Genomic DNA, 72089 nt, shown 5'->3' with positions numbered 1-72089 from the left:
CAAGATTAGCAATTTGTAAACCTGAACCATCACTTGCTTGAACTGTATCTGAGTCATAATATGACATCACGTCTGTAAGGATATTATAATCTGATGTGACATGATGAGTTATTCTAGTGTCAATTTACCAATCAGTAAATGAAAACTCTTGGGTTTTATTACAAGTAGGCACAAACGAGAGGACTTTAAGATATACTTATGAAATAGACAGTTGTCTTGAGGTTGTAGGATCACCAATGAAATTTGAGTCAAATTGACTAGGACATTGAATACCAAAATGTCCATTTTTGAGATAAATTTGACATTTTACCCGAGATCAATCAAGTCTTTTAGGGTATAAATTTCCAGTATGACCAATAATGTGACAAATCTGACATCGGTTTGAATTTCATTTTTGGCCTCCTTGATGGTGTTGAGTATTTGACATCTAAAATAAAATAACTTGGCATGTATATGAAGGAGATGCTTCCTTGGCTAGCAATGGCAGAAAACTAGGCGGTAACAATAGTTGCAGGCTGAAATAGTAATTCGGTTGAAGTGCAAGGGTTGTCAGGCAGTGGAATAGAATGTCGAAACTCCTCCTCCTATCGGCAGTAACAGAAACATCAATTGGCAGAAGCTTCAGCCACCGGGAGCAGCAACCTCAGACAAGATGAGCAATAGTAGCTTTCTCGAGAACAATTTCTGGCGAAGCAACACCTTGATGCAGAATTGGCGGCAATGGAGAAACAATGGAATAAAGAAGCGACCGAGCAGAAGGAGCTCAGTGATGGCCGACGTGCCTCCTTTGGTTCGAGCAGCGGTTGGATGATAGAGAAGATGCAGCAATAATGAGTCTAAGGATGGCAGTGGGTAAGATTTGGATAGGATTTCATATCCTCCATACTCATCCTCATTTATTATATCTATACCCATACTCATCGGATTTTAACTTTCATACTCATCCTCATACCCATCTGAGTTTCGAGTATCCATATCCTACCCATCATCCTATTACTCCCTACCATTCTCATTTTTTAAAAAAAAAAATTTTCTATATACTTGTCAACTCTTCCTCGTCTCACGTTCCTTCGATCAGGTGAACATTTCCGTGGAAAAAAAGATGAGATACGTGTTGATGACCAGATAAAGAGACAAATTAAGTCTTTTTTTTTTAAGACGGAAAGTGGGCTAAAGTTTTTTCTTTCCCAATAAAAATGAGGCTTATATATATATCGGGTATCGAGTAGGGTATGGATAGGATTTTACCACATCCGCCTCCATATCCATACCCGAATATCCATTTACTATAATCGGGTATAAAAATTTCCTCTATCCTCCTCCATTCGGGTCGGATGTCGGATTACCCATCGGATTCGGGTGAAATTGTCATCCCTAAGTGAGTTGGCATTGGCAGAGTAGCAGCGAGTTGGCGTCAACAATAGGAAGAAGAAGAAGGGAGAGAAAATCGCTTTCCCCCTTTCTTGTGTAAAAAGTGATGAGAGAGCGATGGAATTAAAAATCAAGAAGGAGAGAGATAGTTATAAGGCAAAAAGTTCTCCAGAGAGAAATAAGAGAAGGGACAAGAGAGAGGAGAGGTAATTAAAAATAAAAGTTCATCATTTATTGAATCTCTGTCTCAAAAAAATAAGAAAAGGGAAAAGAGATTATTCTGATATCATGTTAAAGAGAAAGAATTGTTGGGACCGAAATGTAGCTAGAGGGGGGGTGAATAGCTCGGTGCGATCTCGTGCTCTTCGTTGCTTGTTTCTTATGGTGAAATATAGCGGAAAATACAAAGAAACAACACTCAATGCTAACACTAGAGATTTGCTTGGTATCCACCTCAAGAAGAGGTGACTAATCCAAGGATCCACACACTCACGCACCCTCCACTATGTAAACACTCCTTTTCGGTAACTACCGAAGGCGGAGAAGCCCTACAATACTCTCAATACAACAAGAAACAAAGAGAAGCAAATACAAGGGAAAGCTTACACGGTTTACACAATAAACCCTAACCCTAGCTTCTTCTTCTTGCTGTAGATTCGCCTCTTGACTTGGAAAAGCCTCCAAGAACCTTCAAGATCTGGCGTGAGAGTGACTGTGGAGAAGCTCTGTGGTCGTTGTTATCGCTGGAGAAGAAAGCCGAGAGTTCTACCGAGAGAAACACTCGCCAACAGCTAAATACGACGCCAACGGTCGAATCTCAATCAATTGGATTGCTCCCAATCGATTGGGGAGGCTTTGGATCGATCTGCCGATCGATCCAGAGCGCCTCTGTGCTCTCGGGAATTACCTGGATTGATCGCCCAATCGATCCAGGGCTTATCGCACAGAATCGCGACTCCCAATCGATCAGCAGATTGATTGGAGGCTCTGAATCAATCGGTCGATCGATCCAGAGCCATTTTGTGCGATCGTGAGCTTCTCCCAATCGATCCACTGATCGATTGGGAGGAGGCTTGTCGTGGGGACTCACCCAATCGATCAGCCGATTGATTGGGCATGAGCCAATCGATCAGTTGATCGATCCAGCTCAAGGTTTTTGCCCAAAACCAAGTCCAAAGTCCCCTAAACCAACATCCAGTCAATCATGACCTATTGGTACATCATACCTAGCATCCGGTCATCCTTGACCTGCCAGGACTCCCTCACCAAGTGTCTGGTCAATCCCTTTGACCCACTTGGACTTTTCTCCTCGTGCCAAGTGCCCGGTCCTTCATGACCCACTTAGACTTTCACCAGATGTCTGGTCAAACCTTGACCCATCTGAATTTCCTCGTGCCAAGTATCCGGTCAATCCCTTTGACCTATTTGGACTTCCCAACTGTCTAGCTTCACTCACCAGGTCTTTCCTTACTGCCTAACTTCACTCTCTAGGACTTCCCAACTGCCTAGTTTCACTCACTAGGTCTTTCACCTGGCTTCACTCACCAGGATTTCCCAACTGCCAAGCTTCACTCACTAGGTCTTTTATCTGACTTCACTCACCAGGATTTTCTTCTGCCTAGTTTCACTCACTAGGACTTTCCACACCTGCCTGACTTCACTCACCAGAACTTTCACCTGGCTTCACTCACCAGGATTTTCCAATCAAGTATCCAGTCAACATTGATCTACTTGACTCTCCTTCACAATCTCCCCACATGAACAATCGCACCTACAATCTCCATGTGTTGTCTACATGTATTGTCAAACATCAAAACTCAAACATCAAGACTCAGTCAACCAGGTCAACCTTGATCTAGGGAATATTGCACCAACAATCTCCCCCTTTTTGATATTTGACAATACCTTTAAGTTAGGCTAATCTCATAGCCTCAACTCTCCTTCATGCCAATGTAAGAATGATGGTTTCCTTCATTCTCCTCCTTTTCTAGAGGGCAAAATCCCTCTTAAGTAATGAAGGCCTAACTTAACCACACATTCTCTCCCTATTGGCACACATCAAAAACTCTGTCCTTGAAGAGTTACCTAACGTTGTTTACAACTTCACTCGTTGTTCACAACACAATAACGAAGGTCTCATACCCTTCATTATTCTCAACGCTCATCCTTAAGTATATACCACTTGGTATATTCACACACGATTCAAATGAAGGTCCTATACCCTTCATTGTCATCAAATGCCCATCCGTGAGCATACACCACTTGGATAATGAAGATATCCACTCTCCATTATATTCAAATGCCCAACCTTGAGCATTTTCGATAAAGAAGGTTAACCACCTTCCAAGGTGTATGAAAAAATAGATTTTCATATCCTTAAAGAGTAACTCCCCCTAAAGACATGCACGTAACCTCTGTCATTGCACCAACAATGACTAGGATTCCCTAAATCTTTAGAAGCCCAAATTTAGAAGTTTTGAGGTTCAAAAATTCAATAATGAAACTAAACCTCAACCTCTACTTAGTCTTCCTTAACCAATCCATCCTTATTTTCATCATGAAAACTCTCCATAATTGTATACAAATGTGTTTTGAGGGGTAAGGAATGATTACCTAGACTAAAGGTGGTTCACAATGCTGAAATCAAGTTTTCCCAGCCACAATCAGCATTCCCAATCGATTGGAATTGAGTCCCAATCGATTGAACCTGCTTGAATCGATCCACTGATCGATTCAGATAGTGTGGATCGATCGGTGGATCGATCCAGTGAGCTTCTGTTCACGAGAAGCTCACTCTCAATCGATCGTTCGATCGATTGAGACCCTTCAATCGATCGGGTGATCGATTGAAGGTCTGAAGTTGTTGAAATTCCATTTCAGTCAACTTCAGAAACCCCTAGAAAATTCTACAAAATTCTAAAAATCATGAAAATTCATGGAGACATTATTTAGGGTATATATTACCAAGGAAAAATATTTTATATGAAAATACTTTCTATTTTCCAAGATTGACACAAACTTGAAAAATTGTAAAAACTTTAGTGTTTTCTTCTAGTTTGTGTCTAACTTTTCAATGATGATTACTATCAAAAGATAGTCTTCACCAAGGTTTTTCAAAAGCATTTTAAAATCATTTTCAAACCAATTTCCAATCATGTTCTTTAGGCTCAATGCACATGACTTGTACATTAGTTTTCCCAATGATTGGAAAACACATAACTATGTGTTTTGATTAATTTAAAACTTAAAAGAATACACTAAATCAACATCTTGAGTTTTGTTCATCATCCTAACATCTCACTTGTATTTAATGTGTACGAAACCACATACAAGTCACCTTATAGTTCTATAGTGAGATGTAAACTTTGGTTTTGCCCTAATCTAGGGATTATGCATATCTATCTAGGCATTTTGAGGCTATGAACATCCACCAAGGATGTTACTTTTTAATGAATGACATTTGTCCTTAGTTTGCAAGGGATTAAAAACAATGCATGATGTATTATGGCATACATCAAAGATAAATAATTTTTAAAAGAAAAATTTCCTAAGACTACATGATGTATGTATGACATGACATGGTATTTTGTAATTTTCATAATAAGGCATGAATGCAAAAATAAACATGATGTCATGACATATGACGGGCAAACAAAAACATAGCAAATTAGCATAAAGAAAATACCTAGATTACCTATCTAAGTATCCTTAAACCTTAGCTAACTTAAGGTTTTAAATCCTACATTGCCCAAAATGTCTCAAGAAAAATGCCAAACCCCAATTTTGATATTTCTTTTACTTTTCCTAATTTGTGTCAATTTAATTTTAAAATCAAACTTCTCACATTATGGCACATCTTATTCTTTCCAAGAGTAAGTCATTAATCCTTATCATTTTCAAAGGTTAACAATAACCTCGAAAATGCTCTTAGAGTACCAACTTCATCATGATTGGGTTAACTACCCTTTCAATTAGAGTTGACACTCTCTAACCCATCTAAGGGGTAGAGAAAATGCTCCTAGGAACCCAACACCTATTGATGCTCCTTGGATGCTCTAGGTACTCACTAGGAATAGCCTCCCTAGATATCTTCCTAGTGACCTTGTTAGGCTTCTTAGGGGCCTTGGTCACATTTTCTAGGTCAACCCTAGGGATTGCTTCCCTTCTGACATTCTTAGTGACTTTCTTAGACTTCTTAGAAGTCGTGGTTACGTTTGGTGTTGCAAAAATACTTCTAGAAATAACTTCCCTAGTATTTTTGACTTGATCACTAGGCCTAGGGTTAGTTCCATAACTATATGGAACTCTATAGTAAGAAGGCACATTCCTTTTGGTTTTAGGTTTGTATTCCAAACCTCTATAACCCTTGTTGTGCTAAACTTAGATTTTGCTCATTTTGTCCTTTTAGGATATTTTCCATCCTTTTTAGGGTCTTTTCTAATTTATCAAGTCTTGACCTCAAGACTTGATTTTCTCTCATTAAATCCTTAGTTTTTGGTTTTTCATTTAATCCTTGAGCAATTTTATTTTTAGGCTTGTAACTAAAATCCTTAAAATTCTTGCCTAAATTTTTATCTATCTTCCTAGACCTAGGTGTGATCGTTTTAGCATAAAGAGCTACATGTTTTTCCTTAATGCTATCATGCTTCCTATTTCTTTGGTAGATAACATTAAAATGATATAAATTAGAACTAATAGGCTTTTTACCATTATTTAAAGGGGTAGGCTCAACAAAAGATACCTTGTGTTTTACCTTGGAGCTCCCCCTTGAGTTGTGCTTCCTCCTTGAGCCTTGATCGCTTTCTTCCCCTTGGGACATTGACTCCGATAGTGTCCCCTTTGATTGCAAGAAAAGCACACAATGCGCTCCTTGCTCTTCTTTGTTCCGGGAGCGGTCTCTTTGGGCTTCTCCTTGCCCTTTGGTGCCACTTAGCCCTTCTTCTTGACCAATTTAGGGCATTTGCTCTTGTAATCTCCTTTTTTCCTACACTCAAAACAAATAATATGATCTTTATTATTAACAATTGAAATTGGTATACCTTTGCTTGTAGGGATGACTTCTTCTCCTTTTGATCCGGATGTAGAGGCTTCTTCTTGATCCGCCAATGATGATCCACGCTCCCCCTCAATCCTAGAGGCGGAGGCTTCTACCTCTTCATCCTCGGACATTGAGTATCTCTCAACTTCCGAATCCTCATGCTCATGAAATAAGGAGTATACTCTGCTTGTATCTTTGTGCTCCATAGAGGATGGATCTTCTTCTTCCTCCGGTGTTGAGCATCTCTCAACCTCGGAATTCTCCTCCTCTTGGTCTTGATCTACCGAGTCGCCCTCTTTGGATTCTTCATTATTTCGTACAGTGGAGGGGATCTCATGAATCTCAGCCAACTTTCTCCATAATTCTTTCGCATCTTCAAATTCTCCAATTTTGCAAAGAATTGTGCTTGGCAATAAATTAACCAATAGTTTGGTTACCTTGTCATTCGCCTAGCACCTTTGAATTTGTTTTTGACTCCATTTGCTTTTCTTGAGGATCTTGCCTTTTGAATTTCTTGGAGCTTTGAAGCCTTCCATGAGAGCAAACCATTGCTCTATCTCCATCATAAGAAAGTTTTCGATTCTAGATTCCAAGAATCGAAACTCGTGGATACATATGGTGGAGGCACCCTCGTGTCGAATCCGAATCCATCTCCGAATTCCATTTGAAGTTGAGCTTGATGATGAAGTCTTTGACTTGATAGAATTTGCTCCAACTTCTACACCCTCTAGCCTTGTTGCCCCTTCCGGCGATGATTCCGGTGAAGAGCGACCTCGCTCTGATACCACTTGTTGGGACCGAAATGTAGCTAGAGGGGGGTGAATAGCTCGGCGTGATCTCGTGCTCTTCGTTGCTTGTTTCTTATGGTGAAATGCAGTGGAAAACACAAAGAAACAACACTCAATGCTAACACTAGGGATTTACTTGGTATCCACCTCAAGAAGAGGTGACTAATCCAAGGATCAACACAATAACTCACCCTCCACTATGTAAATACTCCTTTTCGGTAACTACCGAAGGCAGAGAAGCTCTACAATACTCTCAATACAACAAGAAACAAAGAGAAGCAAATACAAGGGAAAGCTTACATGGTTTACACAATAAACCCTAACCCTAGCTTCTTCTTCTTGCTGTAGATTCGCCTCTTGACTTGGAAAAGCCTCCAAGAACCTTCAAGATCTGGCGTGAGAGTGACTGTGGAGAAGCTCTGTGGTCACTGTTGTCGCTGGAGAAGAAAGCCGAGAGTTCTACCGAGAGAAACACTCGCCAACAGCTAAATACGACGCCAACGGTCGAATCTCAATCGATTGGATTACTCCCAATCGATTGGGGAGGCTTTGGATCGATCTGCCGATCGATCCAGAGCGCCTCTGTGCTCTCGGGAATTGCCTGGATCGATCGCCCGATTGATCCAGGGCTTATCGCACAGAATCGCGACTCCCAATCGATCGGCTGATCGATTGGAGGCTCTGAATCAATCGGTCGATCGATCCAGAGTCATTCTGTGCGATCGTGAGCTTCTCCCAATCGATCCACTGATCGATTGGGAGGAGGCTTGTCGCGGGGACTCACCCAATCGATCAGCCGATCGATTGGGCATGAGCCAATCGGTCGGCTGATCGATCTAGCTCAAGGTTTTTGCCCAAAACCAAGTCCAAAGTCCCCTAAACCAACATCCAGTCAACCATGACCTGTTGGTACATCATGCCTAGCATCCGGTCATCCTTGACCTGCCAGGACTCCCTCACCAAGTGTCTGGTCAATCCCTTTGACCCACTTGGATTTTTCTCCTCGTGCTAAGTGTCCGGTCCTCCATGACCCACTTAGAGTTTCGCCAGATTTCTAGGCAAACCTTGACCCATCTGGATTTCCTCGTGCCAAGTATCTGGTCAATCCCTTTAACCTACTTGGACTTCCCAACTGTCTGGCTTCACTCACCAGGTCTTTTCTTACTGCCTAGCTTCACTCACTAGGACTTCCCAACTGCCTAGCTTCACTCACTAGGTCTTTCACCTAGCTTTACTCACCAGGATTTCCCAACTGCCTAGCTTCACTCACTAGGTCTTTCACCTGGCTTCACTCACCAGGATTTCCCAACTGCCTAGCTTCACTCACTAGGTCTTTTACCTGGCTTCACTCACCAGAATTTTCTTCTGCCTAGCTTCACTCACTAGGACTTTTCACACCTGCCTGGCTTCACTCACCAGGACTTTCACCTGGCTTCACTCACTAGGATTTTCCAGTCAAGTATCTAGTCAACCTTGACCTACTTGACTCTCCTTCACAATCTCCCCACATAAACAATCGCACCTGCAATCTCCATGTGTTGTCTACATGTATTGTCAAATATCGAAACTCAAACATCAAGACTCAGTCAACCAGGTCAACCTTGACCTAGGGAATATTGCACCAACAAAAATAAGAAAAGAGAAAGAAATAATATAAGAGTAATAATAAATTTTATTTTTATTGATGTTTACCATAAGAATAATATAATATATAATGTTCAAAAATTACTTGATCAATTAACTAATTTATAAATAACAGAATTATTCTAATAATTATAATAGAATTATTAAAATAATCTTAATACTAATTTGATTTTGTGGATTGATCTTGTCAATTCTGTTAATTCTTTTTTATCTCTTTTATATACGTTGTACACTAGCGCTTGCACGCCTATGCGTGCCCAACGTATTATGGATTTTTTTTACATTTTTTTGTATATTTTTTTAAGCTCGGAATATAATCTAAATATAAAATTTTATTGACATAATTATATATATATATATATATATATATTACATTTTTGTGTATATTTTTTTAAGCTCGGATTAAGTCAATAAATTTTAATATCCTACCCATCTTATCCTACAACATCCAAAATAATTTCCATTTTGAATATAATCTAAATATAAAATTTTATTGACATAATTATATATATATATAGGGTCTGAGAGTTAGATTAATTCTAGGTGCGCCTTATCCGATGGCGTGTGGTGCCAGCTAACATTTTTTCAATTTTTTTTATTCCCTCCTATGCATGACTATGTGAGTGACTAAGTGAACTCAAGGTGCTCGGGGCTAAGTGTCCGACTCACTTTCGGATATCTCGAGTTTCCTCATTCGTCCACGAAGTCGTGCATGAGCAAATGTGCAGACTCCTTAGTCCGTGACTCCTTGGTTGAGGTGCTTGTAATTCATCTAGATGTCTCGATTGTTTTTTTTTTTTTTTTTAAATAAATTTTTTTTTAGAGTATCCATATCAATTTCTTTATCCAAAATGTATAATTTAGAATAAAAATTTACTTTATTAAATTTAAATATCCACTTTTCAATACATCATATATCAACTTCCTTATTTTTTCTCTCTCCTCTATAATGTAGGAAATGGAATCCATTCCCTAAATTTAGAGAAATACTGTTTATAAATGCATAATTTAATAAATAAATACGATAACTGATACAAAGATTTTTTAACTACCCTATCCAAAATTTAGGATAAAATTTTTGAATAGAGTATCTGACGTGGATGCTCTTAGATCATAAACCCTAAACACTCAAAATACATATATTATACCATGTGAACACTTAAAAATTTTTAATTTATTTTTAACTTGAAGACTATAATCCAACCCCTAAACCCTAAAGGTAAAATTTAATTGACTTAACGCTAAGCTAAAACAATAAATTAAAAAAGTACTGTATGAATCGAGTCGTCTGTATTTAATCCAAATACCTCGAACATTGTCACGAACGAAGTCTCTAACAGTTCATCTATAGTGTATCTTTTATATATATATAGAGAGGTGCCCGGATGCCCGTCTGAAAGCCCGAATGCTATCCTGAGCACCCCTGATTCTTAAAAATTAATAAGGAGCCTGAGCGGGCACCCAGACCTATGAGGGTTACCCGGGAGTGTTCTGGGTAAGGGTGTGTAGGGCATCATTGTAGAAATTGATAGATAGAGAAAAAATATAATAGAAAATAATATTTTTATCATATTATTATTAAAATTCAATAGACTTATTTACACAAATTATTCAAACAATAATGAAAAGATTAAATATGACATACAATTATAAGTTTAGTAATGATTATAATATATTTAAAAATATTATTTTCGCTATTTAATTAATGTCTATCTTGATTATGATGCCGAATATAATAAATTTTAATTGATTAAAATCAATTTGAGGTTATTTTTTATTATTATTATTGCCCCTGCCAAATTCAACGGGAGTGCCTGAACGTTAAGTTTGAATACTAACTTGGTGGAACGTTGTCTAGATAATGGTTTGGTAAATACATCAATAATTTAATCTACAGTAGAGATGTAAGAAACTGAAAGTTGTCGAGTCGTCACATGTTCGCAAACAAAATAAAACTTAATCTCTACATGCTTGATATCAGCATGAAAAATAGGATTTGCTACCAGATAAGTTGCTCCAATTTTATCACACCAGATTTTGGGCATACCAGTTGGGGAAAAGTGTAATTACAAAAGAAGATATTGTAGTTAAATAATTTTTGTCATCGCGTTAGTTATAATTTTATATTCATCTTCACTACTTAAGTGAGAGACTATAGGTTGCTTCTTTAAAAGTCAGGAAACAAGATTTCTCCTAAGAAATATGACATATCCATTAGTAAAACGTCTATCTTCGGGAGATCGGCCCATTCTACATTACTGTAGGCAATCAACTCTCGTGAGCATTGACGATATAAAAGAAGACCATGTAGAATAGTACCATTGAGATATAGAAGAATTCTCTTAACACCTTCCCAATAGTGTTCAGTAGGAGCATACATAAATTGGCAGACACGATTGATAGCGAAAGCAACATCGGGTCATGTAGTGGTGACATATTGTAGGGCACCAATAATGCTTCTAAAGATTTAGGGGCCAACCATTGAAGAGGAGGATGAATGTGCAATGAAATCACCTTTAATGATTGGTGTGGAGATAGAACGTGCATCATCCATTTTAGCTCATTATAGAAGTTCAGTAATATATTTGCTCTAAGAGAGACGACCACCTTCAAAATATGAGAGAAACTCCATGCCAAGGAAATAAACGAGTGTTGCCAAAATCCCAAATAGGAAACTCTTGATGAAAAAGATAGAGTAAAGTAGTAATGTCGTTTTGATTAATACCCAGTTATTAAGATATCATCCATGTAAATCAGAACAAATATTAAAAATTCTTCATTAAATTTGTAGAATATAGAAGAGTATTTCTTTGAGCTAAAAAATCATTGAGTATGAAACTAGGTAGATAGACTATAAAACCATTCACGAGGTGTTTGCCGAACATCATATATAAATTTCTGAAGTTGACACATATGTATTGGAAGTTGCGGATAGATGAATCCAAGTGATTGCTCTATAAAAACAGTTTTTTCAAGGTGTCCATGAAGGAAAGTATTAGAAATAGTTAGTTGTCGTATCGACTAATTGAAACTAACAGCTATAGACAATAGCAATTTGATAGTTGTAATTTTGATGACTTTGACTAAAAGTATTATTGAAGTTAATACCTGATTGTCGATTAGAGCCTTTAACAATAAGGTAAGCTTTGTTACGTCTAATAGATGCATCTGAATGATACTTAATTTAGTAAATCTATTTAGAGCTCATAATATTCATAAATGGAATATAAGGAACTAAGTTTCAGGTTGTATTGCGAAGAAGAGTATCAAACTTTTTAATCATCGCAGCACAATAATTTGGATCTTTGATTGTTTGTGTAAAACTAGAAGATTAAATAATATTTGAAGAAATAATAAGAGTATGTGAAAAGGAATAACGAGTGTAAACACAATTGATTCATAGAATAATGAGTATAAATTCAATTGATTCATATAAATATGGATTATGATACCCCATAATAAATCTTAAACGATTAAAATTAATTTAATATTATTTTCTATTATTAAATAGCAAATAATAAAATTATATTTATTTTAATATTTAATTTATTTTAAAGATAATTAAGGATAATAATTCTCAGGATTGCTCCTTAGCGCACGTGGCATTAGAAATGACGAGCCTATAAGAAAAGGAGTTGGCGTACTGGAAGGAAACTACTGAGCCGGGGGCCAACGGGCGGCCGTCGTTGAGGAGGCAGTCATTGATGCTGAGGCGGCGGAAGATGCGCGGGTTGATGAGGCGGGCAGAGCTGAAGGCTGCGCATCTCAGGTGAATGTTGCCTAAAGAACAGCCTCCGGAGACGGAGCAAAGGTTCAGCACCGACACTGTGTACGTCGGAATCCCGCTCGGCAGCGGCCCAGTCGCACCCTGGTACACCACAATGTCGTCCATGCTGCACTGGTCGCCCACCCGCTGCGTAGAGCCCGATGAAGTTGTACCTGCACCATCATCCCGTTCCTAGAGAATTAGTAACCGCACGCTGCACAAAATAAAGGTAAATGTAATGGATGTTGTCCTGTAATTTGTTAAAGCTAAACCAGATCCTAGAGGAGACCGATCGAGCCCCAAACAAAAACCAACTCAACGCGCTTGAGGAAAACGACACGAGGGTAGAAATGGAGATAGACCGGCCGGCAGAATGTCAGAAGAAGGGATCAAGCAGAGCGACGGCCCTCGGTTTCTTATTTTTTATTACGATCCTCGACATACGACAGACGGCAGGGAATTAGTTGACAAGTTCAGGAATAGTGTAGTGGAAATGGCGGTAGTTCGTCTGTGTGAGCGCATGGTGCGCGTCGGCCGTAGGGCATGCAACCACCTGCGGGCCGCGCTAACCGTTCGTGTAGCCGTTTGATCTCGCGGTTTGCATGGCGACTGAACGGACTGGACTTGCGTGAGGCCTGCTGGGCTGTGATGTGATTGATTAATTATGAATAAATAGTAATTTACCTTCGTCGACTTGAAGTAGCCTGCGGTGATTGTGGGAGACGAGATTGATCTCGGTTTGATGCACCCGCGGCAGGTAACACACTGTACGTACTACAAAAGGAGAAGAACAAATCTTAATCGATCAAATTATAATAAACATATAAATTAAAAGAGGGAGAGAGATAAAATAAAGGTGGTACTCCTGAACTTGTTTTGACACTGACCGTAGGAGAGCAGCAGCAGTAACGCAACAGCCGGAATCGCCGCCGTGGCCGCCGCGAAAAACCGCGTTAAATCGCCTGTCATCTTCCTCGCGTCTCGAGACACTTCGCCCTAGATTCTTGGTTTGCAGAAGAGTTCGCAGGCTCACTGGAAGCCCTATCTAGAAATTAGAAACCATTGAAGTTCAGAACTTTTTAGGGAGAGTACTCAACCTGCAGCAACAAAGGGGAGGTGCAAATCGATGTAAGGCTCAACATTTTCGTCAGAGAAAAAGGAGAGAGCATTTGACTGGGAGACGCCTCGGATTAGGAGCCACAGGAAACTACAACGGGAAGTGGAGATCTATCAATCAGTTCCGTCGCTGCCCTAAATCTCCGGAAAGGCAAAAAGGAGGATCGCTTCGTTGCATGGGACCCCATGGCGTTCTCACAAGCTTTCCCGTTTGCGGTAAGAGGCCTCGGGACCCGAGGGCTCACGAGGGCAAACGCCGCGCGCCGAGCGTTTGGATTGTCCCTTGGACCGCCAACAGCATCGGGTGCAACTGGAAATGCTCACGGCAGGCGACGGAGCAGGAAAAACGACCCGAGCAGGCGACAGAGTGGGAAGAACTCAGAGATCGTAGAAATAGCACCAAAAGGAAAAACGACCCGAGCTCGATCGCTGTCTATTCTCCTCCACCACTTCATTCAGAAGCTCAACGCGCCAAAATACGGGACAAAAAATAACAACAATGATCCACATTAGAACAGAGAAGGGCTTTTGGAGAAGAGAACGAACCTTATGGGCGCGGGGAGACTACGCTTACGGTCGGGAATAGTCAAGGAAGGCGCGGTGAGAGAAGAGAAACGAAGAATTGATTGATCGGATGAGTCAGATAGCATCGGTGGAAGTTTATATTAGGTTGCCCAACTTATTTTTAACCGATTCACTAATTCGATTTATATATATATATATATAAAAAGTTTTGATAACCCACAGTACATAAATGTGCGTGCAGGATATCACTCATTTTATTTTTTTTATTTTTTTAAAATTTTGAATTAAAAAAATAAATAAAATTTTTTTTATAAATTTTATTTCTAGAGTTCAGGCTTTGGGTTATAGTTTTTAAACTATTTTTTTTTAGATTTTATCTACAGGATTCAGACTTTCCAATTATGTTATAGTGTTTGGTTTAAAAAAAATAAAATAAAATAAATTTAAGTATTTATTGAATATTGTAATATGTTGAGGGGATATATTGATGTATTAGAAATTTATATAAAGAAATGTTTATTTTTTTTAATAAATAAAATATTTTTAAAAAATTTTATTTCTAGGGTTCAGACTTTGTGTTATAGTTTTTAAGTTATTTTTTTAGATTTTATCTGTAGGGTTCAGCCTTCCCAATTAGGTTATAGTGTTTGGTTTTAAAAAAAAATTAAAATAAAATAAATTTAAGTATTTATTGTGTATTGTAATATGTTGAGGGGATATATTAATGTATTAGAAATTTATATAAGGAAATATTTATTTTTTTAATTGATTTTTTTAATTTAAAATATTAAAAAAAAATCGATTGATATCTTGCGCGCGCGCACAGTCGCGCATTGTGCGGGCGCGCAGGATATCAATCCTATATATATATATGGACTCAGGAAAAGAGATGATGTGATGATCAAAATTAAACTGATGTCGTGATCAACGTCAATGGTAGGGAGCATCCCTCGAGTGGTTCCATCATTCATCTAACATTAGGGTTCTAAGGTCTAAACTAATAGGGGTACAAGCTAGGCAAGTAATGATTGACTAACCCTTAATTCGACCAAATATATGGAGTCCGGTCTTTTACCTAAAAGATAACACAACTGGTCAGTTAGTAGTTGATCGGGTTTTGAGGCAGTCGGTCTTTTAGGCTGGTCGGGATGTTGGACCCGTCTCACAATCGATCAGTCACAGGTTGGCTTCCCCGAGATTTGTGAATCTCTTAATGCCCACTCGACTAGGTAAAATGTTGCCCGGGTCTGAAGCACTTAGCCTCATATTATTATCTGGGCGGATTTCCAACAAAACATAATTGTTAGAGGGATTCCCAGGGAACACAAAGCATCATATTGTTGGTATCCCAAGGTTGTTTTAATGTGATCAAACAAGTTAAGTTAGATCCTATTATGTTTAACCTTGTATCTAAGTGTGCAGGAACTTAGGAGCACAAGGAGTCGAGCAAAAGACGCAGCTAGCGAGAAAGACGGCACGGGAAAGAGCAGACGAGCTCGGTACGTCTGAGGGACGAGGTTCTGCGGAAGAGTACGCAGGTAGAAGAGAAGGAGGCGCGCGACGTTTCCAAGCGACGAGAAGTCGGAGCGGAAGCTTGCTCGAGGAGAAGGCCGGAAGTTGGGTTCGGGTGAGCCCTATTCCGGATGGCCGAAATCACCCAAGCGAGCGGAACCGGAGGAGAAGACTTGGACCGAAGCAAGCGGAGCCGGAGCAGAAGGTGCGGACTGGAAAAAGTCAACGTGATTGACTTTCCTGGTCCGAGTGCTCGGAATGGAGTTTTATCTGGATCGCGTTTCACCGTGATCCATTACGAAGGAGATAAAATTTTATCCTCCAAGTGCCTGAAACCCTTCCAGGCACCCCGACCAAGGCTATAAATACAGCCTTGGTCCAAGAAGCTAAATACAACAAGCATCTTAAGAAATAACACATGTACGCTTCTAGTTTTCATTTAGCTTCTTCATTTTGTGCGATCATTGTTGTAAAGAGACTTCTCTGCTTGAAGGAGATATTAGTGTGTTATACTTCCTTGGATTAACAATTTCCCCGGTTGTAACCAAGTAAAAACTTCTGTGTCTCTGTCTTTTTGGTTTCCTTTCTTTTTATGTAAGTATTTGTTTAAGTTATAAGTTGAGGAAGGTATTTTTATTTTTATTTGTGCAAGGGCTATTCACCCCCCCTCTAGCCGGTCGCCAATGGTCCTAACAAGTGGTTTCACAACAAGGTTCACTTCAAGAGGACTAATCGCCGAACGAAGCACATGAGATGGTTGGACCAAGCATTTATCCACCAAAGTTCGAGGGGGAGTTGGCGAGCTAGAAAAAGAGAATGGAGGTATTTTTCAAAATATACTTCGATTTATTATTAATAATGGAATTCGATTTTGAAGCGCTCGAAAGCAAGCAAAAGTATCAATGGACGAAGAAGGAACAAGCAGACTTCGTGGCAAACGGCAAAGCAGAGTTTCATCTACTGAGCGTCCTCCCGCCACAAGAAGTTAACCGGATCGGAGCTTACGGGTCTGTTAAGGAGCTCTGGGAAAAATTCCTGGAACTTCACGAAGGAACTTCAGAGGCGAAACTTGCAAGACGAGACTTACTTCGTAACCAGATCAGCAACCTTCGATTATAAGAAAACGAAACAATTGCACACCTTCACTCAAGGATCAAGGAGTTCATCACTGGACTTTCGAATCTCGGAGAAAAGATAAGCAACCGAGATTCGCTAAGATACGCTCTTAATGCATTCCCTAAAAATACAAAATGGAAATCATTAGTAGATGTCTACTATATCTCTAAGGATTTAGAATCTGTTACCTTAGAAGAATTATTTTTAACCTTTGAAGTCCATGAATCGAGATGTACAGATACAAAGAAGGAGCCGAAGCACGACATTGCCCTTAAGGCAAAGATAGACGAACAAAGTTTAGAGTCCTCTCTCGACGATGATGAAATGGTAATGATGGTAAGATGTTTTAAAAAGTTACTTAAATCTAGAAAATCTAACCATCCGTGGGATAGAAAGAGAAGAACGATCAGATGCTACCACTGTAATGAAGAAGGGCATGTTAAAGACAACTGCCCTAAGTTAAAGATCAACAAGAAGGACAAAGACAAGAAAAACGTCGTTTGAATCAGAGGTCGAAGTCTTTTCCAGACTTACGTTGATGGTAAGTCATCAAGAAGACGAACACGAAGAAAGCTCATCCGAAATAAGCATCGAGAGCATCGATGAAGGGGGGGCGTCAACAGAAGAAAGCAACAGTTCAGGAGGAGCTACAAACAATGAGATTGACAAGGTAAGTCAAGTATGATCTCTTCCACCTCATAAGTTATTTAAATGTATTAAATTATTAACTAAAGATTGTTGCAAATTTGAAAAAGAAAATAAAGAGTTGAAATTAATCTTAGCTAAATCTTGTCCATTAGAAGAATTTGACAAAGTAAAATTGGAAAATAATATTTTGTAAAAAGAAATAAAGAACTTGAAAAATCATGCATGCTCATATAATACAAGTAGTAAAAAATTTAATGGTCTAAATTGGTATTTTTATTACCACAAAGGATAAATTAGAAAAATTTCTCAGAAATATATACCAAAGAAATTTCTAGTTAACCTAGTTGGAAGGAATCTATATTGAGTTCCAAAGACTTGTCTAAATTAAAGTTTAATTAGACTTAGGGCTTTCAGAAAGTACATTAAATATTTGATTTTATTATGAAGTTTTGTCTAAAAGTGATTGATAATCCAATAACCAAGAAGGCATAGGGCATCGCCAGAGTCTGGAAGTCAATTAACGAAATAAAATGTTTAATTGGCTAACTGATAAAATATTTAATTATAATTAAAAAAAACTTTAAATAGTTACTCATTTTTTTAAATCTTTTTAAACTTAGAACTTTTAAGTTTTTTTTAAGTATCAGCTTTACTTTTTTAAAAATTATTTCTATAAAATTAGTTTTTACGAACGTAGAAAAATATTGATATTTTTTTATCAAACTTTGTTTTACTTAGAAATTTTTTTCTAAAATTATTTTAAGTGTTATCAAAATAATTTTCAAAAGTTTTAGAGTTTTCTATTTTTTTTGAAAAATTTAACCCTTAGATTTTTTTACCCCATTTTTTTATGTGATCAAAGGGAGAGAAGGGAAGATTAAGTCTAAGGAAAGATAGTAATTTCAAATTTCACTTTTTTGCACTTTAATTGCAAAATTATTACTTTTATTTTATGTTGGTTTACCTTAACTTAATTTGGCTTGTTCACATCAAAAAGGTGGAGATTGTTGGTACTCCAAGGTTGTTTTGATGTGATCAAACAAGTTAAGTTAAATTCTGTCGTGTTTAAGCTTGTGTCTAAGTGTGCAGGAACTTAGGAGCACAGGGAGTCGAGCAAAAGACACAGCTAGCGAAAAGGACGGCACGGGAGAGAGTCGACGAGCTCGGTGCGTCTGAGAGACGAGGTGTTGCTAAGAGTACGCGGGTCGAAGAAAAGGAGGCGCGCGGCGTTTCCGAGAGACGAGAAGCCGGAGCGGAAGCTTACCCGAGGAGAAGGTTGTAAGTTGGGTTCGAGTGAGCCCTATTCCGGATGGTCGAAATCACCAAAGCGAGTGAAGCTAGAGCAGAAGACCCCGGACCTAAGCAAGCTGAGCCAGAGCGGAAGACCCGGACTCTGGGCGCCCGGAACCCTTCCGAGCGCCCGGAAAGGAGTTTTATCTGGATTGTGTTTCACCGCGATTCATTGTGAAGGGGATAAAATTTTATCCCCCTCCAGGTATCTGGAACTCTTCCAGGCGCCTCGACCAAAGCTATAAATACAGCCTTGGTCCAAGAAGCTAAATACAACAAGCATTTTGAGAAACAACACTTGTACGCTTCTAGTTTTCATTTAGCTTCTTCATTTTGTGCGATCATTGCTATAAAGAGGCTTCTCCACCTGAAGGATATATTAGTGTGCTATACTTCCTTAGATTAACAACCTCCCTGGTTGTAATCAAATAAAAACTTCCGTGCCTCTGTCTTTTTGGTTTCTTTATTCTTTTTAATGTTAATGTTGCAAGTGTTTGTTTAAGTTATAAATTGAGGAAGATATTTTTATTTTTATTTGTGCAGGGGCTAGCCGACCGCCAACGGTCCTAACACATATCATTTCTCAAACAGATTTCTAATAGGGCCAAGACATCATATTATTATTCTCCAAATGAATATTTCAATGGTGTGCAGAGCATGACTAAGCAGCTTAATGCCGAGACAGATATAAAGGCAGCTGACCTTATTGGCCAGCTAAGATACATGCAGTACAATACCGAGTCGACCATAAATAATGTAATCGAGCAGTTCAGCAAAGACGGGCGGTCTTAAGTGTTGGTGCAACATCCCTCAGGTCAAGGTTGACCTGGTTAACCAAGCTGAGTGTTAGTTTGTGTTTAGATGTTTGACAATAAGATATTGATTGAAGAAGAGTCAAGTAGGTCAAGGTTGACCGGATACTTGACTGGGAAGTCCTAACTGGAATGTTAGGCAGAAGAAAGTCCTAGTGAGTGAAGCTAGGCAGAAGGAAATCCTGGTGAGTGAAGCTAGGTGAAAGTCCTAGTGAGTGAAGCTAGGCAGAAGGAAATCCTGGTGAGTGAAGTCAGGTGAAAGTCCTAGTGAGTGAAGCTAGGCAGATGGAAACCCTAGTGAGTGAAGCTAGGTGAAAGTCCTGGTGAGTGAAGCCAGGCAAGGGAAATCCAGATGGATCAAGGATGATCGGACATCTGGTGTTGGGAAGTCCAAGTAGGTCAAAGGATTGACTGGATACTTGGCAAGGAAGGAAAACCAGATGGATCAAGGATGATCGGACATCTGGTGTTGGGAAGTCCAAGTAGGTCAAGGGAGTGACCGGATACTTGGCACGACGAGTAAAAGTCCAAGTGAGTCAAAGGGATTGACCGGACACTTGGTGGGGAGTCCTGGCAGGTCAAAGGAGTGACCAGATGCTAGGCATGATGTACCAACAGGTCAAGGTTGACCGGATGTTGGTTAGGGAGGTTTGGGACTTGGTTTTGGGCAAAAACCAAGTGCTGGATCGATCCGTGGATCGATCCAGGCTCTGGATCGATCAGTGGATCGATCCAGATTCTTCCCAGCGAACAGAAAGCTTCTGGATCGATCAGTGGATCGATCCAGATTCTTCCCAGCGAACAGAAAGCTTCTGGATCGATCCGTGGATCGATCCAGAGGTCCCGATCGATCAGCCGATCGATCGGGACGATGCTGCTTCGCGCGACAAGCGCTGGATCGATCCGTGGATCGATCCAGACGCTATTTCCAGAGCACAGAGGCGCTCTGGATCGATCCGTGGATCGATCCAAAGCCTCCCCGATCGATTCAGAACATTTGAATCGATCGGGATCCGACCGTTGGCGTCGATAAAGGCCGCAAGCGCTCGATTCCTTCAAATCACTTCTCCGATTCACTTCAGCTCTTCGCCAGCATCTCCACAGCTCTCTACAAGCACGTGATCGCCAGTTCTTGAAGGATCTTGGAGGTTTTCCAAGTCAAGAGGCGGATCCATTGCAAGAGGAAGAAACTAGGGTTAGGGTTTGCACTCATTGTAAGCTTGTAAGCTTCTATTTCTTGTACTCTTTCCCTCTCTTCTTGTATTGAGTCTTGTAGGGCTTCTCCGCCTTTGGTAGTTACCATAAAGGAGAGTTTATTTAGTGGAGGGTGTGTGCGTGGTGTGGATCCTTGGATTAGTCACCTCCTTTGGAGGTGGATACCAAGTAAAATCCTAGTGTTAGCGTGGTTGTATTTGTTTCTGTATTTTCCGCTGCACATCCAAGAAGAAACAAGCAACGCCAAGCAACGCCAAGCACCGAGCGAACGCGACGAGCTATTCACCCCCCCTCTAGCTACTTTTGGTCCTAACAAGTGGTATCAGAGCGAGGCCGCTCTTCACCGGAATCATCGCCGGAAGGGTCAAGCGTAACAAGAAAAGCTAGAGGGTGAAGAAGTTGGAGCAAATTCTTCAAGTTCAAGACTTTATCAAGCTCAACTTCAAGATGCAATTCCAGGATGGACTTGGATTTGACACGAGGGTGGCTCCACCATACACCTCCACGAGCTTCGATTCTTGGAAATCAAGAATCGAAAACTTTCTTATGATGGAGATAGAGCAATGGTTTGCTCTTACGGAAGGCTTCGAAGCTCCAACAAATTCCAAGGGCAAAGCTCTAAAGAAAAGCAAATGGAGCCCGGAGCAAGTCCAAAGGTGCGAGGCCAATGACAAAGTGACCAAGCTTTTGGTCAATCTATTGCCAAGCACCATCCTTTGCAAAATTGGAGAATTTGAAGATGCAAGGGAATTATGGAGCAAATTGGCCAAGCTTCATGAAGAGATCCCCTCCACTGCACAAGATCAAGAGGAATCCAAAGAGGGCGACTCATTGGAGCAAGACCAAGAGGAGGACTCCGAGGTTGAGAGATGCTCAACCTCCGAAGAAGAGGAAATTCAAGAAGCTTCATCCTCAAGGGAATGCAACGAAGGGAACAAGGAGGGAGCATACTCCTTGTTTCACATTCAAGATGATGAAGCCTCCACCTCTAGGATTGAGGGGGAGCCTCCAAGGAAAAGAAGAAGGTATCTTTTATTGAGCCTACTCCTTTACATTATGGTAAAAAGCATGATAGTTCTAACTTTTATCATTTTAATGCAATTTACCATAAGAATAGAAAGCATGAGGGCTTTAAGGAAAAGTATGTGGCCCTACATGCTAAGACTACTACACCTAAGGTTAGGAATGTAGGTAAAAATCTAGGCAATAACTCTAAGGATTTTAGATACAAGCCTAGAAACCAAAATGCTCATGGACTTAATGAAAAACCAAAATCTAAGGACTTAATGATAGAAAATCAAGTCTTGAGGTCAAGACTTGACAAAATGGAAAAGACCCTAAAAAGGATGGAAAATATCCTAAAAGGGCAAAATGAGCAAAACCTAGGGCTAGGAAAATCAAAGCCATCAAATAGCCATAGAGGTTTGGGATACAAACCAAAGGCTAAGAAGGATGTGTCTAGTTATCATAGGGTTCCATATAGTTATGGAACAAACCCTAGGTCTAGTGGTCAAATCAAGAATACTAGGGAAGTCATCCCTAAGAGTATTTTTGCAACCAAAGTGACTAAGACTTCTAAGAAGTCTAAGAAAGTCACTAACAAGGTCACAAGGGAGGCTATCCCTAGGGTTGACCTAGAAAATGTGACCAAGGCTTCTAAGAAGCCCAACAAGGTCACTAGGAAGGTATCTAGGGAAGTTATCCCTAGTGAGTACCTAGAGCATTCAAGGAGCACCAATAGGTGTTGGGTTCCTAGGAGCATCTTCTCTACTCCATAGAGGGGTTAGAGAGTGTCAACTCCGATTAGAAGGGTAGTTAACCCAACTTTGAGGAAATTGACACTCAAGGAGCATTTTCAAGGTTTTTGTTAACCTTTGAAAATGAAATGGAACTAGTATTTACTCCTTGAAAGAGTAAAATGTGCCTAGTGGTGAAAATTTGATTTTAATCTTAAAAGGCACATATTGGGAAGTTCATAAGAGCTACCAAGTTGGGATTTTGGTATGTTCTTAGAAAATTAAAGGAAATTGAAGTCTTATGTTGAAGTGCTACTCTTGTGGAAAAATGAAATATGCCAACATTTGAGGAATATGCTTAATTTCAATTGGCATAAATTAATCAAGGGAATTAGAAATGCCAATTTAGGTTTTGGCGTTTTCTTGACGCACTTAAGGGCAATCTAGGTTTAAGTTGTAAGTTTAGCTAAGGTTTTAAGGATACTTAGATAGTTAATCTAGGTATATTTTATTTATGCTAAATCTTGCCATGATTGTTTGCCCATCATATGCCATGACATCATGTCTACTTTTGCATTCATGACTTATTATGAAAAATACAAAATACCATGTCATGACATTCATACATCATGTAGTTATAGGATATTTTCTTTTGAAAATTATTTCCTTTTGATGTATGTCATAACATTATCATGCATTAGTTTAATTTCTTGTAGTTAAGGATAAATGGCATTTAACAACACTTATTAACAAGTGACATCCTAGGTGGATGTCTAATATCTTTGAAATGCCTAGATAGATATGCATGATCCCTAGAATAGGGCAAAACCAAAATCTTACATCTCACAAGGATTATAAGATGACATGTATGTGTTTTAGTGCACATTAGATACAAGTGAGATGTTAGGAAGATGAACAAAACTCAAAATGTTGATTTAGTGCATTCTTTTGAGTTTTAGGTTCATCAAAACACATAGTTATGTGTTTTCCCATCATTGGGAAAGCTAATGTACAAGTCATGTGCATTATGCCCAAGGAACATGATGGGATATTGGTTTTGAAAATGTTTTTAAAATGTTTTTGGAAAACCTTGGCGAAGGCTATCTTTTGATAGTAATCACCATTGAATAGTTAGACACAAACTTGAAGAAAACACTAAAGTTTTTGCAAGTTTTCAAGTTTGTGTCAATCTTTGAAAATATGATGTATTTTCATAGAAAACTATTTTTCCTTGATAATATATGCCCTAAACAATGTCTACACAAAATTTCATAATTTTTGGATTTTTGTAGAATTTTCTAGGGGTTTCTGAAGTTGACTGAAATGGAATTTCAGCAACTATCAGAGCTCCGATCGATCCATGGATCGATTGGAGTGCCTGAATCGATCCATGGATTGATTCAGAAGGCAAATCTCGCGAGCAGTAGCTCGCTGGATCGATCAGCCGATCGATCCAGGTAGTCTGAATCGATCAGTGGATCGATTCAGAAAGGTTCAATCGATTGGAACCCAACTCCAATCGATCCAAGTTGCTGATTTTGGCTGGGAAAGCCTGATTTCAGCACTTTGAACCTATTTTAGTCTAGGTAACCATTCCAAACCCTTAAAATACATTTGTATACATAAAAAGGGTGTTTTCGTGTTGAAAACAAGGATGGAATGGTAAAGGAAGACTTCATTGAAGTTTAGGTTGAATTTGTTTCAAATTTTGAATATTTGAACCTCAAAAACTTCTAAATTTGGGTTTCCTAAAGTTTTAGGGATTCCAAGTCATTGTTGGTGCAATGACAGAAGTTACCACCATGTCTTTAGGGGGAGGTACTCTTTAAAGACATGAAAAACTATTTTTCATGAACCTTGGAAGGTGGTTAACCTTCTGTTAAGAATATGCTCAAGGTTGAGCATGGGTTGAAAATGGGGAGTGGATATCCTCATTTGTTCAGAGGTTTCAAAGGATAATGCTCAAGGATGGGCATTTACCTACATTGGGGGAGAATGTAGGGGTAAGGATAATGAAGGGTATGAGACCTTCAGTATCGTGTTGATCACAACGAGTGATGTTGTGAAGAACGATGAGTAACTCTTCAGGGGGAGAGTCTTCAACAAATGGAGTTGTTGAAGTGTGCCCAAAATTGGAGCATAGGTTGATGTGTCCAAATATGGGTCGATGTGGTTTATCAATAAGGGATTGATGTGTGCCAATAGGGGGAGAATGAAAGGGCTTGTGAAAGGGAGTAAGTTAGGCTTTCATTACCTAGAGGGAGTTTGCCCTCTTAGGGGGAGAATGAAGAGCTTAACTTATGCTTTCATTACCTAGTGGCATGAAGAATGAGGCTATGGGATTAGCCTAACTTACATGTGGTATTGTAAGTGTTAGTGTGGTATTGTCAAACATCAAAAAGGGGGAGATTGTTGGTGCAACATCTCTCAGGTCAAGGTTGACCTGGTTAACCAAGCTGAGTGTTGGTTTGGGTTTAGATGTTTGACAATAAGATATTGATTGAAGAAGAGTCAAGTAGGTCAAGGTTGACCGGATACTTGACTGGGAAGTCCTAACTGGAATGTTAGGCAGAAGAAAGTCCTAGTGAGTGAAGCTAGGCAGAAGGAAATCCTGGTGAGTGAAGTTAGGTGAAATTCCTAGTGAGTGAAGCTAGGCAGAAGGAAATCCTGGTGAGTGAAGCCAGGTGAAAGTCCTAGTGAGTGAAGCTAGGCAGATGGAAACCCTAGTGAGTGAAGCTAGGTGAAAGTCCTGGTGAGTGAAGCCAGGCAAGGGAAATCCAGATGGATCAAGGATGATCGGACATCTGGTGTTGGGAAGTCCAAGTAGGTCAAAGGATTGACTGGATACTTGGCAAGGAAGGAAAACCAGATGGATCAAGGATGATCGGACATCTGGTGTTGGGAAGTCCAAGTAGGTCAAGGGAGTGACCGATACTGCACGACGAGTAAAAGTCCAAGTGAGTCAAAGATTGACCGACACTGGTGGGAGTCTGGCAGGTCAAGGGAGTGACCGATGCTAGGCATGATGTACCAACAGTCAAGGTTGACCGGATGTTGGTTAGGAGGTTTGGGACTTGGTTTTGGGCAAAATCCAGTCGGATCGATCCGTGGATCGATCCAGCTCTGGATCGATCGGTGGATCGATCCGCATTCTTCCAATCAAAAGCTCGGATCGATCCGTGGATCGATCAGGTCCCGATCGATCGACCGATCGATCGGGACGCTTCGGCGCGACAAGCGCCGGATCGATCCGTGGATCGATCCGCCGTATTCGCGCGATAGGCGCTGGATCGATCCGTGGATCGATCCAGCCTCCCGATCGATTCGTAACATTTGAATCGATCGGGATCCGACCGCTGGCGTCGATAAAGCCGCAGCGAGATTCCTTCAAATCACTTCTCCGATTCACTCTTCCAGCTCTCCACAGCTCTCTACAAGCACGTGATCGCCAGTTCTTGAAGGATCTTGGAGGTTTTCCAAGTCAAGAGGCGGATCCATTGCAAGAGGAAGAAACTAGGGTTAGGGTTTGCACTCATTGTAAGCTTGTAAGCTTCTATTTCTTGTACTCTTTCCCTCTCTTCTTGTATTGAGTCTTGTAGGGCTTCTCCGCCTTTGGTAGTTACCATAAAGGAGAGTTTATTTAGTGGAGGGTGTGTGCGTGGTGTGGATCCTTGGATTAGTCACCTCCTTTGGAGGTGGATACCAAGTAAAATCCTAGTGTTAGCGTGGTTGTATTTGTTTCTGTATTTTCCGCTGCACATCCAAGAAGAAACAAGCAACGCCAAGCAACGAAGCGCACCGAGCGAACGCGACGAGCTATTCACCCCCCCTCTAGCTACTTTTGGTCCTAACATTAAGGACCGACCGAGATATACTTGACAGACAATATCCTAACAACTTGTCAGAATAATAACTATATGTCAAAAAAATATTCTTCTAGAAGCTTCTTTGAGAACCATCATGTCTCCCATTAGCAGACCAATTATAGTAGCATATTCCTTTAACAACTTCAGCAATAATAGACGTTATAAATGGTAAAAGAGGTATACATGTGGGTAAAGAGAAGATTCCTCGGAGGATTATTGCACGTCACCTGAGTTATACACTACGATTTACCTAATAAACTCTAGCATACTTTGCCACGTCATGATTATGGAGGCTAAGTGAGATGATATATAAAAGGGGGGGGCCTCGTCGTGGTGAAGGTACGTTCTTTGAATATTGGTAACTTTACTCTCGCAGATGTTCTTACGATTTTTCTTCCACTCGTCCGGACTTGTACTAAATTGAACGTCGGAAAATTTTCATTAATTTTTTTTTTAATTTTTAGACACTAATATTTTATTGACTCGTCTCCACCAGATAAAAAAGAAAAATTCTTCTTAAAAAAAAAACAGATCTTCTATCAATCAATCACCATTCTACCGTACTCGTATCTCTGCATAAATCAGACACGATCATATATATTCGGTAAAATTTTGTTAGTTAAAAAATATCAATACTGATCAGATGATATAATATATTTATAAATATTGTAAACATTTAACAAATATTATTAAGGATTTATCTTTTTACTTTTTTTTCTCATTTCTATGTTTTTCTAATTATCTTAACAAATAAAAAATAATAATAAACTCAAGTACTAGTTCCGACATGATCGATCCAATGTTACGAAAATTTTCCAATAAATAAAAAAAATACTCACAATGAACCGTCCAAAAGGCTACCATCATTTAATTGTGCGCAAGAGATTTTCTGGATTTATCAATTATCTTACCAAATAGAATGAGAAACCTGGTGGCTTGATCGTAATGAAAATAAGAAAATAAAAATAAAATATCAATTTCTCTTACAGATTTATCTTCCTTCCTGAAAGCAGATGAGATGACTGAAAAGAGTGAAGTCCCATGATACAATTCCTTGATTATTTTTAAATCGATCTATCTTTTTAATCGTGCAATTAAACTTTTATTGTTGGAAATTATATAAACTAGGATTCTTTGTTCCAAAATGACTTAATATACTGTTTAATAAAATATCTTATTTATTTATTTTTAGAAATAAATACTAAAAAAGTAACTATAAATTCATTCTCCATGCCTACCAAATGACTCCATTTAAGCATGTACTTATTAATATTATTATAGCACAATTAAGTCCTTTCTAAGAGCGTTCAAAATCTAATTTTTTTAAATAGGGTAGTTTATTGGCCCTTTTTTTTATATATTAAGTGAGAGATAAAATAAATATTTCTCATTTTTTTTATATACTCGAGGTATTCAATTATTTAAAGTGACTATTTTAGAGATAATCGACCATCAAAATAAATTGGATCTTTTCTTCTTTGAATAGCAAGGGAAGATATTATCCGATAATTTATATTTGCATAGTCTTGAAACTTTATTATCAAATTCATCTCAATACTTAAAAAAAAAAATAGAGAATAAATGCCATTATCCTCCCAAGAAAAACTTTAGATGAAAAAATTATTTATCCTGTCCGAAAGCGGAAAAAGTGACGTACTGGGTAAGTGACTCTAATGTTGACTATACGAGGCCTCCTAGTTAAAAAAAATGATTCCAAACGGTTCTGAGTGTCAAATAGAACGTTAACAATGGAACTAGAAAAGGGTCTCGACGCATATACTTCAACGTTCGATCGAGCGAACAGTAGGTAGTGAACATTAATAAACAGTAGTTGTGTAGTTTTCTCATCACATAAGCATACTTGTACATGTAGGTGGAGATCCCTTTTTATAGTGTTAATTTTTCTCTCTGCATAAATCTTGATGCATTGTCAAAAAAGGATAAATTATAATGATGCTCTTACACCTTCTCCAAAATGAACCCGTAATATCTACATTTTGCTGGATTGAAACTTCTAGTATATAGCTTGCATAAGTGATATTTCTTTGATTCTTTGACAGTTGTCGCATAAAATGACAAGAAAGTATATTGGGCCGATGAGTTGAGGGACCCATAATATGTTGAGCTGGAATCCCGACTGAATCTCTTTTATAGTCTGCTCGGATGTCACTTGCAAAAATGGTCAGGTTGGATTTAAGAAATGTTATCGGAGACTCATTCTTCACTCGGCTTCTCTGCTTGTGCCAAAGAGTTTGGTTGAATCAAGTGTCCATCTTGTTCAATAGGATCATAGATTGATTGGCTAGACCACTTAGTTATCTCGAGGACCGAGAAATACTTGGGCTCTGAATAATACTCACTTAGTTCGGTGTTTCATTAAATACTAAACAACTCGGGATCCGACTGGACCGAGAATTCAATCCAACGACCACTCAGTCGAGATGATCTGTTGTGCTAGTCCGAGCATGGACCACTATGTCAGCAAACGCTCTACACTTTAACCCAACTTCGGGGCCTAGATCATTCGCCGCATCAATTAGAATTGCGATTATGTAATGAATTAATGGATTTTATACAACAACAAATTCCTAACCTCGCTAACATGGATTAAAGAACAATATATAATGCCTCAATTCCGATTAGGGGCATTTACAAGACCCTCGAGCCATCTTGTTCTCGTCGTGCACAAGACCCCATGATCCATCTTCCAGTGAACCACTTGGCACGCCCGGGAGCAATAGCTAACAAAGGCACACGTCGAGCATCGCCGGAATTCGAATCTTCTTAACTCCGGCCGGCAACAATTAGAGTTGGCACAAACTTGAACGCGTCGGCCTAAATCCTTCATCCTCTCGAACCACTCCGCCATGAAACGGTTGGCTGGGTGCGGTTCTGGCGAACAATCACACGCCACTTTGCGGGGATGGCAACTCTGTTTATTCGACGCAGATACGGACTGAACGGATAGATTGTTGAGAGGGGCGGCAAGCTCGCGGGCGTTGGCATCACGAATCAGCTGGACTCCTTTAGTCACATTTTTAGGTACGCCATAGCCATCGAGATAACAATGTCCAAGCTCTCGCATGGCATCAACATGACCTAACTGGGCTGCACGGATGCAGAGGGCGACTCCCATGCGAAGATGCCTGCCAGTCTTCCTCACTGCGCCGCCATTAAAGCAAATCACGGCGAGTGAGTACGTCGCCAGCGCGTGACCCCGCTTCGTTGCTCGTATCAAAGAACGCAATCCCTTTTTCATGAACATTACGCCGTCCGAGCCGCCGAGATTTGAAATCCCTAAGCAATAGAATTCAATCTGAAACAACAAATTAAATGGGTTAGACAGATTTCCAGAAAGATTGGAAAAAATAAAAAAAATTGGGGATCGATGAACTTAGGCACTCACCATCCCAATCAAGTAGCATGCTTCTAAATTCCCTGCATCGGCACACATCTCCAAGAACTTGTGTGTCGGCTGCGACCAATTTTTAACCCCAATCGAGATCGATTCCAGCGCCGCCTTCTTCAGAACAAAGGGACTCTTCCCCAATCGGTTCATCCTTTTGCATCTGGAAACCTCAAACAGATCAGAATTTTGTCACGAAAAATCCAATCGAACAAACAAGGTTACATACGTTTTCATTACGCTGAGCAGATCCGATGGACGCTCCGCGGAGCCACTGACAAAGGAGAGTATCACGATGACGATGTCGTCATGAAGGCAATCGAACAAATCAGCCTTTTCGACGGACTCTTCTACTACCTCCGCACGCATCCGCTTTCTGGGCCTCAGTTTCGATTCGAAATCGAAGTGGAAACCACATCTTGTCCGCATGCCTTGCCTGATTTCAAATTGAGGTGGAGTAGGAAAAAGTATCAGATCGATGCATCGAGGGGGAGGAGATCAGGTTGTTGTTTTATAGCAACGCGGAAGTCGTTTCATCGGATTGTTGCGTGACATAACGAATTTGTCCACGCCGTCTGTTACGTGCCCGCGTAAAAATAAAAATCTCATAATTTTAGGATTTTTTTTCCGATACATAACCGTCCAAATGTGGAATGTTTTTTTTTTTTAAAAAAAATCCATTATTTCCGGAAAAAGGTATTACCGAAGTAAACGTAGAGAAGTAACCAAGTCGGTTCACTTGGTTGCCTAATTATAAATGCAACGGCTGCCGAATTTGTTACATGTTCATCGAATTAATTATAATTTAATTGAGCGCATGATTCAGTTTCTTTTTTACGTTTAAAAAAATATATATTTTTTCTAGTTAAAATTAGATATAGTTAACTAATTAAACTGAAATATTCCCCAATTTATGCTTGTTTTAAAAATTTTACGATGGTTATCTAATATGGATAAGTGTGATATGTGGTATGATTATGTCTGAAATCTATGAAGAGGTATGCTGACTCTGACGAACGATGATCCCTAATGATGATGATTTTCTGAAGATCTAGAAGAACTCCTCCACGATTATGCGCATAGCAAGACAAACCAACAAAATGTTAGTAACTTAAGATCAAGGTGGGGATCCCTGGCTAGGTCCTCCGACGCTCAAGTCAGTTTCTCTCAAAGGTGGAAGAAGAAGAACAAGAACAGTAATTGAAGTACTTTGAAAGAGAGTTTAGATGCTAGAACTTGCTTATCTTGCTAACGGAGAGGACTCCCCTTTTTATACTATCTCATGTAACCTCCGTAGTCATGAAATGATTCCCGGTTTGTTAGAGTTTGTTAGGAGATGAAGTCATCTCCTAGGTTTCGTGCAATAATCTTTTTAAGGAATCTTTTTTGTACCCTAGATGTACATCTTTTGTCTTTTGTAACTCATATTTATGATGAGATACGCATATGAACACGTCATTATAACTGAAGAAGCTTCTAGAAGACATTTCCGGTCAAATTTACCAGGCATCCATTCTTATATATTTCTGTTAAGCATGTCTCGACAGATCATTCAAGCCGGTCGTATGTACATTGAGAATACTTTAAGAATACCTTTTGCTAAGCATGTTCTGGCCGAGAATGTTTATGAGTTTTATAAATATGAATGCCCTTACTCTCGGTTGGGTTTTGCTCAGTCGAGCATATATACACACACTGGTGCTTGATAGGCTCTCAATCGGTCGATAATATACTAGCAGCTTCTATAAGGCTAAATGCCTTTACGCTCGGTCAGACTTTGCTTGACCGAGCGCGTGTAAGTAGGTCTGTTCAACCGGTCGGTTAATCGGTTCCGGTTAATTCTGATTTACCATGATTTATTTAAAATCGGTTAACTGACCGGTATCTTACCGGTTCTGGTTGAACTGGTCCCGGTCGGTTAACCGGTTCCAACCGAGAACCGATAAAGACTATTGGGTTTGGGTAAGTGTACTTAGTGAAGTAGGTTATTGGGTTTTTTTTGCAAACTAATTAACTAAAGGCCCAACAAAAAATTCTCTAAAGAAAATCAGTTGGTTCCTATTTTTACCGATTTACCGATTAAACCGGTAAAAAATTTTACCGATTTACCGATTAAACCGGTAAAAAAAAAAAATCCAAAATCGGGAACCAACCGGTAAATCGGTAAAAATCGATTAACCGGAACTGGTTAAAATCGATTAACCGGTTAACCGGTAAACCGGAACCGGTAAATCGGAACCGGTAAGCTACCGGTTCTGGTCCGATTTTCGGTTTACCAGTTTTTTTACACAACCCTACGTGTAAGCACATGGGTGTTCGTTCAGCATTCACTCGGCCGGTAATATACTGAAAACTATGTATAAGGCTGAGTGTCTTTATACTCGGTCGGACTTTGCCTGATCAAGCGCAGGTAAGCATATTAGTGCTTGCTCGGCCTTCATTTGGCCGGTAATATATTGAAAACTATGTATAAGGCTGAGTGCATTTATACTCGTTCGGGCTTTGCTTAATCGAGCACAGGTAAGCATATTAGTGTTCACTCAGCCTTCATTTGGTCGGCAATATACTGAAAACTATGTATAAGGCTAAGTACCTTTACGCTCGATCAGGCTTTGCCTGAGCGCGTGTAAGCACACTGGTGCTCGCTCGGTCTTCATTAGGCTGGTAATATTTTAACAGCTGCCATAAGGCTAAATGTCTTTACACTCGGTCGAGCTTTGCTTGACCAAACGCGTGTAAGCACATGGGTGTTCGCTCGGCCTTCACTCGACCGGTAAGATTCTAAAAGCTTCTATAAGGCTAAGTGACTTCATGCTCAGTCAGACTTCGCCCGACCGAGCGTGCGAAGGCACATTGGTGCTCACTCGGTCTTCACTCGGCCGGTAAGATGTTAAAAACTTCTATAAAGCTAAGTGCCTTTATACTTGGTTGGCTTTGCCTGATCGAGCGTGCGAAGGCACATCGGTGCTCACTCGGCTTTCACACAGTCGGTAAGATACTAAAAGCTTCTATAAAGCTAAGTGCCTTTATGCTCGGTCGGGCTTTGCCTGACTGAGCATGCGAAGGCACATCGGTGCTCACTCCGCCGGTAAGATACTAAAAGCTTCTATAAGACTAAGTACTTTTATGCTTGGTCTGTTGGAACCCCAAGGTTATTTTGGTGTGATCAATAAGTTAAGTTAGGTCCTGTGTGTTTTTAACCTTGTGTGTCTAAGTGTGCAGGAGCTTAGGAGCACAGGTAGTCTAGCGGAAGACGCAGCTTGCGAGAAGGACAACACGTGATGCGTTCGAGGGACGAGGCGCTGCGGAAGGGTACACCGGTGGACGAGAAGGAAGCGTGCGGTGGTTCCGAGGGATGAGAAGCCGGAGTGGAAGACTGCTCGAGGAGCAAGAGACGCAGCTAGCGAGAAGATCGGCACGGGGTGCGACCGAGGGACGAAGACTGCGGATGAGTACGCTGGCGGACGAGAAGGAAGCACGCGGCGATTCCGAGGGACGAGAAGCCGGAGCGGAAGCTTGCTCGAGAAGGCTGGGAGTTGGGTTCAGGTGAACCGTTTTCCGGATGGCCGAGATCACCCAAGTGAGCGGATCCGGAGTTGAAGACCTGGACCGAAGAGAACTAAACCGGAGCAGAGGTCCCGGATGAAAAAGTCAATTGGTGTTGACTTTATGGCTCGGGGCGCCCGGAACCATTCCGGGTGCTTGGAATAGCCCGGGGTGCCCGGAATACTTTCGGGCGCTCGCACCTGAACTTTGACCAGGATCGCGTCAATCGCGATCTGGACGTTGGGGGATAAAGTTTTATCTCCCTTAGGGCACTTGGAACCCTTCGGGGCGCCCCGACCAAGGTTATAAATATAGCCTTGGTCCAGAAGCTTTTCATTCATTCAAAGTAATTAATTTCCAACACTTGTACGTTCAATTTCTGGATTAGCTTCTTTATTTGTGCGCTTAATTGCTTTAAGAGGCTTCTCCGCCTGAAGGAGATAGTTAGTGTGACATTTTCCTTGGATTAACAACCTTCTCGATTGTAACCAAGTAAATCCTCCTACCTCTTCTTTTCTGTTTATTGCCTTTACATTTTATGCAAGTGTTCTGTTAAAAGATCGAGAAGGCTTGTGCTTTTGTTTTTGCAGGCTATTCAACCCCCTTATAACTGGCCCAGCGGTCCAACAAGTGGTATCAGAGCCAAAGCGCCTTAGGAGGACTAACCGCCGATCGAAGCAAAGATGATGGCCGGACCGAGCATCTACCCGCCGAAGTTCGAAGGGGATTTCGGTACCTGGAAAAAGCGAATTCGGGTATTTTTTACAACAGATTTTGAGTTAATTCTAATAATGGAATTTGATTTTGTAGCTCCAGAGGGCAAAGAAAACTATCAATGGACGAAAAAGGAGCAGGTCGACTACGTGACGAACGGCAAAGCAGAGTACCATCTGCTAAGCGTTCTCCCGCCACAAGAAGTCAACCGGATCGGGAACTACGACTCGGCAAAGGAACTTTGGGAGATGTTCCTTGAGTTGCACGAAGGAACGTCCGAAGCTAAGCTCACTAGACGGGATCTACTTCGTAATCAGCTCACCAGCCTGCGACTTGGGGAAGACGAGACAGTTGCGCATCTGCACTCAAGAATTAAAGAAATCATCACCGGACTGTCGAATCTTGGAGAAAAGGTAAGTAACCGAGATTTGCTAAGGTACGCGTTAAATTCTTTTTCGAGAAATTCAAAATGGGCATCACTAGTAGATGCCGTGTATATTTCAAATGATTTAGAAAAAATTACATTAGAAGAATTATTCTCGACATTTGAAGTGCACGAATCAAGATGTGCAGGTTTGAAGGAGCCCAAACACAACGTTGCCCTCAAAGCATTGAGAGACGAACCTGAGTCGGAGTCTTCTCTCGACGATGAGGAAATGGTAAGGATGGTAAGACGGTTTAAAAAACTTTGTAAATTTAGAACCTCTAACCATCCGCAAGGTAAAAAGAAAAGGATGATCCGCTACTACCACTGCGACGAAGAAAGGCATATCAAGGACAACTGCCCCAAGCTAAAGAACAAGGACAAGGATAAAGGTAAGAAGCATGTCCAAAAGCGCAAGGTCCTAAAGGCGACGTGGGACGATATGTCATCGGAATCGGAAGTCGAGGCGTTCTCCATGCTCGCATTAATGGCGAGTCATCAAGACGATGACTGCGATTCAAGCTCTTCCGAAATGAGCATTGAGAGCATCGATGAAGGGGGAGCTACGTCGGAAGAAAGCAGCAGTTCACGTGGAGATACGGATAATGAGATCGACAAGGTAAGTCAGGTACGATCTCTTCCTCCCGATAAACTTTTTAAATTTGTTAAATTGTTAACAAAAGATTGCTGCAAATTAGAAAAAGAAAATAAAAATTTAAAAGTAATACTAGCTAAATCTTGCCCTCTAGAAGATTTAGACAAATCAAAATTAGAAAATGGAAAATTGAAATCAGAAAATGTAAATTTGAAAATTCAAGTAGAAAACTTGAAAAACCGTGCATGCTCATTATTCGCTCTCAGCAAGTGTACGAAAATGTCACAAGTAATATAAAAGATTATCGTATCCACAGGGACTGGAATAAGCACTAGAAATGTTTCAACACGAGTTAGCTAAACAACTAAACCATTGGTTTCCAAAAGCTAAATGTAACTAATGAAAAGTAAACATAGAAATGAAAGATCAACAAACAAGATTATGGGCTTTGATAAAGGAATGTTCTAGGAGTTTTGGTTTCTTTATAAGATTCCTCAATGTAAATGATCTACCAAACCCTATTTCTCAATTGTCCAACATTTATAGAAGGTTTCCGGTTCTCTCTTGCAATAGACAACCGACTTAGGACTGAAATCTATACCTAAATGTGATCAATTAGATATGAACTTGTGTTGTCCTTACACGGGCATGTTCCTTTCACGAAGATCCCTCGGATAATCAACACAAAGATCATACTTCTCAACCCCATAAGATATAAAGATTAATCCCTAAATCTATCCTACCCTTTTGAATTACCCTATTTCTCCCTAAATCTTACCCCTCAAACGTCCTTACACGGGCTTGCACCTTTCGCGTGCTTCCCTCGGAAAATTGAGTGGGAGATAATTAATCTCTACAAGATCGATAGGACATTCAAACAATCAATCAAGAATGTGAATTAGGTCCACAACACAATGATTCATTCAAGATTGAATTGATACAAACAAGTCAATATCATAGAAACAAGGAAATGACAAATCCACAAGAGTTTACATCAATTCATCATACAAATACTCCCTCCATCCTAAAACAAAGAGATCTACTCCATGAATCAAAAAGAGAAATTCAAAAATACAAAGATTACAAGCATTTCTTGATCCCCAATCCAAGAAGAGGAGAGAAAGAAAACTTATGTAAGATGAAGCTTGGTCTTCGGATCCAATTCACACTCCCGGAGTCGATTCCGTTGAAGATCCTCCTTTAGATCACCCAGAAATCCTCCCAAGATTGAGAGGAAACACCCAAATCTCGCTCTCTCCCAAGAGGGAGAAGATCCCCTTTCAAATCTTGAAGAAGGGTTTAAATCGAGGTGAAGTTTGGACGCCACACGACCCCGTGGCACGGCCGTGTGAGGTTCACACGGCCCTGCCCATTCTCCTCTCTGCTAGCCTTGCACGGCCGTGTATGAGACACGGCCGTGGCAAACATCCCCAATAGCCCCTTTACACGGCCGTGTAGATCTACACTGTAACGACCCAATTTTCCCTATTTCAAGTTCTAAAAGTCCATAAAAATATTTGGAGATACTTTTAAAATATTCTAGAGATTTTTAGGAATTTTTAGAGTATTTTTACGTAATTTTTGGAGGTCGTTTAGTAGGGTTACAAAAAGAAAGAAGTTTTAAAAAAAAAATGTTGAAGGTGAGATTCGAACCCACGATCTCGGGTCGGACTGACCCAAGCACAACCGGCCCGACCAATCGAGCTAAGCTTGTTTTGTTAACTAAATATGGGAATAAATATATTTAAGGTATGGTAACTAATAAAAATCTTAGTTATAAGAAAGGGGTTTAAGTTTTCCCGAACCCTAAAAGTTTCTCACCGAACCTTTCCTCCTCACTCGCGACGGCGCCAACCCTTCTCGGCGAAAATCGCAGCACGCACCTAGGCGACTCCGGCGGCCGACGAGTTTCCTCCTCCGCGGATTCTTCACCAGTCCGAGCTTCTCTGGGCAAGGAGAGCGCGCGGGCACAAGAAGAGGCCGAGAGTTGCAAGTTTCCAAACCCTAGAACCTTCTTCCTCCTTCGGTTAGGGGCTCATCCGAACCCTAGATCTTCCTACGGTTGTAAGTTCAAGAACAGCGAGGTGAGTTGCTACTCACCTGCAGTAGGATAGCTCCGAGATTTTCGTTTCCTTGCTTTCGGAAATTGTTGTGCCGAATTTATTGTGCTAAGGATTTAGGTCCCTCTTGGTTAAGATCAAGTTGTATAGGGCTTATTGAACCAAGGTTGTTTCAGATTATAGAGTACAGAATTGGGATAGTCCGGGAATTTAAGAGTAGTATGCTTCCTTGGGCTTTTCCTCTTAAGTTCTGTTGTAGCAAAAATCCAAGATTCTGTTGTGCTGTAAAAGTATAAGTATTGTAGTGTATTTTAGCTTGTTTTCTGTGATTCTGTGAAGGTATAGTTTGAATAAGTTACATGGGTTTTGATTGTAAAATTTACAACAAGTTTAACTTGAGTTAGGCAAAGAAAAGGGGCACGGATAGTTTTTTTAGGGTTGCTGTGCAATCCGGTTATTTAGTTGACCATGAGAAAACATATGCTTGTTGATTAGCATGTAGTTCCCTTCATGTTGTTACCTTGTTAGAGGATTTAAATGGATTCTTGTTAAGAATTTGTTAAGAGGTTATTAGGAGTCTTTCTTTTAATTACTAAAGAAATTAGAGATTTCACATGCTATTTGTAATGCTAGATTTGAGTTAGTTGCCTTTTCTTTAAGCAAGTGCATATTCGTTTATGTTTTAATTTAGTTTCCTCAAGCAAATGCAGATTTGATTTCTGTTCAGTTTTGTTCCTCCCAATTGCACATGCTAGTTTAACTCTTTCTTACATGTTCCATAATTTATTTAATGCTTTAGTTAGTGCTATAAATTGTGGAATTGGCTACCTTTATTAATGTTGATGTTGTGCTAAAAAGGGGGCAGTTTAGTGCTTATGAAAGAAAAAGTTTTGGATGTAGTTTACTGATAACGTTTTGTTCCTTTGATACACATGTTTAACTCAACCTCCAAAGCATACAGTTAGTTAGTATGCAGATTTTATTAAGCTTAGTATAGTGCAGATTTTGTAAGTATAAAGTGCAGATTTTGTAAGCTTATAGAATGCAGATTTTTGTTAAGTGTGCAGATTTTAGTAAGCTCAAGTTGCTTTCTTTGCTCTATTTTATAGCATGATTAGTAAGCTCAAGTTGTTTTTCTTTGCTCTATTTTTACAGCATGATTAGTAAGTTTAAAGTTGCTTTCTTTGCTCTATTTTATAGCATGATTAGTAAGCTCAAGTTGCTTTCTTTGCTCTATTTTATAGCATGATTAGTAAGCTCAAGTTGTTTTTCTTTGCTCTATTTTTACAGCATGATTAGTAAGTTTAAAGTTGCTTTCTTTGCTCTATTTTATAGCATGATTAGTAAGCTCAAAGTTATTTCCATTTGCTATTTTAACAAGCATGAACAGCCATGTATTTTAATGGAAAAATAAGAATCCTATTAAATACTTTTAGAAGTATTAACAAGTAAAAGGAAGAAAAAGAAAAGAAAGAGAAAGGCCAAGGCCTTAAGTAGATCCCAAAGTCAAGACTTTAGGGATTTTGGCACACAAGGTGCTTATTAAATGCCAAGGCATTTTATTATAAGAAGTATTTAAAGATAAAAAGTATTTTACTTTTAAAGGGCATGTACCGGACACAAGATCCAAGGGATGGGCTCCAAGTTGCCCCTAGGCACATGGCCTAGAAGGGATGGGCTCCAAGTTGCCCCTAGGCACAAGGCCTAGAAGTATCTTAGTAGTTTCGGGATTAGCTACCTCGATCCTTACTAAGAATGCGCGCAAAGTGGTACAATGCCGGGCCCAAAAGAAGTTGATTATTATTTTCAAGTATTAAAAGTATAAGTTTATGAACAAGTAAAAATAAGTTTTACATAAGAATAAAAGTACTAAAGAATGAGTTTTAAGCAAGTGAAATAAAAGAATCAGCTTAGAACAAGTAAAACAAGTTTCACTTTGTTTTAAAGATCAGTAAGTTTAGCTTCCTTTTATGCTAGCAACTTTTACATGTTTAGTTTTCTTACATGTTATTGATTTGCTAGTTGATGAGCATGTTTAGCTATACATGTTAGCTTTTCAGTTAGTTGATTCCTTTGCTATTTATGAGCATGAGTATCTTTACATGTTAGCATTCAGTTTTAGCATGTTTTTATTTATATACATGCATATCGTGATTTTGTGAGTTAGATAGCTCTCACTAAGCATTTTGCTTATAGATACTACTTTCCTCCTACTGCAGATAAAGGAAAAGGAAAGCTAAAGTATAAGAAGGAAGGCGACGGGGAGATGCTGTGACGGTGTGTGATGCCAGGACTATGGAGAGATCATGAGTTTGCTAAGGAAACTGTCAAGACTCCTTTTGAGTTTTCTTTCAGTTATTAAGTTGATAGAGATTGTATTAGTTGGTTCCTTTGTCTATGTTGATTAATTGAGTCTATTCCGCATTGTTAGTTGAGTTATTTCCTATTGTTGGAGCTATATAGTTTTCTATTGCTAGAATAGTTTCTTTTTAGTGTCGTGTTATTATTTCTGCGTGGTTGTGAAAAATATGTTCCAGCCGCCTGTGGCTGTGTATATAGTGTTTGTATCCTAGTTTGGGGTCACCGGTACAGGGGAGACTCTGTCGAAATTTTTCGGTAGGGATTTCTCGAAGTTAAGTAGCGTACCGGTTAAGTAGGGTTAGTAGTCAAGTAACGGTCATCTTTAGAGAGTAGTAGTAGTGTAGAAAGGTGGGTCGTTACAGTTGGTATCAGAGCAGTTCCCATTCTCCAGCATCACACACATCAGCATCATCCTTGCCGTCTTCAAGTAAGAAAGTATTTAAGTTCTTTCTTTATTGCTTTCCTTATTATTAACTGCAGTACAGAGAAATTGCTTATGAGTTCTTAAGTAAGATAGAAGTTATTGTTTCTCCTTTCTTGATCCATATATATATATGCATGTTTAGAAAGAATTATGTTTAGAAAGGATAGAGAAATGTTTAGAAATACCTACTCATAGGTGTTGAAAGTCAAGAATCAGGTATAAGTAAGATATATCTAGAAAGTATAGTGATAATTTTAAGTTTTCTTTTCCTCTGCCTGACTTGATGGCAAGAAGAGGACGTCCCCGTACCGCTGGTATTGAGGACCGAGCTCAGGAGAACGAAGAGCCCAGAACAACTGGGCCTAATCTCTCTGAAGTTGTTGCTCAACTTCAGAGACAAGTAGTAGAGCAGCAACAAGTGATTGCCAATCTGATGGCAAATCAGCAACCATATTCTCCCACTCCAACAGTAACTGTGGAGACTGCAGGGGTAATCGAGGTTCCACCAGCTGCCCTGGGAGTCGTCACAGCACCTCAGAGACAAGAAGTCTACCTGATACAGTGGCTGAAGCTAAAACCAGAAAGCTTCTCAGGCACGACTGAGCCCTAGGATGCCCAGGCTTAGTTCAAGACACTTGAGAGCACAATGGAGCTTCTTGACTGACCAGAAGTCGAGAAGGTTGATACCATTAAGTGTGCCTCTTTCTGCCTATCTGGAGATGCTTGTATGTAGTGGGAGCGAGTTAAGAGTAAGAGAGCAGTCAACCAGATGAGCTAGGTTGACTTTGAGATAGAGTTTTACTAAGAGTTCTTCCGCCAACGGATCACCAATAAACATTATGAGCAGTTTATAGAATTTAGACAAGGTGACCTACCAGTAGAAGAAGCAGTCAAAAGATTCAACAGGCTAGCTCGTCTTTGCTTAGAGTTAGTAAGTACAGTGAAAGAACGAGTCAGACTGATGCTCCTAATGCTGAGACCAGAAATAACACCTAATGTGAGTAGTGAAACTCACCGACCATAGATTGGTGAAGAGCTGGTCAGCAGGGCATTAGTGAGCACTATCTGAACAGCAACAAGGCACAATAAACACAACACAAGTCAGTTAAGATCAAAGATAAGACAGTGGGGGAAACAGAGACCTCAGTCAAGTAATCAGAACTGGAAGAATAAAGATAACAAGAAAGACCCAAGCAGGAAAACGTTCGGGTAGTCTGTGAATATCCAGAGGTATTTCTAGAAGAGCTACCTGGACTACCTCCCAACAGAGAAGTGGAGCCAATTTCAAAAGTTCTGTACCAAATTTCTCTAGCAGAGCTAAAAGAGTTATAAGAACAATTTCAGGAGCTACTTGACAAGGGTTTTATCCGCCCTAATCATTCACCCCGGGAAACTCCAGAGTTGTTCGTTAAGAAGAAAGACGAATCCATGCTAATGTGCATAGATTTTAGAGTGCTGAGCAAAGTAACAGTTAAGGACTAGTACCCTCTTTCCAGAATAGATGATCTATTTGATCAGCTAAAGAGAGCAACAGTGTTCCCTAAAATATACCTGCGTTTTGGGAACCATCAGTTGAAAGCGGGAGGAAGTAATACACCCAGGTAAAGCTAACAAAGTGGCAGATGCACTAAGCAGAAAGTCCAGTGCATCCCTGATGTCTCTGTCATCATTAGCCCTGCCACTGCAGAAAGAGTTGTCAGACTTTGGAGTCGAAATTATTTAAGGGCAACTCTCTGCATTGACCTTAGAGTCAACCCTGCTTGAGGATATACAGAGAAAGCAAAGTGAAGATCCAGATATCCAAAGGATTAAGCAAGGGATACAAGAAGAAGAAAATTCAGAGTTTCGAGTATCAAATAGTGGAATCCTCTACCAGGGGAACCGCCTTTGTGTCCCTAATGACGAAGAGTTGAGAAAGAAGATTATAGAAGAAGCTCATAGTACACCCTACTCCATGCATCCTGGTTCTACCAAGATGTACCAAGACGTGAAACAGAGGTTCTGGTGGTCTGGACTCAAAAGAGATGTAGCTAAGTATGTCAGTACCTGCCTGACATGTCAGAGGGTCAAAGCAGAACACCAGAGACCAGGAGGAGTCCTACAGCCCCTCCCAATACCAGAGTGGAAGTGGGAAGATATATCCATGGACTTTATAACAGGCCTTCCAAGAACTACAAATGGATATGACGCAATATGGGTAGTAGTGGACAGATTGACCAAGTCTGCTCATTTTCTAGCCATCAAGGTGTCCCACTCTATAGAGCAGTTGGCACAGCTGCATGTTAAAGAGGTGATCAGACTTCACGGAGTTCCTAAATCTATTGTTTCTGATAGAGATGGACGCTTCACCTCACACTTCTGGGAGTGTGTTCAGAACGCACTAGGCACCAAACTCAAGTTCTGCACAGCCTTCCATCCTCAGACTGATGGACAGACAGAGTGAGTAAATTAAATTCTAGAAGATATGCTCAGAGCTTGTGCACTAGATTTCAAGGGGAGTTGGTGCAAGCATCTATGCTTAGCTGAGTTTGTCTACAACAATAGTTATCAGGCCACCATCAAGATGACACCTTATGAGGCGTTATATGGTAGGAAGTGCAGATCACCCATCTACTAGCAGGAAGCAAGTGAAAGAAAAGAAATGAAAGTAGAGATGGGCATTCAGACAGAGCTGATAGATGAAACTACTCAGGCTATTCAGAAGATCAGACAGAGAATTGAGACTGCCCAGAGTAGACAGAAGAGTTATGCTGACACACACCGTAGGCCACTTGAATTCCAAGTAGGGGATTCAGTTTTTCTCAAGGTCGCTCCTATGAAGGGAGTGATGAGATTTGGCAAGAGGGGCAAATTAAGTCCTCGTTATGTAGGACCTTACCTGATCATAGAGAGGGTTGGGAAAGTAGCTTACAAGCTGGATTTACCACAAGACATGTCAGCAGTACACAATGTATTTCATGTCTCCATGCTAAAGAAGTGTCTCCACGACCCGAGCCAAGTGATTCAGCCTCAGTCAGTGCAGATCCAAGAGGATCTTAGTTATGAGAGCAGACCTATACAGATAGTGGACAGAGAAGTCAAGAGACTAAGAAACAAAGAAGTGCCACTAGTGAAGGTCATCTGGCAGAACCAGAAGCACGAGGAAGTCACTTGGAAATGTGAGGACGGTATGAGACAGAAGTATCCAGAATTGTTCTAAGTTCGAGGACGAACTTTTTATAAGGTATGGGGAATTGTAACGACCCAATTTTCCCTATTTCAAGTTCTAAAAGTCCATAAAAATATTTGGAGATACTTTTAAAATATTCTAGAGATTTTTAGGAATTTTTAGAGTATTTTTACGTAATTTTTGGAGGTCGTTTAGTAGGGTTACAAAAAGAAAGAAGTTTTAAAAAAAAAATGTTGAAGGTGAGATTCGAACCCACGATCTCGGGTCGGACTGACCCAAGCACAACCGGCCCGACCAATCGAGCTAAGCTTGTTTTGTTAACTAAATATGGGAATAAATATATTTAAGGTATGGTAACTAATAAAAATCTTAGTTATAAGAAAGGGGTTTAAGTTTTCCCGAACCCTAAAAGTTTCTCACCGAACCTTTCCTCCTCACTCGCGACGGCGCCAACCCTTCTCGGCGAAAATCGCAGCACGCACCTAGGCGACTCCGGCGGCCGACGAGTTTCCTCCTCCGCGGATTCTTCACCAGTCCGAGCTTCTCTGGGCAAGGAGAGCGCGCGGGCACAAGAAGAGGCCGAGAGTTGCAAGTTTCCAAACCCTAGAACCTTCTTCCTCCTTCGGTTAGGGGCTCATCCGAACCCTAGATCTTCCTACGGTTGTAAGTTCAAGAACAGCGAGGTGAGTTGCTACTCACCTGCAGTAGGATAGCTCCGAGATTTTCGTTTCCTTGCTTTCGGAAATTGTTGTGCCGAATTTATTGTGCTAAGGATTTAGGTCCCTCTTGGTTAAGATCAAGTTGTATAGGGCTTATTGAACCAAGGTTGTTTCAGATTATAGAGTACAGAATTGGGATAGTCCGGGAATTTAAGAGTAGTATGCTTCCTTGGGCTTTTCCTCTTAAGTTCTGTTGTAGCAAAAATCCAAGATTCTGTTGTGCTGTAAAAGTATAAGTATTGTAGTGTATTTTAGCTTGTTTTCTGTGATTCTGTGAAGGTATAGTTTGAATAAGTTACATGGGTTTTGATTGTAAAATTTACAACAAGTTTAACTTGAGTTAGGCAAAGAAAAGGGGCACGGATAGTTTTTTAGGGTTGCTGTGCAATCCGGTTATTTAGTTGACCATGAGAAAACATATGCTTGTTGATTAGCATGTAGTTCCCTTCATGTTGTTACCTTGTTAGAGGATTTAAATGGATTCTTGTTAAGAATTTGTTAAGAGGTTATTAGGAGTCTTTCTTTTAATTACTAAAGAAATTAGAGATTTCACATGCTATTTGTAATGCTAGATTTGAGTTAGTTGCCTTTTCTTTAAGCAAGTGCATATTCGTTTATGTTTTAATTTAGTTTCCTCAAGCAAATGCAGATTTGATTTCTGTTCAGTTTTGTTCCTCCCAATTGCACATGCTAGTTTAACTCTTTCTTACATGTTCCATAATTTATTTAATGCTTTAGTTAGTGCTATAAATTGTGGAATTGGCTACCTTTATTAATGTTGATGTTGTGCTAAAAAGGGGGCAGTTTAGTGCTTATGAAAGAAAAAGTTTTGGATGTAGTTTACTGATAACGTTTTGTTCCTTTGATACACATGTTTAACTCAACCTCCAAAGCATACAGTTAGTTAGTATGCAGATTTTATTAAGCTTAGTATAGTGCAGATTTTGTAAGTATAAAGTGCAGATTTTGTAAGCTTATAGAATGCAGATTTTTGTTAAGTGTGCAGATTTTAGTAAGCTCAAGTTGCTTTCTTTGCTCTATTTTATAGCATGATTAGTAAGCTCAAGTTGTTTTTCTTTGCTCTATTTTTACAGCATGATTAGTAAGTTTAAAGTTGCTTTCTTTGCTCTATTTTATAGCATGATTAGTAAGCTCAAGTTGTTTTTCTTTGCTCTATTTTTACAGCATGATTAGTAAGTTTAAAGTTGCTTTCTTTGCTCTATTTTATAGCATGATTAGTAAGCTCAAAGTTATTTCCATTTGCTATTTTAACAAGCATGAACAGCCATGTATTTTAATGGAAAAATAAGAATCCTATTAAATACTTTTAGAAGTATTAACAAGTAAAAGGAAGAAAAAGAAAAGAAAGAGAAAGGCCAAGGCCTTAAGTAGATCCCAAAGTCAAGACTTTAGGGATTTTGGCACACAAGGTGCTTATTAAATGCCAAGGCATTTTATTATAAGAAGTATTTAAAGATAAAAAGTATTTTACTTTTAAAGGGCATGTACCGGACACAAGATCCAAGGGATGAGCTCCAAGTTGCCCCTAGGCACATGGCCTAGAAGGGATGGGCTCCAAGTTGCCCCTAGGCACAAGGCCTAGAAGTATCTTAGTAGTTTCGGGATTAGCTACCTCGATCCTTACTAAGAATGCGCGCAAAGTGGTACAATGCCGGGCCCAAAAGAAGTTGATTATTATTTTCAAGTATTAAAAGTATAAGTTTATGAACAAGTAAAAATAAGTTTTACATAAGAATAAAAGTACTAAAGAATGAGTTTTAAGCAAGTGAAATAAAAGAATCAGCTTAGAACAAGTAAAACAAGTTTCACTTTGTTTTAAAGATCAGTAAGTTTAACTTCCTTTTATGCTAGCAGCTTTTACATGTTTAGTTTTCTTACATGTTATTGATTTGCTAGTTGATGAGCATGTTTAGCTATACATGTTAGCTTTTCAGTTAGTTGATTCCTTTGCTATTTATGAGCATGAGTATCTTTACATGTTAGCATTCAGTTTTAGCATGTTTTTATTTATATACATGCATATCGTGATTTTGTGAGTTAGATAGCGCTCACTAAGCATTTTGCTTATAGATACTACTTTTCTCCTACTGCAGATAAAGGAAAAGGAAAGCTAAAGTATAAGAAGGAAGGCGACGGGGAGATGCTGTGACGGTGTGTGATGCCAGGACTATGGAGAGATCATGAGTTTGCTAAGGAAACTGTCAAGACTCCTTTTGAGTTTTCTTTCAGTTATTAAGTTGATAGAGATTGTATTAGTTGGTTCCTTTGTCTATGTTGATTAATTGAGTCTATTCCGCATTGTTAGTTGAGTTATTTCCTATTGTTGGAGCTATATAGTTTTCTATTGCTAGAATAGTTTCTTTTTAGTGTCGTGTTATTATTTCTGCGTGGTTGTGAAAAATATGTTCCAGCCGCCTGTGGCTGTGTATATAGTGTTTGTATCCCAGTTTGGGGTCACCGGTACAGGGGAGACTCTGTCGAAATTTTTCGGTAGGGATTTCTCGAAGTTAAGTAGCGTACCGGTTAAGTAGGGTTAGTAGTCAAGTAACGGTCATCTTTAGAGAGTAGTAGTAGTGTAGAAAGGTGGGTCGTTACATACACGGCCTGAACTGTCTTAGCCTCTGGAAATCTGACACGGCCGTGTGATGCACACGACCTGCTTCCTTCCTTGCCACTGAGAACCTCACACGGCCGTGTGAGACACACGGCCGAGGCTTCTCCTTGCTCTGGAAAACTCACATGGTCGTGTGGTGCACACGGCCTAGGCTCCTTCTCAATCTGGGTTCTTTAGATCCTTGCACGGCCATGTGAGGTTCACACGGCCATGACCTCTTTGTTTCCTGCTATAGCCTTCTGGCCCGTGATCTCCACACGGCCTGGGCAAACCCCCAGAGCAAGGCAGTGTGTGGTTCAGGTAGGGCACCTTCTTCACTTTACTTTGCTCACAGATTTGGCTTCGAACATGAAATCTTCACCAATTTCGACTCCTGTGTACAGAAAATGCACAAAAGCACATCTCCGAACAAAGAGAGTAAATATGCTAAAAAGGAAAGCTGAAAGTACGAAAATGCATAGATCAAGCATGCTGAAAATATGTCAATGTACGTCAAAACATGCCAATAAGTGTATACAATCTACGCACATCACACCCCCAGATTTAAACCTTTGCTTGCCCTCAAGTAAAATGCTGCAATCTACATTCATATGTTTTACAACACATTCATAAACCCTAATGTACTTTCCTAACTCTATCAAAAAGTTTCACTAACAAGCATGATCATGAAAACAAAGTCAAGTATGGCTCAAGCATAAGTATCTTGTGCTCAGTGCAAAAAGTACTTAAAACCCTTCAAGTTTCAATCTATGTCCTAGTCAAGTCGTCATCAAATTTGAATTCCTAATGTTTCCAGTAATAGACAAGTAACCAGTGATAGACACTTACTTGCCACACACTTGGTTCATATTTCTCAATCAACCCAAGGTCTCAAAGGCGTGCTCAATCTCAAGAGAAGCTAAGCAGTCATTTCCCAAGTTACCTAACTCGGTTTCAAAGGGGTGACTTGCTAGATTCCACTCATGACAACTGTTTTTTTATATCCTTTATTCATTTTTTTTTTCATAAGTGTTTGCATTGTGCAAAACTTATTCACAAATGTACTTTTAGCACAAATGTTGGGATATTTTGATTTTTCCAAATGAGCTTACATGATTTGAGCCTCATCCAGTAACCAAAATGAAGTTTGAGAAATCACCATGGAAACCAAGTACTAAGCAAACAAGATAAATCATGACTATTTCATTGATATCAACTATTCAAGCATCAAGTATAGTGAAGTGAAGGTAAGACCCTTAGGGTTAAGCCAAAACTAAAAGTCATCTCCATATGATTCTTAGCTTATTTCATGCTACCCAAGATAGAGAAAAGAAGTACATAAAGCTTACTACTAGCATCATTTAAAACATCATGAATCTAGATAATAAACGTGCTAGTATTTTGCATTAAGGAACAAACAATCATGATATAATGAATGATGCAACTAGCAAAAAACAAAAAATTTATTATGTAAAAAATAAACTAAATCAAATGCATCTAATGCATCCCCCCAAACCAACGACGCTAAAAACTTGTTCGCTCTCCGCAAGTGTACGGAAATGTCGCAAGTAGTATAAAAGATTATCGTATCCACAGGGACTGGAATAAGCACTAGAAATGTTTCAACACGAGTTAGCTAAACAACTAATCAATTGGTTTCCAAAAGCTAAATGTAACTAATGAAAAGTAAACATAGAAATGAAAGATCAACAAACAAGATTATGGGCTTTGATAAAGGAATGTTCAAGGAGTGTTGGTTTCTTTGTAAGATTCCTCAATGTAAATGATCTACCAAACCCTATTTCTCAATTGTCCAACATTTATAGAAGGTTGCCAGTTCTCTCTTGCAATAGACAATCGACTTAGGACTGAAATCTATACCTAAATGTGATCAATTAGATATGAACTTGTGTTTTCCTTACACGGGCATGTTCCTGTCACGAAGATCCCTCGGATAATCAACACAAAGATCATACTTCTCAACCCCATAAGATATAAAGATTAATCCCTAAATCTATCCTACCCTCTTGAATTACCCTATTTCTCCCTAAATCTTACCCCTCAAACGTCCTTACACGGGCTTGCACCTTTCGCGTGCTTCCCTCGAAAAATCGAGTGGGAGATAATCTCTATAAGATCCATAGGACATTCAAAAAATCAATCAAGAATGTGAATTAGGTCCACAACACAATGATTCATTCAAGATTGAATTGATACAAACAAGACAATATCATAGAAACAAGGATATGACAAATCCACAAGAGTTTACAGCAATTCATCATACAAATACTCCCTCCATCCTAAAACAAAGTGATATACTCCATAATCGAAGAGAGAAATCTGAAAATACAAAGATTACAAGCATTTCTTGATCCCCAATCCAAGAAGAGGAGAGAAAGAAAACTTATCTAAGATGAACCTTGGTCTTCGGATCCAATCCACGCTCCCGGAGTCGATTCCGTTGAAGATCCTCATTTAGATCACCCAGATCCTCCCAAGATTGAGAGGAAACACCTAAATCTCACTCTCTCCCAAGAGGGAGAAGATCCCCTTTCAAATCTTGAAGAAGGGTTTAAATAGAGGTGAAGTTTGGGCGCCACACGGCCCCGTGGCACGGCCGTGTGAGGTTCACACGACCCTGCCCATTCTCCTCTCTGCCAGCCTTGCACGGCCCTGTGTGAGACACGACCGTGGCAAACATCCCCAATAGCCCCTTTACACAGCCGTGTAGATCTACACGACCTGAACTGTCTTAGCCTCTAGAAATCTGACACGACCGTGTGATGCACACGGCCTGCTTCCTTCCTTGCCACTGAGAACCTCACACGGTCGTGTGAGACACACGACTGAGGCTTCTCCTTGCTCTGGAAAACTCACATGGCCGTGTGGTGCACACGGCCTAGGCTCCTTCTCAATCTGGGTTCTTCAAATCCTTGCACGGTCGTGTGAGGTTCACACGGCCATGACCTCTTCGTTTCCTGCGGCAGCCTTCTGGCCCGTGATCTCCACACGGCCTGGGCAACCCCCAGAGCAGGGCAGTGTGTGGTTCAGGTAGGGCACCTTCTTCCCTTTACTTTGCTCACTGATTTGGCTTCGAACATGAAATTTTCACCAATTTTGACTCCTGTGTACAGAAAATGTACAAAAGCAGATCTCCGAACAAAGAGAGTAAATATGCTAAAAAGGAAAGCTGAAAGTATGAAAATGCATAGATCAAGCATGCTCAAAGAATGTGAATGTGCGTCAAAACATGCCAATAAGTGTATACAATCTACGCACATCACACCCCCAGACTTAAACCTTTGCTTGTCCTCAAGCAAAATGCTGCAATCTACATTCATATGTTCTACAACACATTCATAAACCATAATGTACTTTCCTAACTCTATCAAAAAGTTTCACTAACAAGCATGATCATGAAAACAAAGTCAAGTATGGCTCAAGCATAAGTATCTTGTGCACAGTGCAAAGACAACTCAAAAACTCTTCAAGTTTCAATCTATGTCCTAGTCAAGTTGTCATCAAATTTGAATTCCTAATGTTTCCAGTGATGGACAAGTAACCAGTGATAGACACTTACTTGCCAAACACTTGGTTCATATTTCTCAATCAACCCATGGTCTCAAAGGCGTGCTCAATCTCAAGAGAAGCTAAACAGTCATTTCCCCAGTAACCTAACTCGGTCTCAAAGGGGTGACTTGCTAGATTTCACTCATGACAACTGTTTTTTATATCCCATATTCACTTTTTTTTTCATTGCTTTTTTTCAATTTTTTTTTCATAAGCATTTGCATTGTGCAAATCTTATTTCACAAGTGTACTTTTAGCACAAATGTTGGGATATTTTGATTTTTTCAAATGAGCTTGCATCAGTTGAGCCTCTTCCAGTAACCAAAATGAAGTTTGAAAAATCACCATGGAAACCATGTACTAAACAAATAAGATGAATCATGACTATTTCAATGATACCAACCATTCAAGCATCAAGTAAAAGTGTAGTGAAAGTAAGATCCTTAAGGTCAAGCCAAGACTAAAACTTATCTCCAAATGATACTTAGCTTATTTCATGCTACTCAAGATAGAAAAAAGAGGTACACTAGGCATACTACTAGCATCATTTACAACATCATGAATCTAGATATTGAACGTGCTAACATTTTATCTTGAAGACAAGAAAGTATATAAGTGAAGATTGATGTTCTAAAGATGTATGCCACAAGATTTCAAAATATAATCAAATGACTATCAAAACAAACACTTAAGCAAGACAATCAAAATAGGAATGCAAAACAAAAGCTAAACATGCAGAAAACTAAAAACAATGTGGAGAAGATTTATGAAATTTAGAGAAGTTACCAAGTGATGAGCTCCAAATGGTTGACATTCATGTTTTAAAAATACTCCTCTATCCAATGCTCACATTCCTCAACAACTTTGAATTCTATAAAAATAAGATAGACAAGAAAAATTAAGTAGAGGATACATGTTTATTATAAAGAAAGAACTAAAGACATAAAAGAAAATAAGGAAAATGAACTTGGTTTGCCTCCCAAGAAGTGCTTGTTTAAGGTCATTAGCTCGACCACCTCATTAGATTCATCGAAATCTCACTCTTGGAGGGGTAAGATATTTTAGAACCCTCCTACCAAGGGCTTGTTGGAGTGTCTACTTAAAAGTTTAGCTTTTGTACACATTTATTTTGAAATAAAGAATCACATTGGTCAAATGTTTATATTTATTTGTTAAATGCAATTGTTCAATTAATTTATATAGTAGATAACATGGAGTGTGGAGTCACACTTAGAAGATCATGTTGTCGGTTCTCTATAAATTATAAACAGTTGCTCACGACTAAGATGGAAAGGAACAAACCATCAGAATAGACGTAGTGTAATTAAGTATTAATTTATCTTGACTAATAAATTACACTGATACACTTTAAGTGTATTGAGTAGGATCATTTAGGTAAGTTCTTTTTGTATTGACTTAGTAAAAGAACTAGACCTTAGTTATTATGGAAGTGTGTGCTCTTAATCCTAATATAATAACAAGCATGTATATTTAATATTTATTTCTTTGACTTATCAAAGGGTGAGGTTTAGCTCGATAAATCAATATGCCCGATAAGTTGGGAAATGATATTACTTATAGTGTGTGTTGTTGATTATAGAAGGAATCTGTGTTCTAGCTATCTAGGTTGAGAATGTCCCCAAGAGGAGCTCATAAGGATTGCCATGTTAAACCCTGCAAGTGGACCTAGTCCAACATGACAATAAAGTTGAGTGGTACTACTCTTGGAGCTAGATATTGATTAAATGAGTTGTCAGTAACTCACTTAATTAGTGGACATTCATAATCTTAAACACAGGGAGACTAACACACTCATGATAAGAAGGAGCCCATAATGTAATTTGGGATTGGTGCGGTAGTGCGGTAATAACTCTCTAGTGGAATGAGTTATTATCGATGAACTTGAGTTGTGTGTTCGGGGCGAGCACAGGATACTCGAGCTCATCGGAAGGCCAAAACCAATTTCTCCTCTAGGTCCCTGTTGTAGCCTCAATAAAGCCTCAAGTCCATCCAAAGAAAAGCCTATCTTGGTGTCCAAGAAGGGGTCGGTTCATTGCTTGGTGACCAAGCAATGGCCGACCACATATTCTCTAGAAATGGCCGGCCCTTGCCTTGAGCAAGGGGGCCGGCCGCAATATTTAAATTAGGAAGGTTGTTTTTAAAATTTTAAATTTCCTCATATATTTACAATTTGTAAAAAAAAGAGATTTTAAAAATTTATAAAATTTTCCTAATTTAAATTAGGCCATAAGGTTTTAAAAGAGAGTTATAAAAATTTATAAAACTTTCTTTTAAAAAGAAATATTATTAGAGATGTTTTAAATTTTAAAACTTGATTTTAAATTTTAAAACTTTCCTTTTAATATCCACATTAGAAAAAAAAAAGAGTTTGTAAAATTTTATTAGAAGTTTTCTTCTTTTAAAATTTTATAAAATTTTTTTCTTTCTTTCCCTTTTATTAAGTGGCCGGTCACCTTGCTTGGTGCCCAAGCAAGGGGCCGGTCAAATAATTAAACATCAACAAATAGTTGTTTAATTAATAAATCAATCTAGGATTGATTAATTAAAAGGAAAGAAAAAGAAAAAATTAAAAGGAAATAGGAATGAGTCTAATTTTTTAAAACTCTTTCCATAATTTTCCGTTTTAAAACTAATATAAAACTCTTTCCATGATATTGTGTTGTTGGAGATCATCAAGTGGCCGGCCCCTCTCCCTCTCTTCCCTTTGCTCTCTTTTGCTCCTTTGTGGTGGTGGTGGCCGAATTCTAGAGAAGGAGGAGAAGCTCTCCGGGTGGTGTTCGTCTTGGAGGATCGTCGCCCACACGACGTCCAAGAGGAGGCGAGGGATACGGCAGAAGATCTCGAGGTTTTTAGCATACAAGGAAGAGATATAACTAGTATTTAATTTCCGCATCATACTAGTTAATTTTTCTTTTTATAAATACCAAATACAAGAGGCATTCGATTCTTGTTTTTCGAGTTTAATTTTGATGTTGTGTTCTTTTTCTTTTTTTCCTTGTGATTTGATTGTTCCTTTTGGTTAACCTAGAGTTATATAAGGAAATTAAATATTAACTTTCCTTAAAAGGCTTTGTCTAGTCGGTGGTGGTTACTCCCATATCCAAGAAGGCCAAGTGCCTCGCCATGCAGTACTGGAAGCCAATTTTGGAAACTAATATTTAATTGAATTTATAACCTAGGTGATTTGGATCAAACGTGTTAAGTTCCGCAGGAGATACAAGTTTAACTTAAAAGAACACATGGTAACTAGGAAATGTTCAGATCACGTACAAAATTTTTGTACAGTGGAGCCATTGGGTTTTCCGAGTAGCAACAAACAGGGCTCTTATTATGGAGAGAGCTTTCATCAAAGGAGCTACAAAGTAACGTATAACTCTCTCCATCTTCGTCTTCTTGGAAATTTTTTCAGGTGGTCGAAGACGGTTCAGATTGAGCTTCCAATTATTGGCCCATGTGAAATCTGCACATCCAAAAGAAAAACAAATCTCCCACAAGAATGTTATATAGTATAGAGCTAGAACCATATCAAGATAAGATGAATAAGTAATAAAAATTAAATCACATCCAACAAAGTCAATTATAGGTACCTCCATAAAGTTTTCCAAAAGATCACAAGAAATACTAACCTTACTTTGCTGAGAAATACCTGAAATTTCTAAACATGTAGATGTGACTTCCTCTGAATCAAATGATGGTTCTGGCTCTAGCTCAGGTGTTGATGATATCAATGATGGTGATTCTTGAGACTCTGCTAGCTCTGCATAAGTCCCTACACATTGTTCCACAACATGATCAATTCTTAAAACCTCTAAGGGTTGTGTTGACAAAGGTGGTGATCCTTGAGATGCTGCTTCCACAACACAGCTCCCTACACATTCTTCCATATCATCATCATCAACACATACATCAAAAAATAAACCAACATCTATGTCCTCAATAGGAGAATCAATAACAAGAGGATCAATAACTTCACTTGCAGTTTTAAGTTGATCTACCACATCACATTCATCATCTGAAAATTTAATGTCACTATAACACCCTATAAAATTTTGAGGTAGATCTGAAAACTTATTTACCACTGTACTATCAATAAAATCCTCATCTGAAAAATCCTCATCTTCATATACATTCAAAAATCTGCACTCAACCATATTAGTGTCACAGGATTTGCCGAAGTCTTTATTTTCATTGACCCCCACTAATCTTTGTGAAAAAGGAACCCTTAGTGAAGGTCCCGGGAAAGACTGAACTTCCTTTTTCCTAAATTCCCTTTGAGCTTTTGGAGGAGGTCCAACTTTCTTATCTAGTGTTGGTATGATTAATCGTTGAGGGAAAGGTACTTGTGGCCTTTGGGAACTTCCTAGAGAAATGGAACTGAGTTCTTGTGATCTTCTATTATTCTTCTCCTCAATTCTAAACATGTCATTCTTCAGAAGTTCTTCATGATTTTTGCCACTTCTCAACCCAACATCATCACACTTTTCATTAGATCTTGACTGTGTAGGAGGGGGATCTTCTTTAAACCATTTTGAAACAATACTATCAAGCTTTGTCCCCAAATGTTTGAACTCCTCACTCTGTGACTTGTGAATTTCAACATTTTTAGGTGGTTGAACTTCATTTTGTTTGACAGGCTTTCTTACATTTATGGCTTGCACTTCTTGAATATCTGAGGGAAATTCCATCCAACTTTTGTTCGACCATTCATGGAGGTTCAATGTCACTTGATCAATTAATGAATAAGCTTCATCTACACTTTTGTCCATAAAAGAACCTCCAGCTGATGAATCTAATAAACTCTTGTCTGAGAAAGAAATTCCCCTATAGAATATGTGCAAAATCAACTATTTTTCAAAACCATGATGAGGGCACTGTCTTTGAAGACTATTGAATCTATCTCATGCTTCAAATAATGATTCTCCATATGCCTGAGCAAAATTTGTTATGCAATTCCTCATATGCACTGTTCTACTTGGAGGGAAAAAATGATTCAGAAATTGCTTCTCCAATTATTCCCAACTTGTGATGCTTTGAGGACAGAGAGAATATAGCCAAGTCCTTGCTTTATCCTTGATACTGAAAGGAAATGCCATCAATCGAACTGCATCTGCTGATACTTCTTCACATTTCACCAAATCACAAATCTCTAAAAATATTTCAAGATGCAGATAAGGACTTTCTGATACTTCTCCTCTGAATTTGTGACCTTGTATCATGAAAATTATCTCTAGGTCTAGTTGGAAACTTTCTGCTTCAATTTGAGGTTGCACAATGGGAGATAAAAATCTTGCAGAAAAGGGTATAGAAAAATTTCTCATGGGCCTGTTTGACATGTTAGTGCTCATGGATATTCAAGAAATTTTTTTTATCAAGAATCAAAGACAAGAAATAAAATGCAATATGAAAAACAAGAAAGAAAATGTAAAATTTAAATTGCAAGAAAGAAAGTGCATAATGAAAACAAGAAAGAAAAGACAAAAGGAAAAAGAAAAATGTCTAGAATAATTCATATGCTAATCAACTAACAAGATATGTTTACAAAAGAAAAGCAAAGAAAAATTTAAAGAAAAAGAAGAACAGAGAAAAGCTAGACTAGAATGCTAGAAATCAAGAATGCAGAATTAGAATAGCAACAGAAAGAAATTAACAAGAATGTTATACAAGAATTGAAAAACATATAAAAACATAATTCTAACAATTATACAAGAACGAATTATGAAAACAGAATTCTAAAAGTTAGATTCAACTATGCAAATGAAAAGAAAAGTTATGTCTAGTCTAACTCAATTGATAATTCCTAATGTTATAGCGCAGTCCCCGGCAACGGCGCCAAAAACTTGTTCGCTCTCCGCAAGTGTACGAAAATGTCGCAAGTAATATAAAAGATTATCGTATCCACAGGGACTGGAATAAGCACAAGAAATGTTTCAACATGAGTTAGCTAAACAATTAATAAATTGGTTTCCAAAAGCTAAATGTAACTAATGAAAAGTAAACATAGAAATGAAAGATCAACAAACAAGATTATGGGCTTTGATAAAGGAATGTTCTAGGAGTTTTGGTTTCTTTGTAAGATTCCTCAATGTAAATGATCTACCAAATCATATTTCTCAATTTTCCAACATTTATAGAAGGTTGCCGGTTCTCTCTTGCAATAGACAACCGGCTTAGGACTGAAATCTATACCTAAATGTGATCAATTAGATATGAAATTGTGTTGTCCTTACACGGGCATGTTCCTGTCACGAAGATCCCTCGGATAATCAACACAAAGATCATACTTCTCAACCCCATAAGATATAAAGATTAATCCCTAAATCTATCCTACCCTCTTGAATTACCCTATTTCTCCCTAAATCTTACCCCTCAAACGTCCTTACACGGGCTTGCACCTTTCGCGTGCTTCCCTCGGAAAATCGAGTGGGAGATAATCTCTACAAGATCCATAGGACATTCAAATAATCAATCAAGAATGTGAATTAGGTCCACAACACAATGATTCATTCAAGATTGAATTGATACAAACAAGACAATATCATAGAAACAAGGAAATGGCAAATCCACAAGAGTTTACATCAATTCATCATACAAATACTCCCTCCATCCTAAAACAAAGAGATCTACTCCATGAATTGAAGAGAGAAATCCGAAAATACAAAGATTACAAGCATTTCTTGATCCCCAATCCAAGAAGAGGAGAGAAAGAAAACTTATCTAAGATGAAGCTTGGTCTTCGGATCCAATCCACGCTCCCGGAGTCGATTCCATTGAAGATCCTCCTTTAGATCGCCCAGAAATCCTCCCAAGATTGAGAGGAAACACCCAAATCTCACTCTCTCCCAAGAGAGAGAAGATCCCCTTTCAAATCTTGAAGAAGGGTTTAAATAGAGGTGAAGTTTGGGCGCCACACGACCCCGTGGCATGGCCTTGTGAGGTTCACACGACCCTGCCCATTCTCCTCTCTGCCAGCCTTGCACGGCCGTGTGTGAGACACGGACGTGGCAAACATCCCCAATAGCCCCTTTGCACGGCCGTGTAGATCTACACGGCCTGAACTTTCTTAGCCTCTGGAAATATGACACGGCCGTGTGATGCACACGACCTTCCTTGCCACTGAGAACCTCACACGGTGGTGTGAGACACACGGCCGAGGCTTCTCCTTGCTCTGGAAAACTCACATGGCCGTGTGGTGCACATGGCCTAGGCCCCTTCTCAATCTGGGTTCTTCAGATCCTTGCACGGTCGTGTGAGGTTCACACGGCCATGACCTCTTCGTTTCCTGCTGCAGCCTTCTGGCCCGTGATCTCCACACGGCCTGGGCAAACCCCCAGAGCAGGGCAGTGTGTGGTTCAGGTAGGGCACCTTCTTCCCTTTACTTTGCTCACAGATTTGGCTTCGAACACGAAATCTTCACCAATTTCGACTCCTGTGTACAGAAAATGCACAAAAGCAGATCTCCGAACAAAGAGAGTAAATATGCTAAAAAGGAAAGCTGAAAGTACGAAAATGTATAGATGAAGCATGCTCAAAATATGTGAATGTGCGTCAAAACATGCCAATAAGTGTATACAATCTACGCACATCACTCATCTAATATAAATTTTAGAAGATTTAATAATTTAAATTGGTATTTTAGATATCACCAGGGAGAAATTAGGAATATTTCAAGAAGGTATGTCCCTAAGAAATTTTTAGTTAATCCAGTTGGCTGGAACCTATATTGGGTTCCTAAGTCTTGTTTAACTTGAACTTTTAATCGGATTTAGCGCTTTCAGCGAGAAAATTAAACAGTGAGTTTCTTTATGAGGCTTTGTCTAAGGAAGTGGTTGTTGCTCCAATAACCAAGAAGGCCTAGTGCCTCGCCACGACCTGGAAGCCAAAATATTGAAATAAAATATTTAATTAACTTTCTGATAAAGCATTAAGGTTGAGATTAATAATGCTCTGAAAAAGTTTTTTAACATGTTTTGGTAATTTTAAAATAATAATAATAATAAAATAATCAATAATTTTTATACTTAGAAATTTTTTTCTTGCGTGAAATTTTCACTTAGAAAATTTTCAAAGTTTTTTTTAAAAGGGGCTAAAAATTTCGTTAACTTAGAAATTTTTTTTTTCCTTAAGTTAAATATTCTTCTGAAAATTATAAATTATTTCTTAAATTTATTTTTACTCAGAGAGTTAAGTTAGAAAATTTTTCAAAAATAATTTTTGCAAAAATGTAAATTTTTTTTCCTTAAGTTTTATTGATTACAAAAACTTAGAAATTTTTTTGAAATGTTTAAAATTTTCTAAATTTTAACCCTTAGATTTTTCTTGCAACCCCATATTTTTTATGTGATCAAAGGAGGAAAAGGAAAAGTATAAGTCTAGGGGTAGGTAGACTAAACTAATTTTTCTATCTTTTTGCACTTAATTACAAATTTAGTTAGTTTATTTTTATGTCTATTTTTACCCTAACTTAACTTTGGTTGCTCACATCAAAAAGGGGGAGATTGTTAGAACCCCAAGATTGTTTTGGTGTGATCAACTAGTTAAGTTAGGTCCTGTGTGTTTTTAACCTTGTGTCTAACTGTGCAGGAGCTTAGAAGAATAGGTAGTCGAGCGGAAGATGCAGCTAATGAGAAGGATAGCACGCGGTGCATCCGAGGGATGAGGCGCTGCGGAAGAGTACATTGGCGGATGAGAAGGAAGCGTGCGGTGGTTCCGACGGACAAGAAGCCGGAGCGGAAGATTGCTCGAGGAGCAAGAGACACAGCTAGCGAGAAGGTCGGCATGGGGTGTGACCGAGGGACGAAGACTGCGGATGAGTACGCTGGCGGACGAGAAGGAAGCACGCGGCTATTCTGAGGGACGAGAAGCCGGAGCGGAAGCCTGCTCGAGAAGGTCGGGAGTTGGGTTCGGGTGAGCCCTTTTCTGGATGGTTGAGATCACCCAAGTGAGCGAATCCGGAGTTGAAGACCCGGAATGAGGCGAACTGAACTGGAGCAGAGTTCCCGGACTAAAAAGTCAATTGGTGTTGACTTTATGGCTCGGGGCGCCCGGAACCATTCCGGGCGCCCAGAACAGCCCGGGGTGCCCAGAATGCTTCTGGGCGGCCGAACTTGAACTTTGACCAGGATCGCGTCAATCGTGATTTGAACGTTGGGGGATAAAGTTTTATTCCCCTCAGGGCGCCTGGAACCCTTCGAGGTGCCCCGACCAAGGCTATAAATATAGTCTTGATCCAGAAGCTTTTCATTCATTCCAAGCAATTCATTTCCAACACTTGTACGCTCAATTTCTAGATTAGCTTCTTTATTTGTGTGCTTAATTGCTGTAAGAGTCTCTCCGCATGAAGGAGATAGTTAGTACGACATTTTCCTTGGATTAACAACCTCCCCAGTTGTAACCAAGTAAATCCTCCTGCCTCTTCTTTTCTATTTATTGCTTTTACATTTTATGCAAGTGTTCTGTTAAAAGATCGAGAAGGGTTGTGCTTTTGTTTTTGTAGGCTATTCAACCCCCCCCCCCCCCTCTTCTAGCCGGCCCAGCGGTCCAACATGGTCGGGCTTTCCTTGACCAAGAGTATGTAGGCATATTGGCTATATACTTCTCCTATCCTTCTCGATTATGACTCCTTCTTCATTCGATTGGCCAACCTATCATAACCCGTATCACTAGCCTCCCCTTCAAGTCTAGTTGAAAGAGGTATGAGCGTCTGACTAGACACGAGTTTCAATTTTGTTTGTTTGCCTTATTTGCCTAAGTCATCATTTTTTCTTTCTTCTCCTTTTATACCTTGAGAATCGTGAAGTTTTTCAAAATTGTCTCTTTGGTAATTGGTCCTTCAATGGAAAGAGAATGTCAGAGGCACTCGAAGATATAACGCCTCGGCATATGATTTGGTCTGTTCTGTCTATCATAAATGTCTCTTTATGGGTGATCACCACGTGACCCTTTTTTTCTATTTCTTGAAGCAACCTTTAACATATTTCTTTATTGACGTCCTATCCCATGCCCCTTAGCAAATCAATGCCTTTCCCATCGGGAGCTATTTCATTTTGACGGAGATCCTTATATCCTCTTAAACACTAACTGTTTTTATTTCTTTACTCTTCGTCTTCCTTAACTCATTTTCTGGCGCTTTTCTTTTTCGACCTTCTTCAACATCTACACTTCATCTTATCCGACCTTCTTCTATCATCTTCCACCCTTAAGGACCTAGTAAGTTACTTATCCCTTAAGTGTTTCTATTTTTCTCCATGGCTGAGGAGTTACTAGTTCCTTGGTAAGCTTTGACTCATTCCTCCTTTAGCACCGATGATTAAATTTCTATTCGCACTCAGTATGAAATACCTAAAGAATATTGCATCCTGGTTGTGCAACCTGATGCTCATCCCCATCTCCCCCCTAATAACTATGTTACCTTCTTCAAAGATCAATTAGCAGCAGGCTTATGCTTTCCTGTTCCTCCTTTCTTGTTGGAGATAAGCCAATATTTTGGTATCCCTCTACAACAATTTGCTCCAAATGCTTTTCATTATCTGTGTGGGTTATACATGCTATTTCACCTTTTCAGTATTCCTCCTATCCCTCAAAACTTCTTAATATTTTTCTATCTCAAAAAATCAGAGCCGGGAGTATTATTTTTTCAGTTCCGTCCTAAGATGGTGTTCTTAACAGACATACCTTCCTCCTACAAGGGTTGGAAATCGCGCTTTTTCTTCATAAAATTTCCTGGACCTGTTACATGGTCTACCTCATGGCAATCTTCCTTGCCCCCTCTTCCTGATGTAAAGGAACTCCATCAACAATCTACCTTCTCTGATTATTATAATAGATTACTTGGTCACCGTTTTTATATTCATAAATGGCTACGTAATGATCTTCTATACCTCTTTGGCCTAAGCCCTGTTAAAAAAAGATTACAATGCTCCTTTGGTAAGTATTGACACTTTAGTCATCACTCTTTTACTAACTAAAGTACTCTTTTATTTGCTATAGTGGATGTTGTATTCATAGCATTAGTTGACAAAGAAATCCTCCTAGAAGAGGAGGCGTTATTAGCCAAGGAATGGGAGCTCAACGCAGAGCTTAATGCTACATCAGTTCAGGCTTCTGACACTCCTTTGCCTGAACCCTCTACCCATCCTACGCTCACTTCTATTTCTTACACTAGTTCTGGGGAGACATCCACAAGTTTACCTCCCCCTGCTGGAGGATGCCCCTTTGGAGCTACCAGAACAGGCACCGGAGACCATCCCTACAAGAAAACGGCCTGGGCGGAGGTTAACCTTATCACCCCTCCCCAAGAAATGGGTTATCTCTGCTCCTGAGGATATATCTACAGGAGATATCCAACCCATTTCTCCAGAACCTAACCTATCTTTCTTATATCCTATGCTCGCTTCCCCACCTATTCAACCACCAGAAGATCCTCCCCTTCAAAGTTCCAGTTAGGATCCTTAGTTCATGATGACCTTCCTATTGGTGTAATCGACCTAGGTTTTGATTGGTACGATTATAGTTTTGATGTGTGTGTCAAAGAGTTTAAGTTAGGTTCACCCTTGTATTTGATATGTGTATTTGAGTTGTGCAGGATACACATACGACTCAGGTTGATGGCTTCGGGTCCAGTGAAGGATGAAGCATCCGAGGGACCGTGGACAAGGCAGCCAGGACAAGGGCCGAGGGAAGCGACTTCGAGGCATATGCGAAGGATGGCATTGGGGACAAGCCGCGGGCTTGAATGCATCCGAGAGACCAGAGCCAAAGGAAGTATGCTTGAAGGCAAGATGTTAAAACTTCAAAGGAAGCGTCAAATGAGTCGTAAGGGTGAGGGTACGTGTAACGCCCGAAAAATTCTCAAAACTATTTTAGAAATATTCTGTTATTTTTCTGGAATTTTAGATATTTTTCCGGCATTTTCCAAGTAACAGAAGTAGCAAAAATAATTAGAACCATAAAATAGCTTAGGCGGGAATCGAACCCGAGACCTATGGTTTACGGATAAGATTAGTAACCGGTGAACCCAGCAGGGCCGTGCTGAAAGAAAGGAGAACCAAATATATTTATATTAGATTTGGGTTCATTAAACCACTTAATATAAATAATAAACTTAAGTTGGAGTTGGGTTATTTTTATTTTGGTTCGGCACCTTCTCCTCTCAAACCCTCACGCCGGCGCCCCTCTTCTTCTCCTCTTCCTCACGCACGGCACACCAAGCCCAAGGTCCATCGGTTCACCTTCCGGCGACGACTCCAACACGAAAGAGGTTCTTCTCCGCGAGAGGAACGCGAAGACGTGATCGGATCGTCGAGAGGATCATCTCCACCGGAACTCTAGCGAATAGAATCGTAAGAAATTACGATCAAGAGGTAAGAAACCCCTCACCTGCAGTATAATAGCTCCGTTTGGATTTTCTATGCATTAGATTAGCAATATGCAGATTTTGTTGACATGTAGGGTGTTTTAACCCTCCTCTTAGATTTAGGGATTTTAGTTGAGCACCTTTAGATGGGCCGGACACGCTTACCCTCTTCAGTTGGGGTTGTAGACGTTGTCGGGTGCCTAAAGGTGATCTTCCTAATAAAGAGGAGAGTTGGGGCACACTAAATGTTCGACAAAATAACTAGATCAGTAAAAATGCAACTTAAGCATTTTAATAGTACAGTTAAATGCATTAGAAGCGTTTAAAAACAGTAAATCAGTTTATTTTAGCTATATGGGACTACGGTCCAAGGGGTGGGCTCCCACAGTCGCCTTTAGGTTCAGATAACCTAGCTCTAGGTTCAGATAACCTAGAAACAGCATGTTATATCAATTAGCTATAGATATCAGTATTTTATTTTCAGTGGCACTGTACTGGATTAGATATCCATTGGGTTGGACTCCCACAGTCGTCCCTAGGTTCAGATAGCCTAGACAACCCTGCTAAATTCGGGACTTGCAACCCCGGGTCTAGTAGGGATGCGCGCACAGCAAGTACAGTTGCTGGGCCCAACAGCATGTTTAGTATTTTCACTTATTATGTATTAGATTTCAAAACTCAAAATCAGTGATGCTAGTTGAGTTTGTTTCCAGTTACAGATGTAGTTCAGTTAGTTTAGCCTATATTCAGTTCAGTGTTTATTTGGTTGCTTTGCCATGATTGTATGCTTATATGCCATGCCATGCTTAGTTTATTCAGTACATTCAGCATATGTTTTAAACAGCATGATTTCAAAGCATATTTGCATCGCCGCATGTTTTTGTGAGGTAGATGGTTTCTTACTAAGCTTTTTGACTTACAGATACTATTTTCCTTATACTGCAGATACAGGTAAAAGGAAAATGGACTAGCAGAGGAAGCTGGAGGGCAATGCAGATCAAGATGTGTGTATGTGGAACTGGAATGAAAGATCTTAGGGCTCTAACAAGCTTTAAATTACGCATTTGAACTCTTTAGTAATTTCAATTCAGCATATGAACTTTAGTATTTCCATGTTTGACATGAGTTAACGAACCATGCTTTAGATTATGCTTAGAATGTTAAATATATGATGTTAGAATGTTAGTATTTGCATGCTAGAGTGTTCTCATGTATCTAGAACTTGTGTATGCGATTTTTGGCACAAATCAGTGCTGGAAATCAGAAACTCTGATTTCGTTTCAGACTTTCAAAACCTGGATCGGTCAGCAGACCGATCCAGTGCCATTCCTCTTCCTAGATCGGTCAGCCGACCGATCCAGATGGATACAGTAGCTACTGTATCTCCCAGGATCGGTCAGCCGACCGATCCATCCGCGAACAGAGAGTTCGGGACGAAATCTGCAGTCACTGATCGGTCGGCCGACCGATCAGTGAGCCACTGATCGGTCTCACCGACCGATCAGTGAGCAGCTGGATCGGTCGGCAGACCGATCCAGCCAGTGTTCGCGTGGGTGTCAGTAGATCGGTCCGCCGACCGATCCAGAGACTTCTACCGTGCCAGTATCAAGCTGGATCGATCCCGTGATCGATCCGACAGCCCAATCGATCTGTGGATCGATTGAAATGCCTGATTACAGCTAGCAGGTCATTCGGGAGGCATAGGTTGTCTCCCCTAGCAAGTGTACAACTCCTAGGTACACCCAGAGCATTATGTTTTGATCAGTTTAGTAGAAAAATTTTAATTAGCCTAGCTTTCCGCACAGTATAGTTTAGCATTATTGTGACGATTCGCCTTACAGCCTAGTAGTAGAAGGCGGGTCGTTACAGAGTGGTATCAGAGCCGTGTTCCATACTTCCTACACACACATCAGCATTGTACCTGCAGTTTCCAAGTAAGAATACCTCTACTCTCCTCATTGTTATTGCTTTCTGGTTACAGTTCATGTTTATATGCCTACTTCCTGCTAGTATGAGATAGTTTTTGAACATGATATCAGTGATTATAGAACTGTGATAGTATTAGTTATACATATGTTCTCTATGTCTTTAGAAATGGCAAGAGGACGCCCAGCTAGAAGGGCACTAGCTACTGAGCCCCAGCAAGAGGCAGGCAGTTCAGTGCCTCCTCCAGACCTTACAGCACTGGTGGCTCAGTTACAGCAGCAGCTCGCTGAACAGCAACAGGAGATAGCCACCTCAGAACCGAATCTGACGACTCCGGTAGTCTTAGAGGTTCCACCAGCTCAGCCTACAGCACCAGCACCAGCAGTCCCAGCAGCTGAGCCAAGAAAGGAAGCCTATCTGATCCAGTGGCAGCGAGTCAAGCCAGAGAACTTCTCAGGCACTAGTGAACCATGGGATGCCCAAGCATGGTTCAAAACACTGGAGAGCACGATGGAGCTTCTGGACTGGCCAGAACACGAGAAGGTGAAGTGTGCCTCCTTCTGCATGTGGTGGGAAAGAATCAGAACGAAGCGGCCAGTGAGCCAGATGACATGGGCTGACTTTGAGAAGGAATTCTTTGAGGAGTTCTTTCATATGCGGGTTACAAACCGCCACTATGACGAGTTCACTGAGTTTCGTCAGGGCAACCTCTCAGTTGAGGAAGCCGTGAAGAAATTCAACAGGTTGGCTCGTCTATGCCCAGAGCTAGTCAGCACGGAAAAGGAACGGATCAGGTTGATGCTCAAGATGCTGAGGCCAGAGATAGCAGTGAACGTGGCTGGTGGCATACATAGGCCACAAACCACAGAGGAGTTAGTGAGCAGTGCCTTGACCACAGAGCATTACCAGAACAGCATGAAGCAGCAGAGGCAAGTCTCCTCAGAGTCCAAGGGCCAAGGAAACTCTCACACTCAAAAACAGCAAGGCCACAGCTCTAACTGGAAAGGGAACTCCAACAGCAAGCGCAAATCAGGGAGCGACTCAAAAGGAGGACCATCTAGCAAGCGACCCAGTTATCCAAAGTGTTCCACTTGTGGGAAATTCCACCCAGGGGTTTGTCGCAAGGGCGCACGAGGATGCTTTGAATGTGGACAAGAAGGGCACATGGCTAAGCAGTGCCCGAACAAGACCGGTCTTCCTCAGCCACAGCAGATCCAGTATGCAGGCCAACCAGCTCAGTTACATCAGATGCAGGCCGCTCTAGAAGGTCCACTCATCAGCCAGGGCCGATTAGAAGCCCCTCCAGCTATGGCGAATGTGAGGATCTACTCACTCACCAGAGAGGACGTAGCAAATGCCTCGACAGTCGTCACAGGTCAGATTAGCATTTTTCAGTATAGTGCTACTGTTCTATTTGATACTGGGGCAGCCCATTCATATATAGCCAGGATGTTCTCCGAGAAATTAGAAATACCCCCAGAAGTACTCAGTGGTCAGTTTCTGACGGCACTACCTTCAGGAGAGGTCATGGCATCGACGCACTGGCTCAGAGCAGTGCCAGTCATTATAGCAGACAGGGAACTGTGATCTGATCCTGCTGGAAATGACTGACTACGACGTCATCCTTGGGATGGACTTTCTGATCAAATACGGTGCTTCCATAGAGTGCCGTAAACAGAAAGTCGTATTCCAACCCGAAGCAGAAGCACAGTTCGAGTACATCGGAGAACCAAAGAGAAAAGCCAGAAAATTTCTCTCAGCTATGAAGGCACAGAAGTTGATGGATTCGGGATGTGCGGGGTACCTAGCACATGTAGTCACTACCAGCCAGGACGAGGACCAACAGCTAACAGAGGTCCGAGTTGTATGTGACTACCCAGCAGTCTTCCCTGAAGAGTTACCAGGCCTAGCACCAGCCAGGGAGATTGAATTTGAGATAGAGCTCTTCCCCGGCACCAATCCTATTTCCAAAGCGCCCTACCGCATGGCTCCAGCAGAACTGAAGGAACTTCATGAGCAGCTACAGGAGCTACTTGACAAGGGCTTCATACGCCCTAGTCACTCACCATGGGGAGCGCCTGTGCTATTCGTGAAGAAGAAGGATGGAAGCATGCGGCTATGTATAGACTACAGAGCACTGAATCAGGTCACGATCAAGAACAGGTATCCTCTTCCCAGAATAGATGACCTGTTCGACCAGTTAAAGGGAGCAGCAGTGTTCTCAAAAATTGACCTCAGATCAGGATATCACCAAGTCAGAGTCAAGGAGGGTGATATACCGAAGACAGCATTCAGGACCAGATACGGACATTACGAGTTCGTAGTCATGCCTTTTGGCGTGACAAATGCTCCAGCTACATTCATGGATCTCATGAACAGGGTATTCAGGGAGTATTTAGATAAGTTTGTTATTGTGTTTATCGATGACATTCTTATCTACTCAGGAACTCAGGAAGAACACTCAGAGCACCTGAAACTAGTATTGCAGACCCTTCAGCAGAACCAGCTATACGCCAAGTTCACGAAATGTGAGTTTTGGCTAAATCAGGTGTCCTTCCTGGGTCACGTCATCTCAAAGGATGGTATTATGGTAGATCCCAGCAAGATAGAAGCAGTAAGTAACTGGAGGAGACCTAAGAATGCCAGCGAGATCAGGAGCTTTCTGGGATTAGCAGGATATTACAGAAAGTTTGTAGAGGACTTCTCCAGGATAGCCTCCCCACTGAAGAACAAGAAATTTCAGTGGACAGAGGACTGCGAGAACAGCTTCAGCGAACTCAAGAGGAGATTGACTAGTGCACCTATTCTGACACTGCCAGAAAATACAGACAACTTCGATATATATAGTGACGCCTCTAAATTGGGATTAGGAGCAGTGCTGATGCAAGATGGTAAGGTAATCGCCTATGCCTCCAGACAGCTCAAGGATTATGAGAAGAACTACCCTACTCATGATCTTGAGCTTGCAGCAGTAGTGTTCGCTCTCAAAATTTGGAGACATTACTTGTATGGAGCTCAGTGCAGAGTGTATACAGATCATCAGAGTCTGAAGTACTTCTTCACTCAGAAGGATCTGAATATGCGACAGCGCAGGTGGCTAGAGCTGGTCAAAGATTATGACATAGACATCCTCTACCACCCAGGGAAAGCCAATAGGGTAGCAGATGCACTTAGCAGAAAATCCAGCGCTACCTTATTATCTCTAGCAGCCATGTCACCACCCCTACAGAAGGAGATCGCGGATTTTGGTCTCGAACTCATCGTCGGACAGCTCTCTACTATGACCTTAGAGTCTACCTTGCTTGGTGATATTCAGTCAGCTCAGGATCAGGACCCTGAAATTCAGAAAATCAAGCAAGGGCTAACAGAATCGAAAGTAGAGAATTCAGAGTAATGGCAGGGTGTTGTATTTTGGTGATAGACTCTGTGTTCCAGATCAGGAGGAGCTACGGAGACAGATTTTAGATGAGGCTCACAGGACTCCTTATGCGATGCATCCAGGTTCCACCAAAATGTATCAAGACCTGAAGAAACGTTTTTGGTGGCCCGGGATGAAGCGAGACATCGCCAGATATGTTAGCATCTGCCTCACCTGTCAGAGGGTCAAGGCAGAACATCAGCGACCAGGAGGAGTTCTGCAGCCTATACAGATCCCAGAATGGAAGTGGGAGGATATCTCGATGGACTTCATAGTGGGGCTACCCAGAACCACGAATGGTTTTGATGCCATCTGGGTAATAGTCGACAGGTTGACTAAATCAGCCCACTTTTTAGCTATCAAGATATCCTACTCCATGGAGAAGCTAGCTCAGTTGTATCTCCAGGAGATCGTCAGACTACATGGAGTCCCACGAACCATCATTTCAGACAGAGACAGCAGATTCACATCACACTTCTGGGAGTGCGTACAGTCAGCATTGGGCACCAAATTGAAATTCAGCACAGCATTCCATCCTCAGACAGATGGTCAGACGGAGCGAGTAAATCAGGTACTCGAAGATATGCTCCGAGCGTGTGCCCTAGACTTCAAGGGAAGTTGGTGCAAATATCTGAGCTTAGCAGAATTTGCATACAACAACAGTTATCAGGCCACTATCGGCATGGCACCTTATGAGGCACTCTATGGGCGGAGGTGCAGATCACCAATCTGTTGGTATGAGAGTGGTGAACAAAAGAAACTAGAGCTTCAGACATATCTAGTGGCAGATACCACAGCAGCCATCCAGCAGATCCGCCAGAGGATAGAGACAGCACAGAGCCGCCAGAAAAGCTATGCTGATACACGACGCAGACCCCTAGAGTTTTCAGTTGGGGATACAGTTTTCCTCAGAGTAGCTCCCATGAAGGGAGTCATGCGTTTTGGGAAGAAGGGCAAGCTAGCTCCAGATATGTGGGACCATACCTTGTCACGAAGAGAGTGGGCAAGGTAGCATATGAGCTAGAGCTACCTCAGGAGATGTCAGCCGTCCACAACGTATTTCATGTCTCCATGCTAAAGAAGCATATCCCAGACGCCACCCAGGTGATTGAGCCCCAGTTGGTACAGGTCTGTGATGATCTCAGCTATGACAGTCGGCCTATTCAGATAATAGACCGAGTAGTAAAGAAATTACGGAACAAGGAAGTACCATTAGTCAAAGTCAGCTGGCAAAATCACACAGCAGCAGAGGCGACTTGGGAGACAGAGGCCAGCATGAGACAGAAGTACCCAGAATTGTTTTAAGTTCGGGGACGAACTTTTTATAAGGTATGGGGGATTGTAACGCCCGAAAAATTCTCAAAACTATTTTAGAAATATTTTGTTATTTTTCTGGAATTTTAGATATTTTTCCGGCATTTTCCAAGTAACAGAAGTAGCAAAAATAATTAGAACCGTAAAATAGCTTAGGCGGGAATCGAACCCGAGACCTATGGTTTACGGATAAGATTAGTAACCGGTGAACCCAGCAGGGCCGTGCTGAAAGAAAGGAGAACCAAATATATTTATATTAGAGTTGGGTTCATTAAACCACTTAATATAAATAATAAACTTAAGTTGGAGTTGGGTTATTTTTATTTTGGTTCGGCACCTTCTCCTCTCAAACCCTCACGCCGGCGCCCCTCTTCTTCTCCTCTTCCTCACGCACGGCACATCAAGCCCAAGGTCCATCGGTTCACTTTCCAACGACGACTCCAACACGAAAGAGGTTCTTCTCCGCGAGAGGAACGCGAAGACGTGATCAGATCGTCGAGAGGATCATCTCCACTGGAACTCTAGCGAATAGAATCGTAAGAAATTACGATCAAGAGGTAAGAAACCCCTCACCTGCAGTATAATAGCTCCGTTTGGATTTTCTATGCATTAGATTAGCAATATACAGATTTTGTTGACATGTAGGGTGTTTTAACCCTCCTCTTAGATTTAGGGATTTTAGTTGAGCACCTTTAGATGGGCCGGACACGCTTACCCTCTTCAGTTGGGGTTGTAGACGTTGTCGGGTGCCTAAAGGTGATCTTCCTAATAAAGAGGAGAGTTGGGGCACACTAAATGTTCGATAAAATAACTAGATCAGTAAAAATGCAACTTAAGCATTTTAATAGTACAGTTAAATGCATTAGAAGCGTTTAAAAACAGTAAATCAGTTTATTTTAGCTATATGGGACTACGGTCCAAGGGGTGGGCTCCCACAGTCGCCTCTAGGTTCAGATAACCTAGCTCTAGGTTCAGATAACCTAGAAACAGCATGTTATATCAATTAGCTATAGATATCAGTATTTTATTTTCAGTGGCACTGTACTGGATTAGATATCCATTGGGTTGGACTCCCACAGTCGTCCCTAGGTTCAGATAGCCTAGACAACCCTGCTAAATTCGGGACTTGCAACCCCGGGTCTAGTAGGGATGCGCGCACAGCAAGTACAGTTGCCGGGCCCAACAGCATGTTTAGTATTTTCACTTATTATGTATTAGATTTCAAAACTCAAAATCAGTGATGCTAGTTGAGTTTGTTTCCAGTTACAGATGTAGTTCAGTTAGTTTAGCCTATATTCAGTTCAGTGTTTATTTGGTTGCTTTGTCATGATTGTATGCTTATATGCCATGCCATGCTTAGTTTATTCAGTACATTCAGCATATGTTTTAAACAGCATGATTTCAAAGCATATTTGCATCGCCGCATGTTTTTGTGAGGTAGATGGTTTCTTACTAAGCTTTTTGGCTTACAGATACTATTTTCCTTATACTGCAGGTACAGGTAAAAGGAAAATGGACTAGCAGAGGAAGCTGGAGGGCAATGCAGATCAAGATGTGTGTGTGTGGAACTGGAATGAAAGATCTTAGGGCTCTAACAAGCTTTAAATTACGCATTTGAACTCTTTAGTAATTTCAATTCCGCATATGAACTTTAGTATTTCCATGTTTGACATGAGTTAACGAACCATGCTTTAGATTATGCTTAGAATGTTAAATATATGATGTTAGAATGTTAGTATTTGCATGCTAGAGTGTTCTCATGTATCTAGAACTTGTGTATGCGATTTTTGGCACGAATCAGTGCTGGAAATCAGAAACTCTGATTTCGTTTCAGACTTTCAGAACCTGGATCGGTCAGCAGACCGATCCAGTGCCATTCCTCTTCCTGGATCGGTCAGCCGACCTCGGGATGAAATCAGCAGTCTCTGATCGGTCAGCCGACCGATCAGTGAGCCACTAATCGGTCTCACCGACCGATCAGTGAGCAGCTGGATCGGTCGGCAGACCGATCCAGCCAGTGTTCGCGTGGGTGTCAGTAGATCGGTCCGCCGACCGATCCAAAGACTTCTACCGTGCCAGTATCAAGCTGGATCGATCCCGTGATCGATCCGACAGCCCAATCGATCTGTGGATCGATTGAAATGCCTGATTACAGCTAGCAGATCATTCGGGAGGCATAGGTTGTCTCCCCTAGCAAGTGTACAACTCCTAGGTACACCAAGAGCATTATGTTTTGATCAGTTTAGTAGAAAAATTTTAATTAGCCTAGCTTTCCGCACAGTATAGTTTAGCATTATTGTGACGATTCGCCTTACAGCCTAGTAGTAGAAGGCGGGTCGTTACAGTACGAGTGCATGAGAAATTATACTCGGAGTAAAATTATAGGTTTAGGTTTTTACTGTAGCATTACTGTAGCAGTATTGTAGCAGTCGACTACATGTTTTATCAGTCGACTGGTGCAGTCGACCGTGTAATCGACTGGGTGCGACAGAATGGTTCTATTCGTTCGGTCAGTGTAGATCAGTCGACTGCATATTTTAGCAGTCGACTGCACCAGTCGACTGGTAAATGACCGTTGGCATACTGTTGGTGCTGCGAAGTAGCCGTTGGCTACCTCCAAAGGTAACACCAGTCGACTGATAGTTTTACCAGTCGACTGGTGCCGAGATGAGTTGATATGATGATCAACTCTCTTCTCTTATTTATAGAAAGTTTTGGGGCTTGAAGGAGGTTACTCATGCTTGTTGAATAACTCCTTAGCAATTGTCCAAAGCTTCCAAGTCATTCTCTTCCTCCTAATCTAAGTCTTCATCTTATAAGAGGAAGAGAGCTTTGTGAGAGGTTGGACTCCACCGAGAAGGAGTAAGAGCTAGCTGGAGATTATCGGGGATTGATCCACCGAAGAATCAAGGGTTTGTCCACCTCAAGGACACGCCGTGGAGTAGGAGCAAGCAATCTCCGAACCATGTAAAGGATTTGTGTTAGCGTTTGCTCTTACTTGTTTATTTTCATT

At 40.3% G+C, this 72089-nt stretch overlaps 2 protein-coding genes and 1 non-coding gene across 3 annotated transcripts; 1 reads left to right on the top strand and 2 right to left on the bottom strand.

Moving 5' to 3' along the window:
• Positions 1–12418: 12418 nt before the first annotated feature.
• On the bottom strand, positions 12419–13576 carry LOC122026558 (TPD1 protein homolog 1-like). Its single transcript, XM_042585298.1, has 3 exons — positions 13495–13576; positions 13292–13381; positions 12419–12780 (listed from the first exon to the last, which is right to left on the bottom strand). The coding sequence occupies exons 1-3, from the start codon at positions 13574–13576 to the stop codon at positions 12419–12421; spliced, it is 534 nt and encodes a 177-aa protein (XP_042441232.1).
• Positions 13577–29015: 15439 nt separating this feature from the next.
• On the bottom strand, positions 29016–30349 carry LOC122027772 (F-box protein At5g50450-like). The gene is made up of 3 exons (XM_042586781.1): positions 30079–30349; positions 29850–30012; positions 29016–29759 (listed from the first exon to the last, which is right to left on the bottom strand). Exons 1-3 carry the CDS (start codon positions 30276–30278, stop codon positions 29073–29075), a joined length of 1050 nt encoding a protein of 349 aa, XP_042442715.1. The 5' UTR covers positions 30279–30349; the 3' UTR covers positions 29016–29072.
• A 24571-nt stretch (positions 30350–54920) lies between these two features.
• LOC122028301 lies at positions 54921–55026 on the top strand. Its single transcript, XR_006124707.1, has one exon. It is a non-coding gene; the product is annotated as a small nucleolar RNA R71 (small nucleolar RNA).
• Positions 55027–72089: the final 17063 nt, after the last annotated feature.

Source organism: Zingiber officinale, chromosome 10A (assembly GCF_018446385.1).
Source record: "Zingiber officinale cultivar Zhangliang chromosome 10A, Zo_v1.1, whole genome shotgun sequence".
Lineage (NCBI taxonomy): Eukaryota > Viridiplantae > Streptophyta > Magnoliopsida > Zingiberales > Zingiberaceae > Zingiber > Zingiber officinale.
This window is presented reverse-complemented; position numbering and strand designations above follow the sequence as displayed.

Bases quoted from the DNA above. Each gene is read 5' to 3' on its own strand.
- LOC122026558 (XM_042585298.1), bottom strand. From the start codon at position 13,576: ATGACAGGCGATTTAACGCGGTTTTTCGCGGCGGCCACGGCGGCGATT. The intron at 13,382-13,494 runs GTCAGTGTCAAA...CTCCTTTTGTAG, and splicing joins ACTGCTGCTGCTCTCCTACG to TACGTACAGTGTGTTACCTG. The intron at 12,781-13,291 runs GTAAATTACTAT...ATGATGGTGCAG, and splicing joins GCTACTTCAAGTCGACGAAG to GTACAACTTCATCGGGCTCT.
- LOC122027772 (XM_042586781.1), bottom strand. From the start codon at position 30,278: ATGCGGACAAGATGTGGTTTCCACTTCGATTTCGAATCGAAACTGAGG. The intron at 30,013-30,078 runs GTATGTAACCTT...TGAGGTTTCCAG, and splicing joins CTGCTCAGCGTAATGAAAAC to ATGCAAAAGGATGAACCGAT. The intron at 29,760-29,849 runs GTGAGTGCCTAA...TTGTTGTTTCAG, and splicing joins CATGCTACTTGATTGGGATG to ATTGAATTCTATTGCTTAGG.